This window comes from Hermetia illucens, chromosome 2, assembly GCF_905115235.1.
Source record: "Hermetia illucens chromosome 2, iHerIll2.2.curated.20191125, whole genome shotgun sequence".
NCBI lineage: Eukaryota > Metazoa > Arthropoda > Insecta > Diptera > Stratiomyidae > Hermetia > Hermetia illucens.
In genome coordinates, this window is record NC_051850.1 from 30,948,975 (window position 1) to 31,021,063 (window position 72,089).

The 72,089-nt window shown below is 43.6% G+C and overlaps 3 protein-coding genes across 3 annotated transcripts; 2 read left to right on the forward strand and 1 right to left on the reverse strand.

Annotated features, from left to right (window-relative positions):
- Window positions 1–15,374: 15,374 nt before the first annotated feature.
- LOC119648945 (larval serum protein 1 alpha chain-like) lies at window positions 15,375–26,893 on the reverse strand. Its single transcript, XM_038050861.1, has 5 exons — window positions 26,765–26,893; window positions 26,628–26,696; window positions 25,994–26,290; window positions 17,441–17,568; window positions 15,375–17,374 (listed from the first exon to the last, which is right to left on the reverse strand). Exons 1-5 carry the CDS (start codon window positions 26,826–26,828, stop codon window positions 15,431–15,433), a joined length of 2,502 nt encoding a protein of 833 aa, XP_037906789.1. The 5' UTR covers window positions 26,829–26,893; the 3' UTR covers window positions 15,375–15,430.
- Window positions 26,894–57,697: 30,804 nt separating this feature from the next.
- Window positions 57,698–60,500, forward strand: LOC119647825 (hexamerin-1.1-like). Its single transcript, XM_038049063.1, has 4 exons — window positions 57,698–57,845; window positions 57,903–57,986; window positions 58,047–58,339; window positions 58,396–60,500. Exons 1-4 carry the CDS (start codon window positions 57,749–57,751, stop codon window positions 60,424–60,426), a joined length of 2,505 nt encoding a protein of 834 aa, XP_037904991.1. The 5' UTR covers window positions 57,698–57,748; the 3' UTR covers window positions 60,427–60,500.
- Window positions 60,501–68,895: 8,395 nt separating this feature from the next.
- Window positions 68,896–71,676, forward strand: LOC119647826 (hexamerin-1.1-like). Its single transcript, XM_038049064.1, has 4 exons — window positions 68,896–69,034; window positions 69,102–69,185; window positions 69,249–69,550; window positions 69,613–71,676. The coding sequence occupies exons 1-4, from the start codon at window positions 68,944–68,946 to the stop codon at window positions 71,620–71,622; spliced, it is 2,487 nt and encodes an 828-aa protein (XP_037904992.1). The 5' UTR covers window positions 68,896–68,943; the 3' UTR covers window positions 71,623–71,676.
- Window positions 71,677–72,089: the final 413 nt, after the last annotated feature.

Sequence of the window (72,089 nt, forward strand, 5' to 3'; positions counted from 1 at the left end):
GCGACCTCTGAATCTGTCAGTAATTCCAACAGTCACCAGAGAGGAGCTGGTGGAGATCTGCAGCAGAATAGGCGACAATATGACATCGATGACGGACAAGAGGAATGTATTGTTTCTGCGGTTGTCCTGCAGAGTCTTGTATTTGTCCCATTGCTGTGAAACATCATGTGTAACAGTGTACTGCTTCTCCTGATGCTGGGGAAGTTTGGAAGGTGGTTTATTCCGACGACATGACAGTGTTTGTTTTGTGGCTGCAGAACATCTCGGAGATGCTGAGTTTTCTGCACGTGACGCAATCAAGACTGTTGGGCGGTGGCTAGAGAGTTCTGGGCTGACGCTTGCGAAGGAGAAAAGCAGAAGCGCCTAAGCGTAGTAAAAGAAATTATACTCGCATCCAAATTGGAAATTTTATCATCATTTCCAAGTCGACCATGAAACACTTGGGATCGATGATAGATGGAAAAAGCAGTTATAAGCAACAATGCATCCATTGCAAGTACGGCTTTGGCAAGGATGACGCTAAATGTGGCAGGTTTAGACTGTATGTTCTAGCTTACTTATAGCCAGGGTGTTACTTCAGGAAAGTTCCATCTTGCTCTATACAGCCCCAGTTTATGGGAAGGCGTTGCAGATTTCAGTTGAGTGCACTCTAATGAAAGGTAGCTCTAAGGGGTGCTTTGCCTTCAGAACGCCTGAAATGATGCAACATTTGTCATCACAGGAATGATGTTGATTGACATCTTGGCGGATGAGATGATAAACATATATAACCTGAAGCCAATCTCCCCTTTATCGTAGGCGAAGAAGGCCGAAAGGGAGGGTTCTGAAAATCGGAGCAGCAGATTTAGGAAAGCTCGGGAATGGGCCGGTGGGCATACAGACTCATGTTTGCCGTCAAGGAGGGGCGGCACGGTGAAATCAATTATTATCTTACCCAGTTTCTCACATTCATGGGGGAGAACTAAATAACCTATCCATACCCAATCATCATAACTCATAGTGCCCTAGAAAAAATCTTCAGAACTATTATTTGATTAAAATATGACCGATGCCGTCGAAATCCAATATTTATCCACCGTGTTATTCCACCAACCGTCCTCAAAAATTATCCTTCTCATCATAGGCCTATCTAATTACACAAGTTTACCGGTCAATACTCATCAATCTGTCGCCCCAAACTTAATCAAAAATTAATCAAATGCCTACCCATGTTGGGCAAACATGATGAAAACTATTTCAGTTCCTAACCACGAACTATTGTTTACAATCAATTAAAATAGAATGGAAATCCCGCATGAAAACTCTGTTCCACACCACATCCAAAAATATCTTTATTAGGCAATCTAATATCCATAAAATGAAATTTATTTACCGGATCAGTAATCATGAAAATTAATTTCAATTTTAGGTTTAGTTTCCCAATTATACGACCCACTCATGTTATCCAGGCCTAGGATCTGATTATGGGAAGCGGAGTACGACGTCCTTGCAGTAGAGTTATCAGTTGGGCATGTACATAGGTGCTAGGAACGGATCTGTATCTTGTAGATTGTAAGAAAAGAATGAAAGGATGTACAGAAAAATTATCTTTCAAAAGGCGGCAAGCCTAAGCGTGTAAGGATTTCTCCAAAGCAAGAAAGCTTAGAAGCAGGACTATAACTCTTGTTTATTGGGTTAATAACTCATTTACATATGAATGGATGCAAATACAAATGTGGGCACATATGAAGGAGTAGAGTCTTACAAGTAATAGAATTTCAAGTTGATCCTGGGAAAAAATTGCAAGGAAAGTTTAGGTAGTGAAAATCTCTCGACAAATGGTCGTTTCATAGTCAGTTCCCCATAAATTATTGCTACATCATGTGAGACCCCTTGAGCACGAGGATGTGCTCAAGTCTTTGTTCTATTTGGAACACGGGATTGCTTTTTACGACATGTTCAAAAGTACCAGTCTCCTTGGGCGAAAGGAGAGAAAAGTTAAATGGACTTTTCAAACACAAATGACTGAACAAATGGATGCGAACATACCGTATAATGGGAATGCACTCAGAAGAGATTACCTCTGCGCTGGACTAGAGCAGGTTAACATTTTCAGGTAATGTTGGACAGGTTGTGAGTGTCTTTTGATCAAGGAAGCTGATGTTTAGCTAGGAAGTTCTATTGTATTCTGAGAGGGTGATTTTTATAGCCGAAATGATACTAAATGCATGGTTTCTTGAGGAAGTCAGTATCCTAGGGCACCGTTGCATCCTGCCAAATATTGAATTTACAACGTAAACGTGCGCATCTTGTTCTACGATGTAGAACGAACCGAAATTTATCTAAGTACAGGGGTGGACATCTATTTTTCTAAAAAATATCGAAAATGTTAATTGTCGTCGTGCGTTTCGAGTGAAAATTGAAGTTTAGGGTATGACTAGTCAACATACATATGTAAATCCTCCAACTGAAGACAAGGGCGACTCAAACAATTCCGTAGTGTCCTTGGGTCAGTATTTGATTCACTACCCTTCAGCGACGTGGGCATGTTACTCGGCGACTTCGATGCAACGATAAGAAAAGGACTGGTCCATCCTGAAAATGTTGCCGCTAAGGGGTGCACCATATACTATACAATAACTAGTTAGTTAGTTTAGTTAACTGGGGCGAGCCGCAGCTCCGAGCACTCAGGCCATTGTTAGGTCCATTGTACTATCCCCGTAAGTTGCCTATTCAATGGCTTCCCGCCTACGGTGTTCGCAGGCTTTAGCGAATCTTAGAACATTCTCCAGAGGCAGAGAGTGTGCAGATTCTTCATTGAAGAAAACTTTGCCAAGGGGTCTTCGTCTGAGATCTGAGGATGCCGGGCAGCTGCATAAAAAGTGCAGGGCCGTCTCCTCCTCCTCCTCACATTGGCTGCACATAGCCGAAACCACTACCCCAATCTTTTCCATTTCCAATCTTTTTCATTTTTGTCGCAGACATTCTTCTGCTGTCAATGAAATGACATATATAATATGGTCGTCATCTTTCCGAGGGGTCGGGCCAGTTCTATAATCGGATTCTCCGAGAACACCCCTGCGCCCGATTCATCCTCCATGAGTGACCCATCGGTCAAGATTATTAGATCCGTAATCTGAAAAGACTCATGGCCACTTGTCGACCATTCTTCTCTTTCGGTGATTACGACAGTGTATGTCTTTTCAAAGACGAATCTGGAAACCATATGATCGGTCGGCATCAGGGCTACCGGATGTTTTTCAAGGAATTTCCATGATCGTTTGACTGGCTGCCTTTCCACGCTCCAATGGTATCGAGCCTATATGCGTCGTTGGCCGCTTTCCGTTTCACCTCCAAGTGAATGGGGGTAACGTTAGGATAGCTTCAAGTGCCGCAGTTGTCGTAGTACTCATTGCTCCAGTAATACTTAGGCAACCAAGTCTCTAAATCTGCTTTAGCAGCTTCCTGCTGTTATCAAAGTTCAGTCTTGGCCACCAGACGATGCATGCATACATCAAAGTGGGTTTTATTATGGATACATACATCCTGTGTATCCGTCTTGGGGAAAGTCCCCAGGTCTATCGTATTCCTACAGCACCAGAGCAATCTGCAGGATTTCTGATATTGTTCCTGGATATGGTGCTTCGACGTTAACTTGGAGTCGAAATGTACTCCTAAATACTTGACTCTTTGTGCCAGCTGAATTTCCGCCCCTGCCAACGTGGGTAGCGTATAGTTGCCTCACCTGACGTTCCTAGTGAACATAACTAGTCCAGTCTTCCTAGCGTTCACCGTGAGCCAAGCGGTCACTTACTGTGTCCGCAAACTTGCCGGTAAATATTACGGCTAGGTCGTCCGCAAATGCTTGCGCGAAGACTTTTTTATCCTCCAGGAGCCACAGCAGGGTATCCATTAGCAAAAACCATAATAGTGGAGAGAGAACCCCTCCCTGTGGGCAGCCCCTGAGACATCCTGCTTTAATAGACTTCTGGCCGACCGATATGTGGATTTTTCTCCACTGTAGCATGTGAATGATACAACTGATTAGCAGCGGTTCGATTCCATGCTGCCTTGCCGCATCACAAATTGCCGCGAATGAGGCATTATTGAAGGCATCTTCGATGTCCATGAATGCGCCTAAGGCGTATTCTCTTTCGGACATCGCCTTTTCAATTTTTGCCGTAAGCTCATGGAGTGCTGTCTCCGTGGATTTGCCTTTCTGGTAGGCGTGTTGCCTATGGTGAATGGCCACTTAGGAATGTGTGTATCCCTTATGAACCGATCTACTAGTCTTTCTAGTCCTTTTAGCAGAAAGGACATTGGCTGATCGGTCGAAAGCTTTTTGCGTCTGTGTAGGTGGGTTTTCCTGGTTTGGGAATTAACAACACCTTCACATCCCGCCATTTAATTGGAATATAAGCGTGTGCTAACTAACGAGAAAGGAAGCAGGCTCATACAAACACAATCTGGCGGTGCTAATTACTTCCAGACACTTGTCTGGAATTAGAACTTTTAATTACGTTTCTTTTCCATTGAAGTGATTTACTCCCTAAAAGTGCTAGAGCGCTAAGTAGAGCAGTCACTCGGTAGAAGGACAGACTAATCACAGTTCTCACTTTGTGAACACCACAATGCGAAGCAAGATCAATATTGGATTTAGATAGATAGATAGATAGATAGCTTTATTAGTGCAAATCAATTTATGTTCAGATACAATCAATATTTAAGTGATACAGACTAAGTCTTTTCAGCTATGGTAAGTTGTGCAGTATAAACAATCTTAATAAGTGCAATCGCTTCAATTCTCAAAATTCCCTAGGAAAATTTAAAAAACCTAGCTTGCAACTTACGACCTAAACTTATACCTATTACTAGCCTAAACTAACTCTAATAAAGTATACCTTAGCAATAATTAGAGAAAGATGCAATTAGCGGGTTCTTTACCGACTTACATCTGCGTAGAAAAGCTCTCGTTCTTTTCTCTGCAAGCTGTGATATTCTGTTAATATTCGCGATTTGATGTAGCCGCTGAGTTGAAAAGTACCAAGGTTTATCCAGAACTAATTTCAAAGCTTTATTTTGGGAGATCTGAAGTTTGGACTTGTGGCATTTAGCGCAATGATTCCAGACTGGAGCCGCGTACAGTAGAATCGGTTGCATAGCTACTTTAAAAATAAGCAGCTTATTGAATTGCGATAATTGCGATTTCCTATTTATTAATGGGTATAATGCGTGGATACACTTGGAGACTTTCATACAAACATCTTCAGTATGGGGTTTAAATGTAATTTTTCTATCTAGGGTCATTCCTAAATATTTAATACTATCCCCCCACGAGATGCTGGATCCAAGGAAGTTTATATCGCGAGAAGGTAGGCTGGAGCGTTTTCTTTTACGGGTAAAGAAAATTGCATTCGTTTTGTTCATATTGACTTTAATTCGCCATCTATGGTAGTATTGATATAGAGTTTCTAACTTTCGCTCTAAAGTCATAATTATAATGGAAGGGTCGACACTGGCGACATATAAGCCGGTATCGTCCGCAAAAATGGCAAGCTGACAGGTGTTGTCCACTGGGATATCAGATGTGTAAATATTAAAAAGAGTCGGGCTTAATGGCGAACCCTGAGGAACACCTGCTGGAATAATTCTGCGTGAAGATATTGTAAGATTAACTTTAACGGAAAAATAGCGATTTGTAAGAAAGGACCGAATCAATTTGACGAGGTATAATGGAAAACCGAAAGTGAAAAGTTTGAATATCAAATCGTCATGCCACACGGCATCAAAAGCTTTTTCGATGTCCAATGTGTTCATACCGACGGAGTTCTTTGAACTTAAAGCTTGTGTTATGTCCCTCGAAACTCTGTAAAGCTGGTGGACGGTTGAATGGCCATTTCTAAACCCAAATTGTTCCTTGGGTATCAAATTTGTGCTTTGCAGAAAGCGATCAATTCGGACTTTAATGATTTTTTCGAACAGTTTTGATAGAACCGGTAACAAACTAATGGGCCGATAGCTTTTAACACAGTTCGGATTTTTACCTCTTTTCAAAATGGGTATAACAATAGCATACTTCCACGCTACTGGAAAGTAAGCCACTTTTAAACATGCGTTAAAAATTAATTGAATTATTGGAAATGCTTTCTTAGGAAGATTTTTGAATGCAACTGCCGGTAACTGGTCGACTCCAGGAGCTTTTCTATTCTTAAGCTTTTTAACGAACTTCTTAATCTCTTTTATTTTACAGTAAGCGTCTTTTGGAACTTCAAACGTGCTTGGAATGTTTTTAGTAGTGTTAGCAACGATCGCGTCATTTAAAGGATTTCCCATATCTTTGGAGATAGCATGCGCCAATTGAAAATTTTTAACAATTAATTCAGCCTTCGAAATGTCGGCGTATATCAGTTGGCCATTTTCAGCTGCTAACGGAGGGATTTTATTTTTGTTACCCATTTTAAACAATTTGTGAAATTTCCAGACTTCAGAACTTTGTTTTAAACTTGAAAGAGTTCGATTCCATTTTATGTTTCTCAGTTTAAAAATTCTTTCTTTAATTTGTTTACCTAAACGATTTACCTGGGTCTTCAATGAAGGGTCCTTCGACCTTTGCCATTGTCGTCTGACGTCATTCTTTCTCCGAATTATCCCTAATGTTTTTTCATCTAGTAAGGGAGAGCACGCATCTTGCTTTGTAAGCTTAGGAGTACTTATTTCTATACCTTCCCAGATTGCATTATTCAGATCAAATATTAAATCGTCAATTTGGTTTTTACCTTCAATATCTTCAAGGTTTGGAACATTGACTTTTCCCAAAGCTTCTGTCTGTACTTGCCTGAAAGTTACCCAGTTCGTCTTCTTAAAACAAAAGTTTTCAATTTTTGGTGATTGTTCTATTTGCACCTCATTAATGGACACTGAAACGGGTAAATGTGGAGATGACAAAGCATGAAGAATATGCGGTTCTGAGATATTAACTTTCCCATCAGTTAAGAGTATATCTAACACATAATTTCTGCCTTTAGATGGATAAAATGTAGGTTCATCCGGAGAGTAAATAAGAAAATTCCTTCTTGACATCTTATCAAAAAGTATTTTTCCAGTCTTATTAGATCTCGCACAATTCCAGTACGTATGTCTAGCATTTAAATCTCCACAAATGATATAATTGTTCTTGGATGTTAATAGTTTAATATCATTTTCAAACATTTTAAATTTATCAGCATTTAACCTTGTTCCTGGAAAGTAGACAGCAGTAACTATAACTCCGCAGCCCTCGATTTTGATTGATATTGTCTCGATTATTTGAGTCTTAATATCTGGTACAACGGAATGTTTAATATTTTTCCTAAGACAAATCGCGACGCCACCACCAGTTGCACCTTCTCTATCTTTTCTGTATACTAAGTAATTTAAATGAAAGAACTTATCTTTTGCTTTTAGCCAAGACTCTGTAACTACAAAAATATCAGTTTTAATAGAATCTATGAAATCCATAGTTTCAAATAATTTGTTTTTGATGCTTTGTGCATTCCAGTATACCAATTTTAGAGAAGACATTAACCGTACATGTATTTTACTGATAAGTCGACAATAACATTAAACTGATCAGCTCTGGAATTACACTGTGCAAGTTTTACAATTAATTCGTTAGTAAGCTCCATTATTTCTTGAGGAGAAAATAAGTCTGTTTGTACATTAATGTTAGCATTGTTACGATTTGTGTTCAGAGTATTTCTAACTACACTACTATATGAAGGCAAGGGTCTAGAAAATTGATTTGATCGATTATGAGGAGCTACAGCTGTAGATACTAACTGTGGAAAATTAGCTTGCGAGAGATTATAATCAGCATCTGGTTGTCGTTTATTCGGTTGTGAACGGTTAGAAATTCGATTTTTTAACGCAATGTATTCTTTTCGCTTAGGACAATCATATTCGTCTGCCAAATGTTGTTGCTTACAATTCGCACACTGTACTCGATTCGATTCAGTTTCCTTAACCTCGCACTCTGAGACTAAGTGATCGCCACTGCAGATAAGACATTTAGGTGGTAAATGGCAATGAGATGATCCGTGACCGTAAAGCTGGCAGTTACGACATTGAGTTGGGCCAGATTTTCTGCGTGAGTGATAGTTCCAATATACCATAGTATGATATATAGACTTGATCATTCGTAATTTACTGAGCTTTGTGCCTCGTTCGAAGAAAATAAGATAGTATGAGTTAAACCGACCTGCTTTATCAGTGTCGAACTGCTTCACGTCAAGTACTGCCAACTGATATTCGTTTATAAGCAGATATTTCAATTCATTGGGCGGCATTTTATGCAGTCCCGATAAAATGATTTTAACTGGTCTTTCGTCGGCTCGGCGATGAGTGAAGAAGTGAGCGTTAATTGCTTTTAAATGATCGTAGGTTTTAGAATAATCAGCCATATTGTCCGGATAGCTGAGTGGTTAGAGCGCAAGGCTGTCGTACGGAAGGTCGCGGTTCAAGTCTCACTGGTGGCAGTGGAATTTGTATCGTGATTTGACGTCGGACACCAGTCGACTCAGCTGTGAATGAGTACCTGAGTCAAATCAGGGTAATAATCTCGGGCGAGCGCAGTGCTGACCACATTGCCTCCTAGTGTACCGTTACGGTCTTGAATGAAGTGCTCTAACACACTTCAAGGCCCTGATCCAACATGGATTGTTGCGCCAACGATTATTATTATTATTGTTAAGCAAAAGTCTTTGCCCGATAGACATCAGTTTAATGTTAAAATCCTCAATTTTAAGGTTTCCCATTATTTTGATGATGTTTTCACGCGGAAGCGAAGGAAACGTTATAGGTGGGACTTTTACCTTCAGTATCTGTTTAGTCGAACTAGCTGGGTTAGGAGCTTCACTGGTTGCATTTTGTTCACCTTCATCCATGTTTTCGTCTTGTTCGGCTAATTCATTGTAGTAATTTTCACTAGTACTAGGTTCTTTGAGCATCGATGGCGTGCTGAATTTTTCCGCTTTTGGGTTCAGTTTACGTCTTTTAAGCTTGTCCCTTAGGAACATGTTTTCTGGGAGGTTGTATTCAACCTCCCTTTTTTTATTAGTTGTAGATAAACTGATTTTCCGGAAGAATGTGAAATCTTTGATTAAAAATGAAAAGAATTCACTTTGTAACGGTACACTAAGATAAGAATTTAAGTACGTACAATTGAACACTTGCAAAATGAACTACTTGTCGCTTTCGCAGTTGAAACCGGAATGAATATTGGATTTAAATAAATATTTCGAATATATTGTATAAACACGGCTTTAATTCAGGCTGTCGACCTCACCTGGTAATCTTTAAAGTCGTGACCCCGAATTAAAAAAAGGAAAATTGTCGAGACCAAGGTAAACATAAAAGCAGTGACAACGAGAATGCCAAGAACATGCCTGCAGACAAGTGTATGACTCCGACCGCGATAAACAGGGTACCAAGTTTTCCAGACTTCAATTCCCACGACTCTGAGGTTTTGTTTAAAATCATAGAGGCAAGCTTTGTGAGGTATAAGAAAAAAGACCCACAACAGCAATATTTGCAAGTCATAGCGATGATGCCGGCGCGACATAATTACAGAGTCCGTGAGAGACAGCTCATATAATCACTTACGCGAGCAATTAATAAAGAGGTTGTGTGCCAACCAGGAGGAGAAAATGAGACAGTTCATGGAAGACGCATATATGAGTGACGAGAAACCCTCCCAGTTCCTCCGCCGTCTGCAGTATCTGGGCGGTATTATATTTCCGAAACCGCTGATAAGAAGTCTGTGGTTAAGGTGCCTGCCATCTGCCCTTCAACCGATTATGGCGACGATCGATGGTCGACCACTAGCTGTAGCCGGCATTGCTGATAAGGTCTACGACGTATTTCCGTCAGGTACCGCGGAAACAGCACCCCTCCTTCAGCAGCTGAAACCAGTTTAACGCAGTTGGTACAGCAATTATCAAGTCAGTACTTTGTTCAGGATTGTGGGGTCTTAAGTCCGCATCAACTTGATGCCGGACCGGACTAAAGCAGAGAGCAACTTACTCCCTCTTTTTTTGGTCCACGGACCTCTCGTTACGGCTTAGCACCCAAACTTTAAAAAATGTTAGGAGACGTTTCTTACCAGGGCAGAGGCAAATCACGCTGCTCCCAGGGCAGAGGTGAGGCAGCGTCTGACGATTTGCCTTTGACCTTGTAAGAAACCGTAAAGCCGTCACCGCCTAACATTTATCAAGTCAGCTTGCAGGGCTGGGAACGGAGCTACATAGGGTCAAACAAGAGTCCCAATCCGAAAATTCTCAAACGCTCTTTTGGTAAAACTGTCTTTTCAACAATAGACCGGTAGGTAAAGAAGACATACCAAAGACTGCCATAACAACACCGTTAGGCCTCTACGAATTTCGGTTTTTGACATTCGGCCTACGAAATGCTGTACAAACAGTCCAATGATTCATCAACGAGGCTTTGTAGGGTTTGGACTTCTGCTATGCCTACATCGATGGCGTATTAGTCGCTTCATCTTCACGTGAAGAGCAGAGTTTGTAAGTAGCTAGCTAGTTACAAACTCTGCTCCAAAGGTTGAAATAATATGGAGTATTCGTGGATCCATGCAATTGCGTTTTTGGTCAGTACCGGGTCAGTTTCTTAGGATACCTTGTCTCAGAGGAGGTGACACGTCCCTTGCTAATCAAAGTCAAAACGATTCAATCGCACCCGCAACCAACCAAGTAATTACAAGAAATTCACCAATCAGCTGGGCCTTCGAATTTATTGCAGCTTTTGAAACTTCCAAAACCGCACTGGAATAGGGGACGCTGCTTGCGTATGCGAAATCTGACGTACCTTTGGCCATTTTTTGTGATGCATCTGACATCGCGATTGGAGCAGTCCGCCAACAGCAGATTATTTGTTGCTGGCAACCATTGGCTTTCTTTTCAATAATGCTCGTTCCAGCGGAACGTAAATGCGGAGTGTACGACCGGGAACTACTGGCTGTGTACCTAACGATAAAACACTTTCGTCATATGGTTAAGGCAAGGGAGTTCACTATCTTTACGGATCACAAGTCGCTAACCTTCGCCTTCCACAAATATAAGACGCGCTCACAACGCCTTCTAGATTATATTGGGCAGTTTACCACAGACATCCAGCGCATATCCGCTTGCGACAACGTTGTCGCGGACGAATTATCATGCATTGAGGAGTTGCAATAAATTATCGATTACGCCAGACTTGTAGCGATTTAGTCCGCGGACGAAGAACTCTAAATGCTACAGCAGGAGAAATTGGACGCGTAGTTGCAATAACTTTCAGCGATCAAAAGTGGTCTTTTGACCAACAGTGTTACTGCCTGACCATAGTAGACAGTTTCTCACGTTGACCGAATGTAGCATCAATCCCTGATCATCACCAAAGCTGCCAGAGCCTTCCTTGATTCATGGATCTCCAGGTTCGGCATACCCCTTCAGATCACCACAGATCAAGGAAGACCCACTACAGAACTACAGCACGCCATCCGCCAGCTAATGGCATGGTTAAGCTTTTTCACCGTCAGCTCAAAGCAACAATAAGTTGTCACAATAGACGTTGGAATGAAGCAGTTGTGCTACTATACATTCGAACAGCTTGGAAGGAAGACCTCGGTGCAACTGTAGCAGAAATGATGTATGGTCAGTCATTACGCTTCCCAGGGGAATTTTTTGACTTACAGTCCAACAACGAGCATGCGCAGACGTTTAAGTACGCCAACGATTTGCGACAGCGTTTCGTGCAGTCAATGGAAGTCTACATGACAGCAAAATAATCTTTATATTCAAAGACCTGTCAACAACAAGCCAAGTCTTCATCGGTAGCGATGGCCCAAAGAAAATTATCCTAAATCCATACCAAGGCTCATATCGGGTGATCAGTAGAACGGATAAGTTCTTTAAAGTTGAAGTCGCCGGACGTATCATTACAGTATCCATCGACCGGCAGCCCTTCAATAATTTAACAATAACAATAGTACCAATTCACAGCTGGGGTCTCGACACGCCAGCTGAACTATCCTAATTTCCTTGGACTCAACCACTGGCAAGGGAGTGCTGTGGCTGTGCTAATTACTTCCAGAGACTTTGATTACCTATCTTTTCTACCGAAGCGGTCTACTCCCTAAAAGTTAGCTAATTGTTAGAGGGTTTACTACAGCTCTTACTTTGTAAACACCACAATGAGAAGCAGCATCGATATTGGATTTAAATAAACATATTAACTGCCCCTATCGATCTCACCTGTTTCCCTTACCGCAGTATTCACAAGAAAGCGTGGGCTTTGCCAAATGGGAGGAGAAAAGGAGTCAATGGTTCCTGAATGGTTTGACAAAGAATTCCAGCAGGCTAGCGATAAAAAACGCTAGATATAAATAAATTTACTTATTCACCCCTACCCCATATTCAGTTGCTTGCTGCTCCTGCCTTTACCTCTTCTTTTGTTGAGTTCCTCATTGATAAATATCCGACCTAATTTCTATGGGCCTCCTAACCCCTTCCTAATTAACTATACAACAATACATATTCGGTTAGCGCTTAGCGAAAAAGCAACATGGCTTTGTCAAACATCGATCTACTACTCCTAGGCAGCAGTACCAGTTTCTGCCGCTTCCGTGCCTTGGGATGTATCCTCTTGGACCTGCATGGTTTAAACAACTCATTGGAGATGCATGGTCTGGATTTCATGGCGAGCTTAGGGTGCTTATTAGGTACTCCGTCCATGCCTTACTGTTGTCTATTTTGCCGCTGATATCCAGCAGCTCGTCTCCGGTGACTGGTGGTATTGACGTCACATGCAGAGGACATTGGAAGCTTTCAGAGCCCCATCATGATCTGCAGGATGAATTGCCTCTGAATCGCTCTATCATGATTCCGAACAGAGTTCCTTAAAGCATTCCCTCTTATCCACTGGATGGCGAGCTTGTCCCTGATCAATTCTATCTATCGCTTTCTGAGCGTTTTTTTTTGCTCGGTGGCAGGCTAGTCGAAGCCTAATCAATAGTTTGGCCTCCTACTGTGGAATCAGTCTCTCCAAGGCATTGACGCGTGACATGCTTAGGCGATGCATTGTGATACATGTTCAGCTCTTTCCGTAGAGGCGCCTGTTTTATTAGGTTGGTCTAGCCACACCTCTATGATGATTTGCTCAATCAAAATATTTGTAGACCAGCCTGAAGTCTTTCTTGGTTTCGGGACCTGCAACTGAACACATAATACAAAGAAGATTGGCTGGTGATCGCTGTGGGTGTGGCGTTCGGTGACGCACGCGGTACACGGCTAACAAAGGTCAGGTCTACAACCAAGCTAGGCCTCGTTTCCGAAAGGTGTTTACATCACCTTTTTTTAGCCACAGTATATCCAACTGGGCAAAAATTGCACCCTCGTGCATTTGCTTCTCTGTTACTTCAGACAAGAACCCAAGCGACTTCGTCCCTTTCCGTCGGGAATAATCATTTCCACGGATTCAGACAGTGCTAAACTGGATGAGGCGTAGCAGCTTTATACACATACACCATCTATTATCGCTCGCATATATAGGTTGGATCGGAATCATCAATGCCGCTGAATTGTTCCTTCAAGGCAGTGGAAATTTCTTATTTCGATGCCAGCGCGTTTTTAGCTTGAGTAAGAAAGCCATCAGCTTTGCCTGCGCTCGATCTCGATATCTGGATTCTTTTCCCATTTGCGTTTAAATCAGCTTTGACCTTCTTGAGTATCTTCGCGCAGGGCAGATTGCTTTTGCATTTTTACTTTAATTTTCATTTTTTTGTTGTGAGTTTGGTCCATCCATTGTTTTCGTTTGCCTATACCTCGGCAACGTTGACCAATGTTGGTAATTTAGCCGAATGCTTCCCGTTTTCTGGACTTTTAATGCCCGTTTTTGAGATCATCTGACCACATTTTTTTTTCACTTAGGCACCTGTTGATCCCTTTTTTACGCGTGCTCTTTTATTTGGCGTAATTCGATGGCAGTACAGTCAGGTTTGACTCAGGTCGATTGTAACATGGTTGGCACAACAGGTTTCGGCGACTCCTGAGAATGTTTTTCCTTCTCCTGTGATCTACTGTAAAGGGTTCTAATAGTTCTCACCATATTCTTTATGGCTTGGTACACGTTGTACTTGTCCTTGATAAACTTGAGCAGCTTAACTATTTTTGTTCCAAGCTGGGTGAGAAGTATTTTCTCCGGATCGTGGCTCAGATCTCTCACGACGAGTTTATCCTGTTCTATGCTCCTTCATCTTTGGCATATATTGACCTTCCCAGTACCTTATCCTTAACCGTGTTAGACATTGGTGGGGGTATCAGAGTTGACGAACTTCTTTTGAATGGGTCTGTTTCATGGTCCTGGAGTAACTCTTGCTATCGCCGCTTTGTAACATTGAGAGCGTTATCGCCGTTTTGTCATCCAGCGGTTTGCCTTCGGTTCATTTTCGTTTATTTTAACCGGAGTTCATGGTAGGGTGGTACTACGGTTAAATACCGCCTTCTTAAACTCCAAGTCACTTGTGACATTACATGCTACGGTCCTAATGGGAGATCTGGCAGCTACTCACAGGTCTACCTGTTTGCTTGTCTGTTACAGGTATTTTTCTCAGAAATGACTATACCGATTGACACGAAATTTGGTGGAAACGTAACAACCATGAACGCCCACACATCCAGTGAGTTCTTTCTACTTTGAGTTTAATGGGGAGTCCTTATACTGGCAAAAGTGAAAGGGGGTGAATGTTTTTTCATCGAATGTTCTCATATGAAAGTTCTCGATTAGGACTTTCCGAAAAAGAACGGAAAAGTTGACTGACGGTTTCGTCCAGGGCAGAGGCAACTCATCAGACGGACTCAGGACTCCCAACATCCTCAACAAAAAATTTACTTCGGCCTGGTTTATGACGGATTTCACTTGAATATAATTCGTACCCATTATGTAGGTCTTAAAATACAAAATCCACAATAATAGCATATTACTGTATTTTAAAAATTCTCCCGGAAACCCTCCTTAAGACACAATTTCGGAAAGTTTGAAAAAAATCAAACTATTTTTAACAAAGATATGTGAGGCCAAAATTTTGTATAGCAGACAAATTTTTTGCACTCTAAGACGCGTATGACGTCATTATCGTATAAAGTGGGATGATATGAACGACGGAGTTGAATATCCCAAGGAATATTTTGAATTTTTAGCTATGTAGGGATGGAGAAACGTATATAGGAAATTTCTGACACAAAAATGAAAACAAACCCTCTACACCTCAAGCACCCCGCTTCTGGTATTCCGACTCGCTTAATATCTGGTTGAAAGAACATCATGTGGATCACCTTTCTGGAATACTCAATTGAAAACAAACTCAGTAATGCTTGCAAATTCTATTTATTCTACAACTAATTTGGCTGTAAGCGTTGACGTTTTATTTGATGTTGTCAATATCTACAAAGTCTTTTGAGTCAACAACTCTTCCATCAAGATCCTTAACCTTGGTAACATCTCCAATATCATGGAACACCAGAACATCTTTGAATAACATGTTCTTCGTGTAGAATTCCGTGAGATCAATGGGACGATCGAATGGGAAACCAAGTGCAAGATCATCTACCTCGTTGATCAACGTGTTCTTACCACACATCAATGAACTGTGAATATCCTTCTTCACAACATCCTTCGCTTTGGTTACAATAACGAAGAGTTGCAACGGCAAACCACCAATCCATCCCTTAGGCAACAACAGGCGATCTGGGAAACCACAGTTGGCCTCGTCCACATGCATGCCAATCACGCTATTTACGTCGGCGTTCAATAGAACCTTCTTGTAGATATCTAGGAATGTAGTACGATCTTTAACAGTGTAGACCAAATCTCTGGAATTCCTCTCGATCCTCACTTGTCCAGTCGTTAAATCTCGGGTAAATTTGTCAATTTCTACAAAGTTCTTACGATTCTTTTTCAAATCGAGAAGTTTTCCGTCACTGTCAAATTTAGGACCTAGGAAGATTCGGAACACGACCTTTTGTGGCTTATCAACGTTGAGATCCAGGGTGATAGTGAATGGCTTGTGGTTTAGTCGAACATGACGAGCACGAATAATGGTATCCTTGGTAACCTTATGTACATCATCGAATCCGCCTACGGTGTCAACGGTTTTGTATTTAAGAGGATCAACACCCACAATATTAGTGATATCCACGTCAAAGAAGTCAAAGTATGTAACCAATGGCGTAGTTTTCACATCGACAACGCGAACTCCATCAAGAAGTAGATCATCCTTTTTGTATGATGGCAGGTAGTCTTTGAGTTGGTAGTAAAGTTTTGTAATCTTCTTGAGTATTTGATAAGTGACAGGATCACGGAGGACTGTTTCATGATGCTCTAATACACTGGTAGTCAGTTTGAAGTCATCAACATTCTTTAAATCGCCACTTCCAAGGAGTTTGAAGAAGTTCTTAATAAATCCTCCGTAAAGCTTGGTGTTTACAGAATCCACATTTCCTTGAATCAAGTTTCCGAGAATATCGGCACCATCCCATCGTTTCAGATCTACTATTCCTCCATCAGTTGCTGTGCAGAATCCTTCATCAATAGCATCCCTGATCCTTCGTCCATAGTCTCCAATCCTGTCAATCAGTTCATAGTTCCCTGTCGAGCTAATATCGTAATAGTTCTTCCTGGATGTGAATGGTAGTCCATTGAAACTCGTTAGCAGTGGATTGTATCCATCTTTCACGACACCCCATTGCAAGATATCCTTCACATCGCCTAAGCCGTGGGATATACGCTCCAAATAATAGCGAGCCAGGATCTGTTGAATATGATAGAGGTACTTCTCTCCACGACGTTCAATATCCAGTTTAAAGTCCTTGCCACCGATCCAGGATGCGAATTCCATGTGGAAGAAGAAGTTATACATATTCCAACCAATATCCTCTGTGAGGTAAGTGAGTTTGCCTTCATCGTTCAGCGTGACATAATCGCTTGTGTATTTATTTAGCACGATCAAGTCCTTATTTCTGAAGATCAAGTCATCCTTTAGTTTTAGCGCTTTGTCAATAGTCACGCTGGTGTGAAATTTATATGGGAAGATTTCATAAATCGCTGGGAGTTTAACACCAACCAAGTCATCACGATGGAGGACTGCTGCGATTAGAGCATAGGCGAACATTTCTTCATTGACGTACTTGCGGGCCCACAAAACATTCATTCTGAAGACTTTGAAGTCCTTGGAGTAGACGAAAAGGTTGAACAAGAGTCGGAGTTGTTTAACGTGGATTTTGTTCTTGATTGTGAAAATTTGACCACGTGGAAGCAATACATTTTTGTTCTTGAGTAGATGGAAGAAATCTATGACTTTATCGAAGTTCTGGAAAATGAAAAGGTTTTAGTTAATAGGGTTTGACATAGTAAAGGATATGTTCTATGAAGGTACCTTGTAGTTGACTTCTCCTTCCACTAGCCGTGCAAAGTCTTTATCCTTCTCATCGGTAGTCCAGGTGGCGTATACGTTACGGAGAACATCCAAAATGAGCTTTTGCTTAATGAGCAAGTCCTTGTCTCCTAAGGATATGAGATAAGTTAGAAGATTATAAAATGCTTACGTGTGACCATAAGGATTATAGATTATTGTTTAACGGAAAATATGCCAACGAAGCTCATTCAATTCGATAAGAAGACGGGCACTTACGTTTAAGGCAAAAGGATGAACTGCCTCTATGTGGCCCCATTTCTGGAGGAAGCAGCATTTTAGAGGGAACTTGAGACAGATTCCACAAATGATAAAAGCAGGGATTAATAGTTAACGGCAGTAAGTTAAGTTGCATAATCCTTTCACAGGAGCAAAGGATGATAGACCCATTATTCAATTGCAGTGAAACGGGTGCCTTGATTGCCTCTTACAGATGGATACTGTTTTGGACGAATCTTTCTGATAGAAAGTAGGTTTCATTGGAGTCCGATATAAAGCCGACCTTGACGGTTCTTGAACAACTAGAAATTTCTGCAATGCCGTGTTTTTTTTTCTCTCTATTTCGCATGCGTGCTTTATTTTAGATTTCGACTCCCAGTTTTTTTGAGTGTGTTAGCCATGAACACGGGCGTAGATTACGTTTCGTTAGGAAGGAAATTTCGTAATTTGCAGGTTGTGAATTCATATAATTGGGGACAGTGAATCAGCTGGTCTTCCCGGACCATTGAAAATATTATGTATCTATTGCTTTCGTCTTTTGCTAAACGTTAAACATGTTTGTCTTTTTATGGGATTTTCTTTGCATCTTCATTATAGTTGACTCTGGGATTTTATTCATCAATATCCAGACCTGTTACATAACCTTTCAGCAAACCCGAGGACCATCTGGGTGGTTGTCAGCAAAAATATTGCAATCCCCGGCGAACTTAACCCTCACAGTTTTGAACAGATAGGAACGGTGAGAGAGAGGACCATTTGGGTGGTTGTCGGCAAAAATATTACAATCCCTGTCAGACTTAACGCTAGCAGTTTCCAGCAGATAGGTGGTGAGTTCGACCAATATCTGCCTAATGATTTAACTTCTCCAACCAAGATCGAAAGTAAAAGAGAGCGGACATGATGCCTACTTCAAGGTGGGGGTGCCAGTTTATGAAAAGTACCAGACGCCACATTCATATTGGTGGATTTTGGGATCTCTTCCATAACTCTTCTTTTTTTCAAGAAAGGGTAATCCAAGGAGAGTTCAAAAGCTCTCCTTAGCGACTAAGAATATCATTTCCGCCTTCCGATCCCATCGCCCATGGGTGACTGGCCTGTGTGCCGACCAAATCCTTCATTTTATCAGATTAGCATACCCGGACAAGACAACACAAATAGATGTTCACGAGAGAATGCATTGCTCTCCTTCGAAAATGAAGCACTAGAGCCAACCTAATTCAATCATCTCTCATTATAATCGGAGGGGATTTAACTGAGAAGTCCGCATTCATCAGGGAGCAGATCATTGGTCGCAATTAGATATTAGTTTTTTAAGGATAATCTAAGGATCTGAAAGAGGAGCTTGAAATATTTTAAGGGAATAAGAGAGATGGATCAAGAAAGAAAAATCCAAAAAGTGAAACATGAACCAAGTTGGACCAAGTAAAAGGTGGCGAATAAAGGGAGATTAATCACTGTCAATAGCAGTTTTCAGAACTGAATGATTTAAATATATCGGATCAACACTATCAGCCAATGGAGAACTGCATTATGAAGTTGCTTCAAGCATTAGCGCAACCTGGATGAAGTGACGTTCTACAACTGGTGTTCTTTGTGTTCGATGTATCAACCAACCTCTCAAATCTAAAATCTACCGCAATGTTGTCTGCCCTGTCACCCTCTATGGGTCTTACTAGTCTTAAAAACATCTTCGTCGCCATTGTCGTAAGACTTTGTTAATTGTTTTTTATAGTCAGCCAACACCCACGCCACGCTTTGATCACATCCGAAATTAGCATATCCACGATCGATATGGGGTTGCATAAATCATGAAAAATTGCGGCGTCTTCCATGGTATGGTCACGTAATTCGCGTTAACGAGAATTCACTCGGCAAGATTAGTCTAAACAGTGAAGTCGATGGCGAACGAACAGATCAGAAGATTATAAGAAGGAACTCTGGGAGATCCTAAATAAATAAGCCCCCTCAAGCTACAAAAGTCTGCAATCAACAGATTCGGGAAGGCATGTGAGGGACGCAAACCATCAGCTTACTTGTCGAAATAGGACTCAAATTGTTGACGGGTGGTAAGGCAAAAGTAATCTGCATTATTTGTCAACAAAACAGGTAGCTCTGAAGCTGCCCTTTAGGTACACTCGGTGTGGTCATACAGTGTTAGTGTGGAGTATGCGAGCGTAGGCTGCAAAGGGAATGTGTCAAAAACGCATCATATTTAAGGAGTGAAGTATGAATAAGTGCTACTACTCTTCCAGTCCGGTAGCAGCACTTTACAAGGGCCAACACAGAAACCCCAAAATCGTACTCAAAGGATTGTTTCCTGCTCGAGGATTTTGAGAAAGTAGGCCTATATATGGTTTGATGGATTATAGATCCCTACGCGTATATCGACTGTTGGACAATCAGTGGTTAAGTAACGATTTTCCGGCAAGAGATGCTGCCATGCTGACTTGGTCCTTGAAAATATTTGAAGGGATGGCTTCATGGAGGTGTTGTCAGCAGGTTATAATCTTTGTTTAGGAACTGAAGAAATTCGCAGCCCTCATCCGTTCGATGACGAACTAGACCAATTTAGATGAAACTTTTTTCAGAATTCACACCTCTTCTGGCCTGAAAACCTAAGTTTTTAGAAAGGACGACTGACGACCTAGTTTTAGGTCCGAACATAAGGCGATTTTCACTTGAATATAAGCGATTATATGTATACATGTGAGCGATTACCATCTATAGCTAATTTCGGTCACGTTCCTTTTAGGGGAGTGGTGAGGTAGCGTCGGATGCATTGCCTCTCCCCTGAACGAAACCGGTAATCATCCTCTTTAGGTTATAATAGGCAAAGAACGTAAAAAATAAATAAGGCTAGGCATTCTCGCTACTATGTTGAGGTGCCTAGAATTCCAAATTTTTGGTGGAACAATGAGATCGCTGAGTTATAGGCCGCTTACTTTTGAGCAAGAAGACTCTTCCAGGAATTTTCAGAGCAACCTCAGGCAACCTAAATAGGGAACACTTTTAAGAATTCGTTAAGCAGGCGAGACACGAGTCCTAAGGCGTGGTTGTGGTTTTAATGCTGCGATGGTGTTCATTCTTTCCCGGGAAAGGAAGCAGGGGAAATATAAAGTAGTGGTGGGTGCTCTCACTTTGTAACTGAGGAGAACTTGTCGAAACCTACAGGAGAATTGAGGATAACAAAACTTCGGAATTAGATGCCGTTCCCAAAAGAGTTTATTTTTCTTAACGAAAAGTAGGAAGGTTGGTTTTATTAATAAAGTCTAATAGACAACCAAAAGCACCCAATATCGCCCGATATGTCTTATAGAGAATATAAGGAAGTTGCTTAGAAGGGTCATTTATAACAAATTGTTTGGAGTCATCCAATGTAGGGATGCCTTATCGACACGACAATTTGGATCTTGCCGGTCAATGTCATAGATGTGGTAATAAATTTAGCTGAGCAGACTAGACAAATGTAGCACCGTCATGATCTTAGATGTCAAAACTGCGCTGAATCATGGCTACTAGGAGGCAAATTTAGAGCTCCGTGGCTAAAACAAGTAAAGTCAACTATTGTTAATAGAAAGCTGTTTCTCCGAGAGGACACTTTGGTGAGATTCAGATGTAAGCTCTAATGCATCCGGAGATATGCAAAAGTCTTAAAGGATTTGGTGTTAGGTCTTCTCTTGTGGTACGTGGTGTACAAAGGGATACCTATCTCCTCAGTACCTAAGGAGGTTGTAATATTTGGTTTTGTGGATGACTTGACTACAGTTATTGTTACAAATTAATCTTGAGGCATTTCAGTGCACGTCAAAGGTAATATCAACGTCATGTCACGTCCCATGTCTGGATAGCTGAGTGGTTAGAGCACAAGGCTATCGTACGGAAGGTCGCGGTTCAAATCTCCCTGGTGGAAGTGGGATCTGTATCGTGATTTGACGTCGGATACCAGTCGATTCAGCTGTAAATGAGTACCTGAGTCAAATCAGGGTAATAATCTCGGGCAACCCAATGCGTTACGGTCTTGAATGAAGTGCTCTAACACACTTCAAGGCCCTGATCCAATATGGATGGTTGCGCCAACGATTATTATTATTATTAATATTTTAGAGAAGTCACTAATTGTTGTGGCGTGCGTAGATGATGTTGCCCATTGAAACTGATTCTTACATGTCAAAGGCCGAACCAATATAAAAATATTATTAGGAAAATGAACCCGATCTACTAATTAATGGAGAAGTGGGTGAGCTGCGCCTTAGAAAAGGCAGGATGTTTGATTGCGGGAATGGCCTTGAAGGTCCTGGAATATGAGATAGGTTGTCAACATAGTAAAAAGAATGGATTTCATCTATAAATCTGTTATTGACGAGCAGTAATGGAAAAATCGTTGAAGAAGTGCTAGATCCAAAGACTGATTTCTTTTATTGGGAAACAGACTCAGGGGCAGCACGACGAAGTGCACAGACTACTAGCTGATCCAATTCCTGGTGAGACATGGTATTTAGAGGAAGTGTATGTAAAGATTCAAGTCAGATACTTTTTCCTATTGGTTTGAATGAGGTAAGTTTTAATTTCTCAAGTTTCCCAGGAAGATGGAAGGAGAGCAGGGTGAGTTTAAATATCATATACAATTGTAACTTGGTGTGACACTCAAAGGTAGTGAGCTGCTAAGTCAATAGCCATTGACCAAAAAAACCGCTCGGAGGAAAATGCCGTGTTCATTTCGCCTTGCTGGTCTTGGATACAGTGCTAAGAAGTCATACCCAGCATTTGATCGATGGTTTCGAATGTCTAGTTGCACGTAACTGAGTGAGTCTGTATTTGACCAGAGGTTTAATCTCGTAGCACGAAAACTGAAATAGTCCTCTACAAGCAAATTTTCCCTAGAGTCCAGTATCCAAGCCCAGTTGCTTGGAGTTAATACCCCCATTTCAGTGTGGAGTTACGTTTTCTTTGAACTAGGTAGCCGTCCCAAATGCTGCAGAGGTATCAGATAAGCCTCGCAACTGGTTTGAATGACAAGCGTGTACTCATGTCAAGAACTAAGTTAGTGTTATAGTAGTACAATATTACTCAACCTTATGGTGGAAGGACGCTAATGGTCATTCTGGCAGGTATGTACCGAAAATCGTTTACTCCTCTAGCTTGATGTTACAGCGGCTTGGTAGAATTGCACCTTCAGCTGCAAGTAAAAGCTAACAAGGATGTGCCTCCGACCAATTATAATTTAACGTGATTATCGAGTGGTAAAAGTTCTGCAAAAAGTTATAACAAACACAGAAACCTTTCTCAACTAATCAATCATACAAAAATGACTAGACTGTTAGGTACTCCCGAAAAGAAACTAGTCTACCTTTACGTAGATATGAGAACCATTTTGTGGGTTTATGTATGGAATCATATGAAATTTTATCGGCACCAAAAAAAGCCGGTGGTAAGTTTTCGTGACCGCACTATTCCAATTTCCATCATCGCTGCAGCGGCATTTTCAGCGAATTGGTACAGAGCTACCATCAGATGCCGCATAAGCTCAATTGATTTAAGGGGGCACTCCAGCATCATCGGGATTGTATAGCAAGCCTGTCATAGATTTTCCAAGCGGTTACCCAAGGAAGCCAGTTCCAAGTATTGTTGATCCTTGACCCTGATTTGATATGAGAAACCATTACTAACCAATTTCTGAAAATTTTGTACAAGGCAAAGCTACCTATAGTACAGATTGGTCTCAATGAAGTTTCTTCGGAAGCTATGAAGAAAGTCCTTGATGCTGTGAATGAAGTCAATGAAAATTAGTCTCAGGCTTGAATGCCCTGTCAAGAAAGTACTAGCTTTAGTCGCTCGACATCTCAGAAAGGAGAGAGTTCTCTTCGTACAGTGAACACAACATAAGTTGATACTAATTCTAAAGCAGAAAAGTCCCTTTGACAAGTCTTTGTTTTATAGACCTATATGTCTTTGTGAATACTATTGACAGATTGAAAGGGATGTTCTCTAAGGTGAGCATTTCGGACTTAGAAAATCGAAATTTACAGAGAGAGGCTGCAATCGAGGGTAATAAATTATGCTTGATATAATTTTCAACGCGAAGGATGCTGATAAGGCTTCGAGGGTTCTGGAGCAAAGTTTTTCAAGAATTAACCCATCATCCTTTCCAATGGGTAATGTTATGTAATAGTGTACAGATATTCAGCAATATATCGAATATGCAGCGTGTTCTCATTGGCTTTGCATATGGCATGGGAGCTGACTATGGTGACACGATACCTCGAGGAGATTGAGATCTCCGCTAATGAGGCAAACCAAGGGATTTCAATTTGATTGGAAAACGGTAGGCAAACACTCTCGAAGCATAAAAGAAGTTTCCATCACCAACGAAAGAAAAGAACCCTTCAATCATATTCAAGGTTGGCAAGTAAACCTATTTATTAGGGAACAACATTTAAGCCCCTAGAAATCACATTTTGAAGCAGCCCCAAGGGCTTTGCTAACAATACAATTACAGTTTTTGGTATAGTTACTAGCCAATCTAGCCCTACATGGGAGATCCTGATTTTTTTAAAATGGATTAAGCATCATGTTAGGTCTCACTGTCTAAACTGGTATGGGAATGCCTTGAGAGACTGAATACACTCGGCTCGTCCAACAAGGTCTGGATACGTTGGGTTCGAGGTCATGCTGGGTTGGAAGGCAACGAGACAGCGGACGAACTAGCTAAGAAGAGAGCAAGGACGCCTTTACACGGGCCAGAACCCTCCTATGGAATCGGATACAGTTTCATGGCTATGACTCTCAGAAATAAAGAGGAACAGTTGAGGGAACTATGCTGGGCGGGCCTACCAGGGATGGAGCAGTCCAGGGTGCTTATTGGGAAATATGAACCGATGCGCACAAACGATTGCTTAAACCTCACCAAAATGAACCCCCGAATCATAGTGGGAAACCTCGCTGGTCACTGTCGGCTGAACTATCACCTAAGGAAGCTAGGGATACCTTCGGACACTGCCTGAAGGTTTTGTGAGAGGTGTGACGAAACCTCTATACACGTCCTGGGAAAGTGTTCGGCACTTGTACAAAGTAAGACGAGGCATCTGCGGGAACACTTAATACCAGATGCAAAATTGAAAGATCTGGAAGTAGGTAACATACTAAAGTTCTTGACGGTTATTGGCTTGCTTGAGATACTATGATCAATCGCTATAACCAGTAAACGGGGAACAATAGTTCTTTAAGGACGCGGTGCGACTTTTCCTTAACAGAATAATAATAGGTCTCACCGCTTCCTGAATTAAAGAACGCCTTATGAGATGTCTCTGCCCTAAACGAAACAGCTATTCGCACTTTTATATTATTGAGACAGCACAAGGACGAACACAAGCGGGATTCCAACCCGGAGTGAGGAGGTCGAAAGGGAAATCGGTTTAACCGGGATGATGGTCGTGCACATTTACGAAAGAGCTGAAGCAGGCTCTTTATAATCGCTAAAATGTGACATATACATATATGGTGAGCTGGTTTTGTAGATGAAGTTTAGGACAATCGAAAAATCCGTGAACTCGATTCACTACAAAGAATAATTCCAAGGAAAGTGAGAAGCACCTTCCACAAGGGTAATTACTGGTTAACTTTGTAGTGTAAGGTAATTTCGTATGCGAGGGCGGCGGGTGGTGGCCTTATTGGAAAAAAGTCCCACATAAGGTAAAGGAAGCCAGCGAATTCGAGGTCCAGTTTTGAACCTTTCTACCTTAAAACGATAAGAGAAAAAATCATCTCGATATAGTTGTAACTCTACAATGGTTAAATCAGAGTCGAATTTTAACGACGTGTATTCTCTTCCAAACAGTCAGATTTGCAAAGATTTAAATAATTGGATGGGGTAACTCCTGACATCAAACAAGAGACTTGAAGCTTCTACACCGATATTTCAATTGTCTTCCAATACGGATGACATAGGACATTGAATGGGAATTGGGAAGATTATTTCGATTATCTGTGGCTAATATCAGGAGGCGAATTTTTTTGGTTTACACATGTTGCGAATGAAAATACCCTGCTAGTGACTTCTTTGGTGAAGAGCTCCTCCTTTACATTTGCAAAAGTCTCTGAAGCAATATTTTCCCCAAGAGAATTCTATTCGGCCAAAATTTTACTTAGAATTAATACAGGTTAGTTGGTCTGACTCCCTCTGACAATTGTTCTAGGATAAGGATGACTCAAATAAAGGAGGTAGAAAACACAGAATCAACATAATTGAAAACTGATCATACTTACGATATCACTACAATATAGAACCTTTTTTAAACTTACCCAAAATTCTCGCTTTCAGATCGTCATCGTACTTCACTAACTTCTTGTCAACATTAGGAACTGTCTTGACTCTTCCATAAGTCTTGTAGGTGTGGTCAATATCGTATAACCTGTCCTTTACGTGGGTATCGTCGTATATATTTTCAATGGATTCTTGTGTGTTTCCACGAAGAATATTCGCTAGGGGATGATGCGTGTATTTGTTATCGGTATCAACTCCTACTCCAAAGAGTTTCTCCCGCGAGTCATCAAAGTTTTGTATGTGCTTGTTAACACCGTAGTCAACAGTATCTCCCCCTGTGAAATGGAATTTATTTGAATTATTAAGAAATGCATTAAGATATCATTTTGGGTAACGATAATTGTTATTAAGGAGAATTTGTAATTAGTTAGCCGTCCATTGTTTTTTGTAATCGACAACTATTTGTGATTCAGGGATGATGAGCTGAAAACATTGACTTAACTTAAAAGGAGCCAGTCGTTCCTGTGATTTATTTCTAAATATGATGCCAAACTCACAAAATTTTTGTTGCGATTATAAACTTCAAAACATTTTCGGAAAACAAATTTTAGTATTAAGATACATTCCTTAATTTTGTAGATAAAAAATAAGCATTTCACAAACTCTACTTACATGCCTTTCCATACTCATGATCACCCAGTCCAACATCGTACAGGTACCGATCTCTTTTCCAGTCATTCACTAGAGAATACAAAATACTCATTCCATACACATTCTTATAAGTTTGGTGTATTTAGTAATCAAATTACCATCCCTGCCCAACCAAGCTGAGGCAAATGCCACAAGCGCAAAAAGCAGCACAAGCACTTTCATCCTTATTCAGGTGGTGTAGGCCTCGAACTGATCCTTCTCTGCAACATTTGCAACGTTTTTATACTCATTCCCACTCCGCAGGAGATAAGGCAACCTGGATTTTGTTGCAGCTTGGTATTGACCCCGTATGGAAGTAAACTGATAACGACCATCATGTGGACAAATCATCTCCGAATAATTCAGTTCTAATGAACCGAAACTCAAAACAACAAAAGGCAAATTCTGAACATGCGAGGAACATTTATTGGTGAATCTTAAAAATGCAGTTGTCACTGCCTGTTGTTAGCTGGTAGACCCACTGAGTTTAAAAATACACTGACGGCTCTTTGGACTAAAATGTAGGTAATCTCCTAGCGCAGAGTCGCAATCAGTAATTTTGTTGCTGTTTCGATGATAACCAATAAATTAATTGTTTGGTTTTATGGTGATATTCTGATCTCTTCATGTCTTCCCAAATTATATAATCTCATTACATGACTTTAATTGGACAACTTTGTATTAAGTAAGCGTCCGAATATTCATATTCGATTTGTCTCAGAGTAATTATTATAGGTGATCTAAAAATGGAAACAAGATTTTATTTTGTTCACCTTTTGGCCACTAATGCCGAATTATCACTGAATTCTTGTAACTGGCTCGTTAACGTGTTGACTTGCAGAAATTTTTGCGTTTTCTGGTCCAAGGAAAATAGAATTGACTTGATATTTTCTCCCAAGTTCTTCTCGCAAGCAACGTATTTCGGGGACCAGTTGTTCCTCCTAAAGGAGATAAAAAATGGTCGCCTGTAGCAAAACTTAATTTGATAAAGGTTAATAGCTGGTGTCTGAAATACCCGCACCCGCATCTTTAGGCTGACTTATCGTACCACTTCTGACGACATCCTTGACCACATCAGCAGTAAAACCAACTGATTCTTGACGCCCCTTTCATGTGAATCTGTTGAAGGATGCCATCTTTAGCTTCCTTCCTTCGAGGTGACGTTTTCCCATGGTCTTGACGCCGCACCTAGACCTTCTTTTTGCCGCGGAAGGTTTCCATTAACCCTTACAAAAGGAGCAAATTAAGAGGAAATTTAACAACCAATATGAGTGAATTGTTTATCGGTTTGGACTCACGGTTCATTCTGGTCTTGGCTTTCCAATACTATATTTTTAGCTTTTCTGAGGCCTGATAGAATGACAGGATTTTGAATTATTATATGAACTCCTCAAAAGCCAGTTTGTCTTTCGTTGTGGTAGAGACCGCGCAGTTTTGGGTAGGGAGACTTCTCTTTCATCTACCGCTGTGTTACCTTAGGTATTTCTCGAGCAAACGCAAGCCCATTTTTAAGGTTTTGTGCGAAACAAAAACCTTTTTAGAATCCAGTCGATGCCTGTCTCTCTGTCTTTTTTTAAGAAGGTAGAAATCTTCAAAAGACTCTGGTCTGGGTACGCCAGAGTGTAGGATTTTTACCCACTAAAACCACCCCCGACTCCCTCCCTACCCCGTGGAACCACCTTTAGGTATTATATCACGGGGAAGAGTTAGCTTACTTTACTTTCTTTCTCCTTTCGTCTACCCACGAGGTATCTAACCGTGTCTTCCTCCCTTCTTCTGCTTTTCGCAGTTTATCCTGGATTGCTGCGATCATGGAATGGATCTACCATTCTCCAGACGAAATTTTCTGGTGATAGCAGTTCACCTAGAACTTCCTCTAGGTTCCTCCTTTCTTCCACAAACCTAGGCTATTGGAAGAATAACTGCCTGGTTGCAGTGTGGGCAATTAGGTGAGGTGGAAAATGTAAACCTGTACAAGTATTGACGGTATCCTCAATTGGCCAGTAAGAAACTGGGTGAGATTATAATTGATTTCTCCATGCTTTCTCTCCAGCCACCCCCCGATGGAAGGGATCAACCAGTAAGTCCAACGACCCTTTTCTGACTGATACTATCGCTGTTGCCATCTGCTTATGGATTTCTCCTTTTCGGCTTTTTTTCATTTGCGATAAAGGAAAGATGGACCTGGTATTACATACGTTCATCATCTTAGTTGCCAGGTTGTTAATCGGCATCATTCCCGAGATGATGAACGCTGCATCATATGAGACGGTACTGAAGGCAGAGCACACCCGAAAGGCTGTTCTTCTGAAGACCGCACTCAGTTTGTGTGCATTGCCTAGAACTTCCAGCCCTTTTCCGCAGACTGGGACTGCATATAGCAAGATAGAACTCACCTGCCTGCAAGTATGCTGGCCCTCTTACGTTCGGCATCATCCTTTCAAAGAAATACTCGTGATAGATGCTTTTTCCGTCTATCATCACTCCCAAGTATTTGATTGCCGGCTGGGATGTGATACGATTCCCAGTTCTAATGGTGGCGTAATTTTTCTTATGGCCCTTAGTCCGCGCTTCCGCCTTTTCCTCCGTGAGTGTCAATTTAGCCTTCTCTAACCAAGCCTTAGCAAAACTGATCGCTTCGCTTGAGTACAACTCAGCATCTTCGAGATGTTTTGTGACCACAACCAGTGCTATGTCGTTGGTGTAACCCACCACCGTGACCTCCTCGGGAACCGGAAGGGCAAGTACATTATTATACATGATATAGTGTAATAGTAGTAGCGGGCCAAGAACAGAGCCCTGTAGAACACCCGCGGAGACAATGTACTCTTTGAGTCCATCACCGATATTTTACCAGAGCATCCGCTCTTGCAAATAGCTATCGGCAATAGCATAGAGGTAGGTGGTAACGCCAATCGTCGCCAGAAACCTCCGTATAAGGTTTCAATTGGACGAGTTGAATGCATTCCTGATATCCAGGGTAGCCACCACGCTATATTTGTTCTGGTACAACCACAACCGTGAATTGCATTTTCGGCCAAACCAGCAACCATTTTGATGGCATTAATGGTTGGCTTTACGGAACCCATACTGCCGATCAGAAAGGCGGCCCCCTTGCCTTTCGACGGCTGCGAGTAATTTATTATAAATTACGTGCTCTAACATTTTCCCATAGTGTCTAGAAGAGATATGGGTCTATAGGAGGACTGTTCCCCTGGCAGTTTGCCAGCCTTAGGCAGCAGCACTAGTTTCTGTCGCTTTCATTGGACAGGAAAGATACCCCTAGATATGCATACTTCAAACAACTCCGCGAACACATCCGCTCTATATCTGACGACAATCTTGAGTGCCTAATTCGGTATGCCGTTCCTGGGCTTTGCTGTCGCCTATTTGACTATAGATTTCCAGCAGCCCGTCCCTGGTGACTAGTGAAATCGACGTCACGTTTAGGGACCGCGAGAAGGTATCAATACCCTCCTCTTCCTGGGGAAATAACCCCTGGATTATTTTTAGCAAGAGCATAGGGCAGGTGATCTGCGGAAGTCAACACCCTTTGAATTGTCCTGTCGCTATTTTATAGGCGCTACCGCACGCATTTATTCCCGCTTCCGAACAGAGCTCCTTAAAACATTCTCTCTTATTCCGCTGGATGGTGAGCTTGTGGTTCTTGCGGGCATGCTCCTTTTGCCCTTAGCCGATTTTACCTATTGCCTTTTGAGCCGTTCATCTTGCGCAGTGGCAAATCCATCAAAGGCTGGCAAGTTGACTATTCCACCAATAATTGGGTCTTCTAGTGGCGAATGAGTATATCCTAGTCATCGATGCGTGACATGCTTTAGAGATGCGCTGTGAGGCAGAGAGAGCTATATCCGTAGAGAAGGCTGCTTTGCTAGGCAGGTTTAACCACACCTCCCCGAATGTTTGTTCACCCATCGTTTTTGCAGACCACCCTGGTGTTTTTTTGAATTTCGGCTTCCGGGGTGCGGGTCTCCTGGCATGTAGCTCCGTCCTGCGTTCAAAAGTGATTGTCTGGTGGTTGCTGTATGTGAAGTTCTCGCTAACTTGCCAGGACAAATTACATGGCAGCGTAGGGCTGACAACAGTCAGATCAACAATTGCACCAAATGTCCCTTCGCAATAAGTGTTTACATCATTTTCGGTGCCCAGAACTACGTCTAACTAGGCGAGCGCTTCTAATAAGCACCACTCCTTTGCGACAGTCTATTTGCTGCCCCGCTCAATGGCCTACGCATTGAAGTCGCCGGCTATCACCTTTGGACATCGATCTCTTGCGTCGTGAACTAGATTGTATAACAGGTCTTCTAATTCAGGCAGTGTGAAGCTTGGTGGCGCGTAGCAGCTGTATAAGAATATACAGCCTATTTTTGCCCAAACAAAGCCACTAGCCGGCTGACCCATGCTATATTGTATGGCTTGACGACCGCACGCCCATATTGCCGCTCCACCGACGGATCGGACCGATCGATACCGCTAGTGCATGCTTTCGCGGACTGTCCACATATCAGGCATTTGAAGCACCTCTTTAGAGAGATCTGTTCCTTAGTTGGCAAGCAACCCCTCCACTACGAACCATCCCCACGGCCAACAACTTCTGCTTTGCCTCCACTGGCAGCCTCATTGTGGCCGTTTGAGTACCGCCAAAGGCTTTTCTTGGCCTCACGTCAGATTCTTCCCCGAATTTCTCCAGCTTGATTTGTTGTTTCATCCCTTCCCTGGATGTTACTTCATCAAGATCCGTGCACTGTATATAGATCTCATGTTTTTGGGAACGTATATTCTCCCCAAGTGAGCTTACAACTTGGTTACGAAAACCGCCAGTTTCCCCAATGCTGGATTTTTTTAGCTCAAACATGAGATCCCCTTTCTGGGTCCTGCAGATTTTGCTGACATTTCCGCCTAGGTCTTTAAGGTCGGAGTCACATTTCATCTTTTTCAATAGTTCCGCATAAGATAGATTTCGTTTGCTGGAGATTACAATTGTCTCTGAGCAAATTCGCACCTTTGGTTTCTTGTTCCTTTTTTTGTTTACGACCTTAGTTCAACCATCGTTTTTATTTTCCTTCGATTTGGCTTCGTTAGCCGACATTCTCACTTTGGGCATAGATCTTCCCCTTCGGAAGTTTTATCGATCTGTTGGACTAGTCAAGACGCCTTTTTTCCTTTTTGGCGGCTGTTGATTCCCTAAAGCTTCCCTCTTTTGTCTCGCACTCTCTTACTTGATCGAAGATCGATGGCCTTGTGCTTTGGTGCCACTTGAGTCGCCTGTCACACTGTTGGGGAAGAGATGTTCTGCTTTCCCTTAGGTTTTCTTTCTTCATCTTGCGACTTATGGTAAAGTACCCTGATAGCCCTCACCTTCTTAATAGATTGGTGCACATTGTGATCGTCCTTGATGAGTGCAGACAGCTTAGCTATTTTACCCCCAAGCTACTTAAAAGTAGTTGTTCTGGACCAAGGCTTAGGATTATTTAGGATTCACCCTTTTCAATTGTTAAGCTTCAATGAGCTTTCTCCTGGAAATTTTAGCTCTTTGTAGAGTTGTACTTCGTTGAAATTGCCCACCACCGAGGTACTGCGGTCGAGGGATATTTACTGCCGGGAGCCCGCTTTCTCACTCCCAATAATCGGCGACACTGGGGTTCCGAGCCTCTGCACCGTAATTTCCCTCCTTCCCAATTCGTCCATGTGGGTTTTATTTTCTGGGTATCCTTGGGCCACGCACCAGAGATGAGTAAGAACTAGCCCATGCACATTTAGAAAAGAAAAGTGCATGAACACATATTTACACATTAATAGGTAGGATAAGGTGGCGGATAAGACCACCTGACGTCGCGCCAGATGGGAAATCAGGCACAGGTCAACGAGGAAAGCAACAGGACCTGATGGCATCTCATTTGAGCTTTGGAACGCGAAGAGCTGAGACCCAATACTGTGGCTCAATAAATTCTTCAATTAAGTTGTTGAGGAAGGTAGAACACCATTTAGCTGACAATGCACCATTTGGCTGACAGTACCACCACATCCATAGACGAAGAGAAGCACCCGAAGCAACTGCGTATTCTATTTCGACGTCTCAACGACTACGAAATCATCATCAATATAGCAAAGTGCATTTTCGGCGTACCTTAATTATTCCTTCTAGGTCACTTGGTCAACGCTGACGGTGTTTGTCCACCCCCCGAAAAGGACGAAGTCGTCGGCAGTTATCTAAAGTTGCACATATCCAAGAAGTTTCGTCAGTTTTTTAGCGGACAAGGACGACTCAATAGTCTTCTCGTCAACAACATCGGAGGGAAGGCGGAGTTTCGGTGGACTCCTGAAGCTGATGCGTCTTTTGAGAAGGTAAAAGACGACCTCGCACAAGCCACCTTGTCCGCCTATCCTCAGACTGGAACGCTACTTGTGCTGCTTATGAACGCCTCTAGTTTTAGCAGCTCACATGGACTTCGTTGCTCAAATTTCCAAGGATATCCGGCCCTTCGCTGAGTAAGAAAAATAGTAACGGATCTATTCTCTCACTCCGAGGACAATCAACATCAATTATCATTAATCTAGCGCTCACCAGTCAATTACTTCAATTCCTCTTCGCCCCACGAACGCGCACCCTACATTCGCGGTCTTCAGACCAACTGAAGTGATGAACTCAAACAGCATCTCTCCTCTAGGATTGCATTTGCTGCTGCCCCAACAAATATGTTGGGCGATTGCATCATAACCTATTAAGAGTTCAGGGCCACTTGATTCTGCATGCACTACCAGATCCCTTTGTTCTTGCGTCGGCGGAGGATACAAAGAATCATAGGGCAAGTAAGCAGAGGCAACAATGACTTTCTCCTCTTATCATTAACCTGGTATTGTAAGTTGACCGCAAAAAAGTCCTGGGAACAGAATTGTCTGAGCATGGTTGCCTCTAACAATTTTTACATCAGAACGCGAGCCCTCGATCTCGAGGATCTTTCTTCGAAGCAGATCCTTGTTCTCTTGACTCATTATTTTAAAACGAACCCATGGCTCTTGAATCAAAAATATATAAGGATAGTCTTGCAACTTTGCCGGCCTTACCGTAGATAGGAAGAGATTTTGGCATGCTGCAGGTTAATTTGACTAACTTTTATGTTTATAGACGTAGGTGCAGTCTAATATGAAGACCGCAGCTAACTGAAAAGTCTGCTGGGTACAGTGTGTATCTCACCGGGGTTACCCGCTTGTCCTCACTTTCCGCCAAAAATTCGGCTTTCTTGCATCCAATTTCTCTGGAAATCGCCACACTTCTAAGTGTGCTCTCATTTAAATGAAACTTCACCTTCTTTTGCAGTGCCTTCCGTTGTCGTCGGCTGAAAGCCCACCCAGGTTCACGGTGTTCGGGCTACATGGACCTGGCCCGACATACCGGAATTAAACCAGTTGAGGACACATAACGCTTTTCCTAGTAGAGGCGGAGGAGAAGGTTCTGGCAGGTAAACCTGTAATCCCTTCTTCTTTACGGTTGAAGTTTTCTCCTGCTGAGACTTCCTCCCTCGTTTTTTGGAAGAGTTAGGCAACTATGTCATGGGCAGGCCCGTCGTGGTCACGTTTCCAGTTCCGTTTATTAAAAAAGTTGCTGTACTATCCTTTCTGACTATCCTCGCTGTAGACCACGGGTGTAGGTTTTCCACTGAAGTCGAGAGCCTGTCTCCAACAGATTTCTCCGTGGGGGAACATGAATCTGGTGATGCCTCGGTCACGACCTGATTTCTCAAAATCACGGGTGGATTCGAAGTTTGTGTCTTCTTACCATTTGGAGAGCTACAATTCTTTGTTTCCACTTCCATGCGTTTTTGGACACCCTTAGTGTAGTAGTATTCTACAGCGGGTTCCATCACCACGACAAGGTGGTGTCTGACGGAGAAATTCACTAATTTACTAGACTAGAACCTACCAAATGTGTGACCCAATGGGCGCCATTTTTAATAGCTAGGGAAATTGGGGAGTGGTGGAAACGACTATTTTGGTTGACTTCATAAAGAGGGTTGGTAGACTCATTCAAATAATTGTCAGTAACTTCTATTGTGCATACTTATTTTCCAGGATAGAAGTTTGCTCCGTATAGAATGCATAATGGCTGCTTTTTCCTCATTTCTATGCGCTCTTCCCAGTCTATTACAAATGCTGTCGTTTATATATGTACATACCAGAAATTGATAGCATACCTCCCACTTTTATGGAACTTTATCTTTCCAATTTTTCTAATAAAATGGTCGGGCGGGACTACACTTGTGGGTGAACCGAACAGGTCATAGGAAATGCAATTGAAACTAGATTTATTGACCGGTAAAACCAAGCTATATTGCTTTTAGAATAACCCTCACGGTGAATTTATTGGAAGCGGTAACATGAAAGTACTTAGTGGACTCGGTACTTTATGGAGAAGGAACTGGTTAAACAGTTGGTGCATCGAGAAGGAAGCGTAAGTGATGAGATACAACAGTGAATTGAATTCCTTTTGAGTTGGGAACCATTGCAAAAGAAAGATTGCTTTTTAGTTCCTATCAAGATTGTGTCCAATCAATACTATCCGTGGGAATAATGACCGCCTGGAAAATCCATTACTGATATTTTTCCTGCTCTGCATAACGATGCATTGGACCATTGGAAAGAACTTTCCACTCAAAGGAGGCACCGAGTCCTTGCACCTCTAGTGGAAATATATTTTCTATTCGCATCATCTCACAACCATAAAACAGCCCCTCATCATCATAGACTTCCATGTTGGATCCCTCCTTGAGAGGGAGCAAGGAAAATCAGTTAGCCATGCAAAATTATCGAAATTCTGAAGTGGAATTGCGAAAGAAGCTTGAAAAATTCCATCGAAACGGAATCTCGAATAAATCAGTTGTAAATTGGGTGGTTATTTGTGTAAATATTGATCACTACAGAGGGTACACCTACCCAGCCCCGAGGAGCTGGATGCGAGGCATATCTACGAACATTTCGTCTTCCGTTTTCATCCTCCCCCAAGCTAGGGAGTGCTGGGTCCGGATTAAGGAGAAAAGGATCAGCATTTGCTCAGATACTTTCTCTAGTTTGGGTTCAACTCAAATAAGGTTGGCTGATTCTGAGGGAATGATGTGTGAAATTTACTTTTCATGTATTGTCGGAGGACTATGATGACTGGTGAAATTGGTGGAGTGTGAAAATTGTTGATTCTAGTCGTCCTCATTGGGTTCTGCACAAATATAAAGGAGAAGTTATGAGTGTTATATAGAGCATGCAAATTGATGAAAGAGTCAATTGATAAAAGGGAATTGCTAAAGTAATGAGGTGATGAATGATAAAATACTTACCATGTGAGGATTTGGATGATTTTGGAGGCAATAGACAGGAATGCTGAAGTAGTTATATAGTGTAGGCCTTCTCCATAAGGATGTGTGATGTGTGCGGCTCAATTTATCAATGAACTTTGTGTAGAAGGTCAACATGGAAGTCAATATTAAATGGAGGTTCAGCTTCTCTATTCTCAATTCTACGGATTGTTCACTGGAGCGGGGGTGTCTAGTGAACAATCCTAGAATTTCGTCCATTATTACCAGCTGAAGCACCGGAGAGATGTATTTGGCCTAATGGCTACCTCCTAGATCAGATTAGGTTACCCTGATTCTTAGCTCGGATACTATCCATTGCCCCACATGACTTTCTAATCCTATTCTGTTTAGAGTGCCTTTGATAGCTCAATCATTGTTCTTAAGTTAATATCAAGGGCCCTTCCTGTGGTCTTCAAAGTAAAGGAGGTGAGGAGCTTAGTAACTGGCCGAAAATCCTTGCCTATTTTTCGCTACGAAATGCGGTACATGTGCGAGCGAAGTGCAGCTCCGATATATCGACAAGCTACGGTACAACCCCTTCTTGCAGTTTTTAGAGCATGACACCTAAGAAAAAAGGGCTCAACTCCCAAAAAGACGGAGTTCATGAAAAGTACGTCTGAAGCTGCCAGTGAAAATATTGCAGTGGATACCTCGAGAAAAGGGATCGAACCTTCAAAGGCGGATGCGGAAGCTTGGAGGAAGGTAGAACAGCGGAAAAGAAATTATCGGAGGAAGATTAGACCGGAGGTGATTTTCATTTCCAAACGAAGCGAAGGGTCATACGTCGACATTCTCAGGAAAGTGAAGGCAGACCCCGAACTCACCAATTTGGGAGAGAACGTCAGCCGCATTAGACGGTGCCAGAAGGGAGATCTTATGTTGGAGCTTAAGAAATCCAAGGATGTAACCGCGGACAAATTCTTAAGCCAAATCGGGAAGACTTTAGGGCAGGAAGCCGACATAAGAGCTAGCAGGCCGGAGATCACTATAATCTGCAAAGATATAGATGAAATCACGACGAAGGAGGAGGTCCGCGAAGCGTTGGAGAAACAGTTCGATCTTGCCGAACTACAAGAGTCAGTGGTGAAAACCCTAAGGGAAGGCTATGGGGGAACACAAACCGCCATCATCAGCCTGCCAGTGGAGAACGCACTAAAACTGTTAGCAGCAGGGAGAGTGAGAATAGGCTGGGTTATGTGTCGCCTTAGGGAACAGGTGGCATTAAAACGGTGCCTTAGATGCCTTGGCTTTGGTCACGTTGAGAAGGCATGCACTAGTCCAAATGACAGGTCAAAGTAATGCAGGAGATGCGGAGTGGAAGGCCATATCAGCAAGGACTGCGGAGCTGACCCAAATTGTCTACTGTGCAAAGGAAACGAGGGTGTGGACCATCTGCACATTGCAGGCAGCAGCAAGTGCCCGGAATACAGGAGAGCCCTTAGCACAAATCGCAGATGAGGTTGATACAAATCAACCTCAACCACTGCGAGGCGGCGCAGGATCTACTCGCGCAAACCATCCGCGAGAAAAACATCGATGTGGCCATACTAAGTGAACCATACCGATACCACGGTGGTAGCTTTTGGGTTAAAGACCGTTTGGAGCGCTGTGGACTTGTGGAGAACAAGCCTTCCAGGAAATAATGGAGCATCCGGAGGAGGGCTTCATCAGAGCAAAGGTGAAGGGCATCCACTTCTACAGCTGCTATGCTCCACCCAGCGCTACACTCGTCGAGTATGAGCGGATGCTTGCCGCTCTTGTTTTGGATTCAAGAGGACGTTGGCCGATCATAATAGGAGGCGATTTCAATGCGTGGGCTCTTGAATGGCGCAGCCGGATAACTAATGTGAGGAGACGGGTTGTCCTCCAAGTATTCGGGGAGCTAGACGTGGTACTGGCGAATGTTGGGTCTTCGTACACTTTCCGGGGAAGGGGTTTGGGATCTATAGTGGACCTGACATACGTTAGTGCCACTTTAGCCAGTAGAATCGCTTGGCATGTCAGGGAGGACTATACTCACAGCGACCATCAGGCAATCTGCATAGAGATCAAGGGCGGATCGAACTCAAAAAAGAGTTTTCGCAGAATGCCGGGTGGTATGCTTGGTTGGACAGTGAAAGCTTTCGAGGGGGACACGTTTTCCGCGGTGCTCAAATCTGACATATCCCTGAATGGTACGGCTGGAGAGAAAGCCACCCAGATCACTCGATGGGTGACGGAAGCATGTGATGCTACTATGCCCAGAAGGCGATTGCTCCGCAGTAGGCAACCCAACTACTGGTGAAACAACGAAATCGCAAGTTTGCGAGCCGCATGTTTTCGGGCAAGGAGGCTTTGCCAGAGGCTCAGGGGGAAACCCGGTGGCGACGGTCGAGAGGAGGTACACAAGCAATTGCGTGGCCGCCTAAAGGAAGCCATTCGGAGGAGCGAAAAGAACTACTTCAAACAACTGTGTGACCATGCCGACATAAACCCTTGGGGCGAGGCTTACAGAGTGGTGATGAAAAGGCTACGGAAATTACCCCAGGTGACCTGTCCGCGCCTCCTGAAACAGATTGTTACCACTTTGTTCCCTCACCACGAAAATAGGGGAAGGCAAATTTTTGTCCAGCTAAATGACGGCATAATACCGCCTGTAACTGTGGAGGAGCTGCAGGAAACATGTGGTAAGTTCGGTGACAACAAGGCCCCAGGGTTGGATGGCATCCCCAACCGAGCTTTGAAACTGGCAGTGAAGACTAGGCCCGACCTTTTCGCCAACACCTTCGAGGCGTGCCTAAAAGACGGAATATTCCCTGCCCAGTGGAAAAAGCAAAAGTTGGTGTTGCTTCCGAAGCCTGGCAAGCCACCTGGAAACCCAGCGTCGTATCGTCCTATCTGCTTGTTGGATACAATGGGGAAGATGATGGAGAGAGTCATCTACAACAGACTCCTGCCCATCGTCGAAGCCAGCAATGGTTTGTCGGAACGCCAGTTTGGTTTCCGACGCGCCCACTCTACGGTGGACGCAATTGGCATGGTGGTAAACCTGGCAAAAGGTGCACTGATTTCTGGCGGCTGCTGTGCCGTGGTGGCGTTGGATGTGAAAAACGCATTCAACTCGGCCAACTGGAATAGAATTAAAGGGGAGTTGGCTGACATAGGTGTCCCCGGATACTTAGCGAATTTGGTGGAAAACTACCTCTCAGAGAGGACTCTCTGGTACGGGACGGATGAGGGTCCCAAAGAGTACATTGTCACGGCCGGGGTACCATAGGGATCGGTACTTGGTCCCCTGTTGTGGAATATCATGTATAATGGGGTCCTTGCTCTTCCCGTCCCAGAGGAGACTACGATTGTCGGCTTTGCTGATGACCTAGCTGTCGTTGTTGCAGCAAAACACCCAGAAGATGTGGATGTTTACGCGACGAACAGTGAGAGCGGACGCGAAAACGGAAGCCATCTTAATAACGAACCGCAGAAAAAATAACACTCTGAAAGTGGAGGTCGGTGGACATACGGTCGTATCACAGCCGGCTATTAAATACCTGGGGGCAATCATTGACACGAAATTGAGTTTTAGGGTATGCATGCAAAAGGCAGCCAGTGCCACTACGGCACTTGCAAAAATGTTGCCAAATATTGGTGGACCGAAACATTGCCGGAGGTTGGTGCTAGCCGGAGTGGTGCGCTCCACCCTGCTCTACTCGTCGCCTGTGTGGGCAGAGGCGCTTGCAAACTCTTAGAGACGGAAGCAGGTGAACTCGGTTTACCGGCGGATAGCTTTGAGGGTTTGCAGAGCTTTTAGAACCACAGCAGTATTGGTGGTGGCAGGCATGATCCCGGTTGACATTCTGGCCAAAGAAATGAGTGTCCCGTACAATGCAAGACGTATGGAGGGGCATGTACAGCGTAGAAATGCGGCCAGGTCAGAGTCGCTTGATCTCTGGCAACGCAGATGGGACGAGTCTACGAAAGGTCGGTGGACGCACAGGCTTATTCTCAACATTAGGGTGTGGCTTGAGCGAAAACTTGGGGAGACTAACTACCACATTACCCAGTTCCTCACGGGACACGGTGGTTGCTACAGGCAGTATCTGCATCGCTTTGGGTTGGATGATTCTCCGAACTGTCCCAGATGCGATGGCATACCGGAGGATCCAGAGCATGTGATGTTTCACTACCCACGATTTGCGATGGAGAGAAGGAGTTTAAACCAGGTGCTGGGCAGGAGCGGGACCCCAGAGAGCTTGGTTACTGAGATGCTGGAGTCCGAGGAAAAGGAGAAGGATGAGTGCCTAGGGGCAAACCTACCCCGCGAAGTAATATCTTAATGGCGGTTCCGCGGGGCTGGGGCTGGAGAGACCGGGGGTGGTTTTTAGTGGGTGTGAATCCCACACGCGCCCGCTGTAGTTCCGGCGTTCGGGCGGCGGACGTGTCTTTCTAAGCTTTTCCACCTCCTTGTACGCACAAAAAAAAAAAAAGAACATGACACCTATTATGTCATTTGTGTCTACAGATTTACATATGTTATAACCGGAATAGTTCTTTATAGCCTGATTTGTCTTATCTGCAGTACTTACCGATTTGATAATCTCAATCGACAGAGGATTTATGACTCGAAGTCCTCCTCGCTGGGTGGAAAATGCATCTGAATTCGTGCATCTGAAGTTTCGTTCCATCTAGAAGCCCTTTAACTTTTATATTCCTTTATGTTCCTTCTCCGGAATTTTAGAGAGACGGAATTACTGACGCTCTCGATGTTCTAACAGTAATCCAACCGGAACAGCTGTCTTGCAGTCCGAATGGTCGAATTATACCTTTTCAGGCAGCCTTTGCGTGGGGTATTTGTGCCTGTAGCAGGTATTGAGGATCTCTGTGGTTACTTGTGTGTCTTTCCGGCGTTTCTCGCGGTTAAATTAGCTAAAATGATTGTTTCACGCAAACTCTTATTAAAATCAATTCAATGTCTGTCTGTTTGTCTGTGGCTGGAGCTATCATTACAAAATTTAGTGGGAGAATGTGGCCTATAAACGGCTGCACATGCATCATCACGTTTTGGGTTAAGGAGGGGAGCTCTCCAAATAAACAAAAGGGGGATGTAAAATTTGTTTTCATAGAATATAGTCATGTGGGGTATCAAATTAAAGGGCCCAATAAGTACTCTTCGAAAATTATGTTGTCTTTGATAATTGCCTCGTGAGTGGAGGCTTAACAATACACCCAAAGTCTACCCTGCTTGCCGTAAAAACCGACTGAAAGCGAGAGAAATTTGTTCGTGAGGGGTTGGGGAATCTTTAGGAGCTTGTATTCTTTTCCTTTTGACAAATTTAAGAGCTTTTATTCTTCGAAATAGGTTTCTGACATGCAACTATTTTCTTTCTGTACAAAACTCGTTCTTCTCACAATGACTGCCAACTATCTTTTTTCTTATTATTATTATTTTTCTATCTGACGTCTCTCGTCACCTACTCTGTTCTTCACTCTTGTAGCGAGGTCTGAACTGAGTGGAGAGCGCCGGTGACGTCATCTGTCCGCTGGTATTCGCGACCTTCGAAATAAATTTTGAACGCCGCGAATCCTGCCGCGCCACAAATCTACAAATTTTAAACTGCTACTAAAAACTTAACAAGCCCCAGAATGGGACCTCACGCGAAAGACCTTTATAATAAATAATAATAACGGCTACCGCAAAGTGCTATCTCTTTACCTGGGAGCCGGTTTCTAGCAGACTTCTCACTGCAAAATTCCGGTCCACGTTATGGAACATAACATTTTTACAATGCTATACTCCAAGAGAAAATCTCGATATACTGGAGAAGGTTGCTTTCTACGAAAAATTACATGCAGTTTAGGAGAGACTTCGTAAATCTGATATTGTAATCGGGATGGATGTATGCCAAGGTGGGGTATGACAACACTTTGCTCAGCCATGCAATGGGCAAGAACGCAACGTGATTGGTGACAGATTGTTATAGTACAGAGCCTTCAACAAGATCAGTTGGGATTCAACCAGACCTTAGTGAATTCGAAAATGTATACTGCATCGCAAGAGGAATTGCGTGTGATCGCAAATTTTTCGATGGTCCTGTGAAGGGCGTTAACGTCCGCCTCCTCTCATACAATATGATAAGCAGCTGAAGAAGTGGAAGGGACACTTCACTACGGTTTTTAGCCATATTACATTCGGTGAAATTTCGCTTCTTATGGATGAAATCTTTAGTCACTATAGCCCGCGGATACGGACCACTCCACCAAGCAGAAGAAAGTGATTGAGCCCGACGGTTATTTATTTTCTGCAGATCCTCTACTTCCATTCATATGGAAATTTCCAAGTCCAAGATCATTCTCAGAGAATGAAAGAAGAGTGAAGAAGGTGGTCATTAAGATTCCAAAACAGGGCATCTGTTTTGAGTGTGACAATCGGAGGTTTATCTGAGTACTCCCAGCCTTGTAAAGATAAATAATCCTGGTACGCATTAGATAACAACGCGAAAGTTCGATCGACTGACAGCAGGTTGTTTTCCGTTCTGAATCCCCCGGAATCGACTACACCAGCATCCTTCGAATCATTTTGGAATAATACGCGAGGTTTAAATCTTCGTTTTAAGTTACTTAATCTTCACTGAAGATGCTTTTGATAGTGTCCACAGGGAGTGTATCTGGAGTGCTCTGCGCAGTAAGGGCGCGTGGCGCGCAACAGTAGAGAAGAAGTGCGAACATCTCGGGAAGTCCTGAGGGAGTCACGACGCATTTTAGCGAACCGTGAACAAAGACGCGTAGGTGTGATTGACGGGCTATGCTCCACCAAAGTGTCAATAGCAACCATTGACAATTTGATGGTAGTTGTATGTAGTTAAGAGTTGTATTGACATGAAATTGGCTACACCGAGAGATCAAGAACAAATAACTCGGTAAACAGAAGGTGAAGGAACTGGTTTGAATGAGTTTAACATAAAGTAGCCCAATAAGGACTTTGGGAAGAGTAAAGAGAGAAAAATCTAGCCGCTTCAGATCTCTAGAACTAACTCGTAGCACTTACTGATGCAAGCAGGTCGCCCGACCTAGAACCGCAGATCTCTTTAGGGTCCTCGAAAAATTGTTTAGTTAGTGGCTGGAACTTGGCCCCAACTTGAGGTGAACAACGGAGGAGCAAATCCTCCTCGACTTGGCGCAGGTGGCGAACTTTCGCTAACTGAAGTTAGCAGCTGCTAAGTAATGCGAGTAGATTCCACCCTTCACAATCGCGGGACTGCCAAGAGCAGATAAGTCTTATTGGTTTTACGTGAGCACCTGCCGTGTCGGTATAACCACACGGTGCTATTCGGACACGGATTGGGAGAACACAATCAGAATCCCGATGTGGCTGACACAGCGGTGCTGGTTTATACGTAGCATTAGCTCAGCATTCATACCAATGAATGTGAAGTGTACGTAATACCTCTCATCAGCTTCGTTTGGTCACATTTTTTAGCTCACAAGCACACCTTTCCCAACGTGCTCTCCATGATTTCATTTATAAAGAAGGTAAACATCCCTTACACCAACATCACCAACTCGTCAGCCTACGCCAACAGCTTCACTCCCCGTACAATTTCGTCCATTATTACCAACCAGGGCACCGGAGAGAGAATACCACCCTAGGCCGTCCTTCTGCTTATAATTCAGATTAAGCGGCTACCTCCCAAATCAGATTGGATTACTCTGGTTCTTAGGATGAATACTATCCAATGGTTAAGACTGCTCTCTAATCGTATTCTGGTTAGAACCTCCTCGATGGCGTCAGTGCTAAGGTTGCTGAATGCTCCCTCTACATATTCCAGGAAGGCAGCTAGAGTATATTGCTTATAGTATAGCGAACGTCCAATCGTACTAATTACCTCGTGAAGACAATCACTGTGGATTTACCGCGGCGAGGTTAGATTTGGTAGAGAGTTTCCTTTCCTCTTTCGCTATGGGAATCAGATGCGCACGTCTCCCGAAATGCGGTACATGTCCGAATGAGAGCAGTTCCGATAAGCCTCTACATTATTACTGCTTTTGCAGCATGACTGGTAATATGCCTTATGGGCCTGGAACATATGGAGCGTTTAGGAGCCTTCATATGTCCCTTTGTGAGAATCTGCGAGACGCAGAATTTCAGATGCTTTTGATGTTCAAACAGTAATCTAATCATTTAACCTTTGATATATACCTCTTCAGGCAGTCCTTGTATAGCTGCCAGTATTTGCGCTTGGAACACATTCAGGATCCCTGTGGTTAGTCTTTTTGCTGTATTTTGCAGGAGATGAGACTGTGATAAAAGATGATTTCGAATACTTTATCCATAGGCTCGAACTTTAAATCAAGTTCATCTATTGTGCCAATATCACGATTGAGAACACCGGAGAGTGGTCTGGACAACTTGATCGAACTTCCTTCAGTCGAACCTCCTGGGGTCTTTGAAAGGGTAGGAAACCTCAAGAGTGAGATTCAGCCTGAAAAATATGCAGTTGTGATCTGGAAAGAATCTCAGATCAGATATTCTCCAGGTGTGATATCAAGCACCTCCTCCAAACGATTTCCCTTGGTGGGTTAATCCATTATTATGATATTATTGTGTTAAGGGAAAGTCGCACCGCGTCCTTGAAGAACTATTGTGCCCCTTTTACTGGTTATAGTGTACCTGTTGATCATAGTATCTCAAGCAGGCCAGTAACCGTTAGGAACTTTAGTATGTTCCCCACTTCCAGAAGTTTCAGCTTTGCATCTGGTATTAAGTGTTCTCCCAGATGTATCGACCTACTTTGCACAAGTGCCGGACACTGTCCCAGGACGTGCATAGAGGTTTCGTCCTCCTCCTCACAGAACCTGCAGGCAGTGTCCGTAGATATCCCTAGCTTCCCTAGGTGGTAGTTCAGCCGACAATGACCAGTGAGAATTCCCACTATGATTCGGAGGTTCTTTTTGGTGAGGTTTAAGCAATCCTTTGTACGCATGGGTTCGTATCCCCCAATAAGCACCCTGGACTGCTCCATCCCTGGTAGGCCCGCCCAATATAGTTCCCTCAACCGTTTCTCTTCGTTTCTTAGATTCATAGCCATGAAATCGTTTCCGATTCCACAGAAGGGTTCTGGCCCGTGTAAAGGCATCCCTGCACCCTTCTTGGCTAGCTCATCCGCTGCCTCATTGCCTTCCAGCCCAGCATGGCCTGGAACCCAAAGTATCCAGACCTTGTTGGACGAGCCGAGTGTATTCAGTCTCTCAAGGCATTCCCATACCAGTTTAGAGTTCACCTGGTTGGACCTAAGTGCCTTGATCGCTGCTTGGATATCGGTGAGAATAGCTACGTTCTGCTCCCTGTAGTTCCTTTGCAGATTAAAGGAGGCACATTTGTCTATGGCGTAAATTTCCGCCTGGAATATGCTAGTGTACCTGCCCATTGGCTCAAAGTACATTTTCCTTGGACCAATGACACCGGCACCCGCTCCCTCTGCTGTGAGGGATCCGTCAGTGTACCAAGTAATCAGTTGTTGGTTTAAGCCGTATGTCGCAGCCACGCTCTCCCAGTTTGCCTTGTTACTCCAACGTGTTTCAAACTTCTCATCGAAGTGAAACCTCGTTGTCATGTTGTCCCTCGGTATCAGTAATTCGGGATACCGCCTAGAAAGGATATCAATCTTCCTTCGATTTAGGCAGCTCCCCGCCTCACTCATGCTACCGGCCATCCTGAATATAGATCTCCTTGCCTGCATCTGTATGTGCAGATGGAGAGGGGTTAATCCCAGAAGGACCTCCAGGGATGCCGTTGGGCATGTCCTCATTGCCCCACTGATACACACGCAAGCCAGCCTTTGGAGCTTATGTAATTCCCTGGCTTGTGTGCTGAGTTGGGTTCTTTCTGCCCAGATTACCGCTCCATAGGTAGTCATTGGTCTTACTATTGCAGTATATATCCAAAGTAGTATCTTCGGGCTGCAACCCCATTTTTTTTCTGCTATGGATCTGCAAGTCATCAGAGCCCTCGTGGCTTTCCGACAAGTGTTTCCGACATGTGTCTTCCAGAGTAATTTTTGGTCTAGCGTGATTCCCAAATATTTGACCTCTGTTTCTCGTTTCACCTCCATATCATGTAATGTTATGGCTTTCAGGTGATCCACCTTACGCCTCCTAGTGAATGGTACTATGGTGGTTTTGGTTGGGTTGATCCGCAGTCCCACCTTCCTGCACCAGGCACTAGTAACCCTTAATCCAGTTTGGATTCTATCACATAGGGTATCTTCATATTTGCCCCTACAGATTAGAACAATGTCGTCCGCGTAGCCCTGGACTTGTATTCCAGTATTAGTTAACACGTCCAGGAGTTCATCCACTACCATACTCCACATCAGCGGCGATAGTACTCCGCCCTGTGGACAGCCTTGAGTGGTGTTCATGATAATAGAATTTGTACCTGTTTGTACCTCTATTTGTCTGCTTTCTAGCATTTTGCCCATCCAGAGTGCCAGGGTGTTTCCCACTCCTTTGCGGCTCAGGGCATCCTGTATCTCTGTGTGCGATGTGTTGTCGAATGCTCCTTCGATATCCAAAAACGCGCACAGTGCAATTTCTTTTGTTTCTATGGCGTCCCGTAGTACCTCTGTCAGCTGATACAGAGCAGTTTCAGTTGACCGTCCTGCCCGGTAAGCGTGTTGACAGTGATGTAGGGGATTACGCTTTAGAACGTTAGTTCTAATATAGTTGTCTATGACCTTCTCCACCGTTTTGAGTACGAACGATGTTAGGCAGATTGGTTTGAAAGATTTAGGGTAAAAAGGATCCTTTTTACCCGCCTTCGGAATAAAGACCACTTTTGCCCGTCTCCATGCCCTTGGTATGTAACCCAGTGCTATGCTCCCCCTTACCACCCTCAGAAGAGACTTTAAGATAATTCCTAGGCCTCTCTGGATAAGTGCTGGGAAAATGCCATCTGCTCCGGGAGATGTCATTGGTTGAAAGGTTCCCACTGCCCATCTTAGCCTAGCTTCTGAGCATACCTCTTTTGCTAGTTTCCAGCTCTCTTCCCTTCCCCTTTTATTCGTTGTTGGGGTGTCAGGCAGATTATTGTCGCCTGCCGCCGAGGGGTAGGACCCCGGGAAATGAGTTCTGAGAAGCAGGTGTACCCTGTCCTCCTTATTCTCGGTGAATGTACCATCTTCCTTTTTAAGCAGACAGAGGATATTCCCTCGTCTTTGGCTACCGCCTTGTACAGCCTGGTTGCTTCTGTGATCTGTTCAATCCCTTCACAGAATTCCCTAAAGCTGTTCCGTTTCGCTTCCCTGATGGCGTTGCTATACGCAGTCAGTGCATTTTTATACCTCCGCCAGTCCCCGGTTCGTTTTGCCCGGTTAAAGAGTTTTCGTACCTCCGTTCTCATTCTGGCTAAGTTCCTGTTCCACCATGGTACATCCCTTGATGACTTGACTGTCTTGGCCGGACAGCTGGCCTCATATGCGTCAATGACGATTGTGTTGAGGTCTTCCACCACCGTTTCTAATTCTAATTCGCTCCTGATGTCACCGCCCCCTTGAAGGTGAGCAATGTTGTTGCTCAGGTGCATTGTGTAGGATTCCCAATCCGTTCTCTTGGGATTCCTTATTATTCTTTTTGTTTCGGAGTTGCCCTCAATGTCGAATCTGATTATCCTGTGATCAGACATTGAGGATTCATCCATTGGCCATCTTTGTCTTTTATTTTTTTCACCAGGTGCTAAAGCGCAGTTCAAGTGCGGTCGATATATCTTCGTCGGTCCTTGTCAGACCATTTACCTTTAGTTCTCCCAAGAGCTCATTGGCGGCGTTGACTGGGTCCAAGTGGTGGTCAGGTTTTGCGTAGCGGAACACATTGACCTTTGAGTTCTTGATTCCAAACCGCATTCTGAAGCCCGCCTTTTAATAATAGGAAAGATTTGCGTCATCGTCATAAGGATCCTGGGGTATGGAAAGTACAGGGATTGGACGAGCTTGTTTCCAACCAGATGGAAGCAACAAGTCTCTTGGGAATCTTGTCGTATAGGATAACCTTGAGTTTCATGTATTGCTGATCTTAGTGACGCACGAACCGAGAAAGTCCCTGGAGAACTAGTCGACGTATGCTATTATGTAGTACCGACAACCACCTGGGAGGAGTCAAGGTAGAGGAGATACATCCCCCAACTCCCTCTTATCGCCAAGAGATGCCTGATGACCAACTCCGACAAACTTTCGGCCTGTCGAAATATTAACGGCTGCCTGCAGATGTTGCTCATCGTGGACGACCTTGAACGAGTTCCCCCGGGGTCATGGAAAATGGAAAAAATATTTTTCCGAAAAAAAAGAAAGGAAACTTCATGTTTTCAACATGAAGAAGATAAAATTATTCTGACAGGCTGATTTCATCTCTGGATTCTCCTTCGCAAGGCGTGGACATCAAGACCACTGGTTCATCTGCTTTTCAATAAGGTTTTCGACGCGCCGGTCTGGGAAGAAATTGAATCTCAAAACAGGGTCCGCCAAGGTTGTCCTGCCGCAGGATATTGAAGCCTTCAATCTATCATGATAGGTTTCTCAGATATCTGGACTATACTAATGATATCTGTTTGTTAGTCATGGCCCCTGGATTTGGGGAGAAGGGAGCAAATAGAAGATGAACAGCAATAATGTCGAGGTTTTCAGTCTAACAATTCATTCCGATTTGCAAAATATCAAGGGAGTCAAGAAGTTCGTATATATCGGAAGCGTTGTTTCTGTCGACATAATGCTATTACTATACAGCTTCAATCCTTTGTCAACATTTGTTTGCGTTGTGTCCTTAAGTTTTTAATCCCATCACACATCCCATCGAGTTCGCGGAGTATGTTAAAAATAAATATTGAGCTCCGCGAAGAGGATTTCAAAAATATCTGCCCATGCACTGCGTATACTACAAGAGGCGACACTGGAAATAATATGGGAATTGGCACAGCAGTCCATCAAATAATTATACAGTGGGAAGAGGGTACATGTTGAGGTTGAGGGTGCACAGCCGTGAAGCCCAACCCACACGGGATGGCTCTTTTTGAAAAAAGGTTCAGGTGAATTTCTCCGTTATGACTTCAAGAGGGCGTAAGTTGCAGTTATGGAAGGGGAACCAGGTCACACAGCAGTATTCAAGGATGTTTCTGACAAGGAGTTGAAAAGCATTAAATAACAAAGGATGAACCAGATATTTGGAAAGCTCCACTGAAGATGTCAACGAAGTGGAAGTAGAAACGAAGATTGTCATCGAAGGTTATATCTAAAGGTTGAAAGGAGGTCAGCTGTGAAAGTCTACCAAAAGAGTTGGAAAAGGATTTGGACGGGGGTTTGAGCAAATAGCATATCCAGTGGCATTTGCTGACATTCCGTGTCAGCTTGTTAACTGGGCACCATTGAACTAGAGCATTAAGTTTGGGCTGCAAGAAAGCATAGTCTAGCGTAAAGCAAACACAGGCAGGTGAGGATGGAGGGAGGGCACGAAAAGAAACTGTACAGGATCAGAATGATTGGTAGGCCGGGGGATAATAAAAAGGCGGCGGTATCAGCGGATGGCTCGCATATTGAGAAAGAGTGAAAACTTTATTGCTTATGACTTTGCATTCTAGTGGAATGCACTATTACAGAGGAACTAAGAAGTGGGTCGTCCCAGCAGTGCCCGAAAAGTATCTTATTGATGGCATTCTTTATGTCGGTTGGCTTAGTTTGTCAATAGGAAGTGCCGTGGACTAAAAAGGGTAGAAGTAAATTGCTCTTTATTCGGTCCTGTTCGACATCAAGTGCCCATATGTAAACTTAATAGGTAAGACCTCATTGTAGATGCTGGTCTTATCGGGGATGGGGCTGATTTTAGTGTCTCTCAATCCATTCAAATTTAATTGCTTGGATAGCGCTTCGAACACCAAAATTATTGGACTTCCTGAGCCTCTGTAACCCCTGCAAGTGAAATTGTAGAAAACTATTCTATTCAACAAACAGAGAATGACATTTGCTCTAAACAACTTTATTCAACAACAAACATTTCATCCGAATTTCCAGAAAAATAGTTGGAACTAAAGTCATCTGCAGGAGTCATCGTATTTCGTCAAATCTCAAAATTATTCTGTCTCCATCCTACGAAAATGTCAACTTTGTATGCACATCCAAGGATATTCCCAGAAGGCTTTTCAGTAACAATGTTCACACACTCACATCGATGTATCCCATGTCTCAATGAAAGAAAAAACAATGGAGGCGAAATGCATGAATAACAAGGAAAAACTCGTGAAAATAATTGTTTTGTTTTTCTTGTTAGGTGCATACATGGATATCAAAAAAACGTCCTTTGTCATCGGAGCTGAGTGGACAATATAAAACAGTTGAAAAAAGCGAAAATAGGAGTTGAACTATTAATTCCGAGCACAGGGTTTAGTTTTTCAGCGTTTTCCTTTGAACACTATGTATTATCCTGCATCATACATGTTTGTGTTTGCGTTGAATGACATTTGTTTTGTAGAAAAGTAGCCCTTTGAAATGGTACATGGAAATGGTGAAAAGCGCCTAGACGGGCATGAATGTCTGATGATGTTTGTGAGTGAATAAAGTCCAGACCATATCAAAGGTTGGAAAAAATTTGGATTTCAGCTTGAAATGCTTTTTTTCGGAGGGAAAAGATAAATATAAAATATCGCTAACTTTTCCAGGAGATGGCATGCAGGCTTTTATGCAGCATAAAGGAAAATATTAAAACTCCACTTAACGTCATTCACCATGATTCCTAGAATTATTGGCTATTGTTGGTTCATGATGTTTTCAATTGTGAAGAATCGATGGTTATAGGGTACTAAGTGCACTAAGTGACGTACGCGGTCACGGTAAGTGACGGTGGACTAAAAAGGGTCACTTAATCCATACAAGTGAGGGTGATTCAGCTCGGAAAGTCTATAAGAACAAAATGTATGATAGAAAAAGAAAACGAGGCTGAACTTGCATGAGATGGAGCGATGAGGTAGACCATGACGCCAGACAGCTTTTGGGGATGTCGAATTGGTAGCCTCGGCGCAAATATCTGGAGCTCCTTATTAAGGCAGGCGTAGGTACATAAATGGGGCTCTGGAACAATCTAAATGAACAGCCATATTTGAGGCAATGAATACGGATTAATTAAATATCGGAGCTCCATAGTAGAGAAATACTATGAATGTGGACATATGATCCCACAACTTTGTTGAGTAGATGCTTGGCCAGAAAGAAAGTTGCATCGCTTTAGCACCATAATAGTAAGCTTTGGGAACTGGATACCTCTGGTAATAAACTGTTGGGCAACAGGATATCCTGCACCCAAGCTATGTAGATAGCTATTTAGATAATATGTTTGCTAATACATCTTAAAAGGAGCCTAGTGTGTCCACCACGTATATGCGTCATCGTTGGATTCTCGATGAGCCTAAATACTATCTCTGCTCTTCTGCGCCATGTGTTCCCAGGGCGACGTACTCGTTGGTCATTCTGTGATAGTGGATTCATATATCATAGCTCCTAATGAGTTGCCGCCCCTTTCTTAACGTGTGACCTATCTTTCTAATCAATACATCTAGCTGGAGCTGCCCTGATAGTCGACGAAGCTTTCCTTCCAGATTGTGTTGGTGAAAGGTTCCTCGATTACACGTGTTAACAAAGTCTTAGAGTCGCTGAGCAACAGTGGTTGCTACTTTTCATGTACTACTCCCATATAGTACCACAGATAGAACTTGACGTTTATGTTGAGGTATCTGCATTTCAGATTTTGGACAAAACATTGAAGGCTATTAATGCGTCGGGTAACATCGACTTTAATGCCACTGCCAGCAGTGAGAAGGCGACCAGGATAAATAATTGTCCATTAAAGCCCTTAATGTCCTCCGAACAAGACAGAACAGGGAAAGAATCGTTTCGGCGATAGAATACAATCCTGCCCAACTCCGCTTTGGACTTCAAATTCCTCCTTTTCTTCGCAATAACAGAAGACTGATAAACACGTCTACAGTTATTGCAGTAAAGACGGGCACTCTTCTTCGGAATTACTTCGATAACAATTTTTTAGTAGCTGCGAAAAGATTGTCTTTCGAGGTCATGGTAGTTAGGTAGACGCGTTGATGAGAAGAATCCTCCGAAGAATTTGTGGCCCTCTACCTGAGGACGGACGATTCCGTAGCCTACATAACGACGAAATTTAAATATAATTAAAATTTATAAGCGATACCACGACCGTCTCGTTGTGGACAAAACCCTGCTCAACAGGTTACGGTGGGCGGGTCACCTAATCCGTATGAGTGGGGACGCTCCAGCCCGAAGAGCCATATGTATGATAGGAAAAGAAGACGCGATAGACCCTGGCTCAAATGGAGTGATGACGTAGGTCAGGACACCAGACAACTTTTAGGGATATCGAATTGGTGGACCCCGGCGCAAAAGCAGGGTGTCTGGAGTTGGAGGATGATTGGAAATCAGATTTTGTTCCTTTTTTTGGAAGGATGAGCATCGAACCGTATAAGGCTTCATCCTGCTGACTTGTTGGTGAAACCTCCGGGTTTGGTGCAGTTGCTCTCTGTACTTTTAGGGTTTACAGTCCTGTTGGTTCCCCCAGGCTTTCTTTTTCTCTCCGTAAAATCGCTTCTTCACACAACGAAGTTTGCGATAGGTTTCTGGACATGCCTGTGTTCTTTGATAGTGTAGCATTGCCCAACATGTAGCAGGTGGTTATACGGATCATTGGTCAATGGTTCATCCCCAAAAGCGTCAGTTAGCTGCGATTATTGCGGCATTTATGGCCCCCTGTATTACGGAGGACTCTGTTATGGCTATTCACTCTTGCCTGATTCTAGGCGGTGTTATTATTTGAGCGGGAAGCACCACGCAACGAGGTAGTAATCTTTTAGTAAGTCTTGTACTAGCCCCCTGTTAGTTCTGCCATTTATGAAGGCTGAGGATCAATCAAGATGTGGTCAATTTGGTTGAAAGTGGTTCCGTCTGTATTATAACAGCCAACGTACCGCCTGAATATGAGCTCCGTCTCTATTTGGCTGCTAAGATCTAAAACATCGCTCGGGTGATTCGGCGTCAGCGATTCTTTCTCATCGAAGACTCCCGCTATGCGCTTCCCACTGGGGGTAGCGATCGTGGGGGCTTGTGCCCGTGTGGGAGGGGATCTATGAAGAATCGAGCTCCATCTGAACGGGTCCGTCAATGGAGCTAGTTCCAGTCCCTCCCGTACGCTTGTAACATTAGATGCCACAGTAGCCAAGGTTCCCACTACTGAGGCACTACGGTCGTTGGATATCGACGGCCAGGAGTCCGCTTGCCCACTCCGAAAACAGCCGGTACTGGGTTTCCGAAGCCCTGCACCCTAACTTCATTCTCCTCCTGCTCCTCCATGTTTGGTTTTATTTCTGGGTATCCTTCCCATAGACAATTTTTATTCACGGTGGGCGTTTACTTCCCACCTACTCGGCCTGCGCATAAGCATGTCCATACACGGCTTCCCTCCAAATACCTTCCCTACCTTTGGAGGTAACCATGGGACACTGTAGCATTGGGGCTCTGCTGTAGGGTTGACTGCTTTCCCATTACTCGTGAGAAGAAATTGGGGATAACAACAGGCAGAATACTGAAGAAGTGCCTGAAGCGAACCCAGCCGAGTACATCAGTCGTTATAACTTCGCCTGCAAGATTCTCCATCAAAACCTTGCGTGGAATTATAACTTAGTGGCAACCTATTATAAGTATACTCCGCACAGGATCTTGGAAAATGATCGGGCGGAACTATCGTCGTTGGATCACACTATTGCCGCCGACACAGTATCTAGTTCAGCCTTCCAAGGGAGAACGAGCGTGTTTCATAATCGATGTAGTCGTACCGTTGGAACGGGACACTGTTGACACTGTTGTTTTCAGTTAACATCAATATGTTTCTGAAGTTTATAAAAACCGCGTCATTGCTTGAAGTGTTTGCGAAAATCAGGATGTAGCAATATATTTTCGAATGGTCGCACACACTTTCCGTTGAAACGCATCATCGCTGTGGTGCGCCTTTGGATGTTGCCTTCAGCCCATCGTTAGGTTGGTCGCCCCTCGGTCCGATTGGGCGGGAAGCGGGTTCGTAGGCTCTTTTAACTATATATATATATACATAAATCAACTTCAACCATGCGAAGCGGCGCAGGATCTATTCTCGTAGACCATCCGTGAGAAAAACATCAATGTGGCCATAATTAGTGAGCCATATCAAAACCAAGTTGGCTGCATTTGGGTCATAGACCAAACGGGCCAAGCAGCACTATGGGCTTGTGGAGAACAGGCTTCCGAGGAAATAATGGAGGACTCGGATGAGGGCTTCATCAGAGCGAAGGTGAGAGGCGTCCACATTTACAGCTGCTATGCTCCACCCAGCGCTACATTCGCCGAGTATGAGCAGATGCTTGCCGCTCTGGTTTTGGATGCGACTGTGATACGTGAGCTCTTGAATGGGGTAGCCGGACAACTAATGTGAGGGGACGTGTTCTCTTTGAAGCATTCGCGGAGCTAGACGTGGTACTGGCGAATGTTGGGGCCTCGTACACGCTCCGGGGAAGGGGTTTACGGTCTCTAGTGGACCTGACATACGTGAGTGCCACTTTAGCCAGTAGAGTTCCTTGGCATGACAGTAAGGACCACACTCACAACGATCATTAATCTGCATGGAAATAAAGAGCGAATCGAGCTCAAAAAAGAATTCTCGCAGAATGCCAAGTAGTATGTTCGGCTGTACAGCAAAAACTTCTGATGGGGACACGTTTTCCGCGGCGCTCAAACCGGACATATTCTGCAATTCTGCAATGGTACGGTTCGACAGAAAGCCATGAGGCATAATACCTCCAGTAACTGTTCAGGAGCTGCGGGAAATATGTGGTAGACCCCAGGTTTCGATGGCATCTCTAATCGAGCTATGAAACTGGCAGTGCAGACTAGGCCCGACTTTTTCGCCAACACTTTTGGGGCGTGCCTAAAAGAAGGAGTATTCCCTGTCTAGTGGAAAAGTAAAAGTTGGTGTTGTTTCAGAAACTTGGCAAGCTACCTGGAAACCCAGCATCATATCGTTCTATCTGCCCGCTGGATACAATGGGGAAGATGATGGAGAGAGTTATCTATAGCAAACTCCTACCTATCGTCGAAGCCAGCAATAGTTTCTCGGAACGCCAGTTTGGTTTCCGACGTGCCCACTCTACGGTGGACGCAACTAGCATGGTAGTAAACCTGTCAAAAGGCGCACTGATTTCCGACGGCTGCTGGATCTCAAAAACACAATCAATTCGGCCAAGTGGAATAGAATTAAAGCGGCGTTAGCTGACATATGATGGATGAGCTGACACATGATGGATGAGCTGACACATGATGGATGAGCGCCCCGGATAGTGCATTGCTACAGTCGGGGTACCACAGGGATCGGTACTTGGTCCCCTGTTGTGGAATATCAAGTATAGTGGGGTGCTTGCTCTTCCCAAACCCAGTGGGAACTGGGTTGGTGGCTTTCTTGATGACCTAGCTGTGGCTGTTACAGCAAAACACCCAGAAGATGTGCGCGACGGAAACAGTGAGAGTGGTAAAACCCTGGCTTACCTTGACGGATGCAAAAACGGAGGCCGTCTTATCAACCGCAAGAAAAATAACACTGTGAAAGTGAAAGTCGGTCGATATATGGTCGTATGAGAGCCAACTATCAAATACCTGGGGATGATAATTGACACCGAATTGAGTACCTAGAATATGCATGTCAAAAGAAAGCCAGCGCCACCGCGGTACTTGCAAAAATGCCGAATATTGGTGGACCGAAACACTGTCGCCGATTGCTTTGAGATGGAGTAATGCGTTCCATTCTGCGTTACCCGTCACCTATGTGAGCTGAGGTACTTGCAAACGTAGAAACGGAAGCAGCTGAACTCGGTTTACCGGCTGATTACTTTGAGGGTTTGCAGTGGATTTAGAACCACAGCAGATGAGGCAGTATTGGTGGTAGCAGGCATGATCCCTGTCGACATTCTTGGCTAAAGAAATGAGTGTGTAGTAACATGCAAAATGTATGGAGGGCTACACAGAGCATAGAAATGCGGCAAGGTCAGAGTCGCATGATCTCTGACAACGAAGATGTGACGAGTCTACGAAGTGTTGGTGGACGCACAGGCTCATTCCTAACATTAGGATGTGACTTGAGCGGAAACATGGGAACACCAACTACCATATTACCCAGTTCCTCACTGGACACGGTGGTTACCACAGGCAGTATCCGCACTGTTTTGTGTTGCATGAATCTCCGAATTGTCCTAGATGCGGTGGGATACTGAAGGACCCAGAGCATGTGATGTTTCATTGCCCAAGATTTGCAACGGAGGGGAGGAGCCTACACCAAGTATTAGGCAGGAGCGTGAGCCCGGAGAACTTAATTGCAGAGATGCTGAGGTCCAAGGAGAACTGGCTTACGGTTGCTCCGCAATCGTGAAAATACAGTAGGAGTTGCTGAAGGAGCAAAGAAGTAGAAAAGCCGAAAGGAGGAAGGACGAGTCGCTAAGGGTAGACCTACCCCGCGAAGAAATACCTAAATGGTAGTCCTGGGGGCTGGGGGTGGTTTTTAATGGGTGTGAATTCCACATGCGCTTGCTGTAGCTTCAACGTTTATGCGGCGGTTTTTAGGCGAAGAAAACTTGTCTTCATTCTTCTCCGTCTACAGTTTTCCATTAAGGAAGAACTCTTAGCGACCACCATAAAGGTGGAGATAAGGTATGGTAGTAGAGCTGTTTTTGTTGGTTCAGCTGGCGTTTCTCAGGTTTTATGCTTCATCATGGGTATTGAAAAGAGCACGTACGTAACTTTAGAATTATTTCCTTTGCTCATGTCTCAAAAAATAATAGTTCCAAACTACGTTAGTATCTCTTGGAACCTTGTGCATTTCTCATTCTAGAAGGAATTTATCTAAGGTAACTTGTGCCATAGATAGAATTTTGGCGGATCCTGGATATTTTATTGGAAGAAACTTTGATATATGATTGTTCGCCCTAACCGTTTAGAGTACAACAGGGGTCGAATTTTTTCCTGATAATGATAATGAACTCTCGTTCTTTTCTTTCCTATGCCCTCTATCCATTCTTGATACTATAGAAAAGATTGAAATTTACCTCATAAAATTGTTTTATTTTCTCGAACAAAATATTTTGATTGGGGTATGTGGTTAAGAAAATAGGAAACAATATAGCGCACCTCGTGATATTGGATTTCTAAACACCACAAGAATATATTTTCGGCAACAAAACACAGATTAGAAGCTGTTTGTGATAGGAAAGGTGTATCAAGGTCAACACAAAAAATAAGCATACGTTCCTTGATAACGATGGGAATGCTACAGTGTCTTCCTATTTCTGGACAAAAAATAATTAATTGTGTTACTTTCTGTGCACACCTTATCTCGGGTCTCTCCGTCCAACCATGAAAATATGCAATCGTCTTTTCGATGATCACTAATTGTCCGGTGATTTAGAAAGAAATGAAGTAACTTTTAATAACGACATGCATGCGCAAATAAAACCAATAATTTTTTGTTGACTAACCCTCTAGGGGTCAAATAATGGAGCCAGGGGAGCTAATCAAAACAGTGGATTTTTTTTTACTCTCTTGAAATTGCTGGTGATAGTTCAGTGGAATAGGCCTATAAAAGGCTAAACCTGCCAGTACAGCGGCATCAGTGGGAACCCGTCCTAGTGGAGGAAGGATGAAGTCACTTGTGGTGTTAGCCTTTTGCTTGGCTTCGGCTGCAGCAGTGTTGGACTCTGTTTGGGACCAGCTACATGGATATGGGGTAGGAGGTGGTGAGTATAAGTTAAATCCATTGGAACCGTTGGAGATTGAAATTTGGAAATCCTTAGCTCGCACTGGATGGACCGGAGGTCGTTTGATGGGCGATACCGGGTTGGACGATGATGTTCATTTTAGCAAATATAGAAATCTATGTAAGCCTCCTTATGCTCCTTTTTTTTTCTGGAAGATTTTATGTCCCAAGTAATTCACAGATGACGTTGGAACCGTCGACACCGTTGATAAACTCGGTTGGGGTCTTCATACAGGTTACCCTGGCATTGGTAAAGTGGGACTTAAAACTGTTGATGATGTTCGCACCGTTGACAACATGGACAAAAAATATGTAAAATACGACGACGATGTAAAACTGAAGATCCTTGGGGACAAGCACTTGCTACTGAAACAGAAGTTCATTCTCGATGTTCTTATGGATGTGCACAAGCCTCTGCACGTAGATGACGTAACTCACAATGTTCACATTGTCGAGGAAGAAATTTATTATAAGGTAAATGAAAAACTCCTTGCAATCATCACAAATTATAATCCTCTTCAAATTTTCAGAATTTCGACAAAGTCATCGACTTCTTCCGATTGTTGAAGAACAAAAATGTCATCCTTCCACGAGGCACTGTATTCACAGTCACCAACAAATTACATCGGAATCAAATGAAACTTCTCTTCCATCTATTCTACTATTCAAAGGACTTTATTGTCTTCCAAAAGAATGTCCTTTGGGCGCGCCAGTTCATCAACGAAGAATTGTTCGTTCATGCCTTAATTGCCGCTGTCCTCCACCGCGACGATATGGTTGGAGTGAAAGTACCTGCACTTTACGAAATTCTCCCATACAAGTTCCATACGAGCATGACAATTGACAAGGCATTGAAACTCAAGGATATCACCGTTGTTGACAAGAAAGATCTAGTCATTTTCAACAAATACACTAAGGACTACATGACAATGAATGATGAAGGCAAATTGGCATATCTAATGGAAGACATCGGTTGGAATTTGTACCACTACTTCATGTATATGGACTTCGCATCTTGGATTGGAGGAAAGGATTTCAACCTGTTCAAGGAACGTCGTGGCGAGAAATATTTGTACTTCATTCAACAGATTCTGGCTCGTTACAATTTGGAACGTCTGTCCAACGGTTTGGGTCACATCAAGGACATTTCGTTATGGGATTACATCAAGACTGGATACAATCCGATGATGGTTTACAAGAACGGACTCCCAGTCACAGTGAGAAAGAACTACTATGACATCCGTGAGACTGGTGATTACTTCCTGATGAAACGAGTTGATGACTATGCACGCAGGATTCGAGATGCCATTGACCAAGGATACTCCATAACTATTGACGGTGGAAAGGTTGACTTGAAACGTTCTGATGCCATTGATATTCTAGGAAACATGATCCAATGGAATATCGACTCCGTCAACAAACGATACTATGGCTCTTTAATTATAGACTTCGTCAAACTTTTGGGTGGGGGATACGTCAAAAATGTCGACGATTTCAAGCTCACTCCAAGCGTAGTCGATCACTACGAAACTGCCCTTCGCGATCCTGTCATATACCAACTATACAAAAAGATCATGAAGATGGTCTATATGTTCAAGGACTACCTACCGACGTACACAAAGACCGATCTTCTCTTCGATGCAGTTCATGTCGACAACATTCGTACAACAAAACTAATCACCTACTTCGACCTATTCGATGTTGATTTGCGTACGATGATAAACCTGGATAGCTTGAAAACGAAGGATGTCCACTTGGGTGATGACCGCGTAGGAAAAATGGATAAACTCGTAGTAGCCAGGCATATGCGACTCAATCATAAACCATTCACGATTAACATTGACCTCACTGTAGATCGTCCAGAAAAGGTTGTGATCAGAACATTCCTAGGACCTAAATTTGACGCAGACGGCAAAATCTTAAAAATTAAGTACAACCGTGACAACTTTGTCGAACTCGACAAGTTCACATACGACCTGACCACTGTCGGTAAGGTCACAATCAAGAGAGACTCGCGAGACTTCGTTTACACCGTCAAGGACCGCACATCCATCATGGACATCTACAAATTAGTCCTGTTGAATGGCGATGTCAATAAGTTGGTTGATATGCATGTTGATGAGGCTAACTGCGGATTCCCAGACCGTTTGGTACTTCCTAAGGGCTGGGTGGGAGGTATGCCAATGCAACTCTTCGTTATTGTCACCAAAGCCAAGGATGTTGTTAAACGCGACTTCGACCATACTATCATCTGCGGAAAACGAACTCTTATCAATGAGGTTGATGATTTCTCTCTAGGATTCCCATTCGATCGTCGCATTGATGAGACCGAATTCTACACAAAGAACATGCTTTTCAAGGATGTACTGATCTTCCACGATGATGACACAAACCTCGTGCTGAATGCGTTAGATGTTGGCGGAACAGTGAAGGATGTTGGCGTCTTGCCTAGAACAGTGGGCGTTTGGGATACACACGATACTTTTGCGGATACCCGCAATACTCTGACGGACACCACGAATATTATGGACATGATGCGAATGAAAATGACAATGGTTTAGATGGTTTAATCGATTTTAGTTTTAGGGCTCTTAATTTGTTCCTTTTAATTAATACAGTTTTCCGAGCATTCCAATTTGATTGGTTTAATTTGACCTCCCTGGCCATGCAGAGTGTTCTATGAAAATACCGATTCCACTATGGCTTATTAGGTAGATAGGTGTTCCACTAAAGATCGTTGCGAAACTTTTTGGAAACGTAGGGGAAACAGATACAATCATTATAGTCTAATAAGTGTCCCATGGGTAGTTAGAATTAATTCCAAAGTGACTCTTTGTTCTCTTCCTTATTTTCAAAAGAGACAAGGAAAGGCGATAAAAATTTGAGGCCCAGTAACCCGTATCTTCCGAATCCAGATCAAGACATGACAGTCTAAGGGGTTAAAATCTTAGCCTGTCATACACAGACCGAAATCTGTGTATAGGATGAGAGTAAGCCTCTAATAATATCGATGATCCCCAGAATCATCGCTTTTTCTAACTTCTGCTGAAACTGACAACTTCTGCAAGTATTCTCAGACAGGATACTGTTTGGGAGATTCGAGTACAGCTGAAGGAGGATTTCAGCAGAGGTTTCCTGAGAAAACCTTGTCAAAAGTGATATAGTGATCCTGATGGGTAACGTGAATGCCAAGGTGGGCCCTAATATCACCTCGTGGAACGTGTGATAGCGAAAATAAAATCAAATCGTTGTCAGCACCTCTGGAGATGCGAGCGTGTTTTTCGTACTAAAAGCTCAAGCAACCTCACCCCGTATAATATCCAAGATCGTAGAACGTGTCGAAGATAGCCATTTTAAGAAGATCAACGGGAGGTTACCACTTGCCACGAAATTTCAAAAGTCCAACTTCAGAGCAAATCCATAGACATCACTCTTTAAGACGTAATTGGCACGGTTGTGTGGTCGTTACGCATTACAAGAAAAATACCTTAACTGTCTTTTAGGATATATAGAGGAAACATTCAACAAGGCTGGGTTAAAGAGTTTTAGGTGGTCGTAAGCCTATCATGGTTCTATGAGGGACGTAGACGGTTAGCTTCTAATCTACTGTGATGGCCAGTTGAAGAACTGGAGGAAACATGTCATTCCGATCTCTCTCAATCGTATAACATAAGTGTTATTTTTATGGATGAGCAACCGAACAGTAACGGATAAGGACTGCTCCTTTAATCAGAGGCCTATATAATATAATTCAGAAATGATCAAATGTTTGGGTTAACGGCCAAAACTTGCCCGAAGTGAAATTTTGATTGGAAATTGAGGAAGTCCTGAATTCATATCTGCTTAACGACGATCCCTACCCTACCCTACAACTCGCATTGCCGAAGCTGCGGAGAAGGAAGGGAAACCCTCATGCACTTTCTCTGCGATTGCCCGGCTCTGGCTCGAGTCAGGCTGCGGACACTGGGTAAACCATTCTTTGGGGACCTCAGCGAAATTTCTAGCTGCAGGGTCGGAGAGCTGCTTTCCTTCGTGAATGCTACGGGCTGGCTCTGAAGATCCGAGCCAGCTGGACTCCGCTTCCCTGTTCCTATAACAACAGTCACGGTCTTAGGAGTTTGTGGCATCAAAACGGCGCACCAAAGCGCTAATTGGGCTAATCGGAGCGGCCACTGATACCTACCTACCCCATATCTGCTTAACGACGATCCCGACCGATTAGCAAGCAACCTCGCCCCGCTTTTATGACCCGTAGACTCTTTTTGGGCTAAAAACCCAGGTTTTACATAAAGGACAATTGATAGCAGCGTTGAATAGCTTGTCACTGCTCTTATTGCAAAAAATTGGGGGAATCGCTGTAAGAATAATCGGCGAGTTGATAGTAAGAGACGTTGCGGTGATCAAATTTTGTGACAGGTGTGTCACTCTGGCGACTTGGGCTGATTATGCTGTGGTCGCTGGAAGCCTTACTCGGACGGCGAAGAGTATGTTGGGCCAGACAGGGAGTAGGTTCGTTCAACTGACGGGGATCTGTTTGCCAGCTGGTCATATTTTAGGTGCAAGTAGATTTGGGGGAAGAGAACCAACCGGGGATCGTCCTCACTGAACCGGAAAAGGAGCTAATAGAGTGGCAAATCAAGGTGGAACGGCGTTTGCAGAGGTTTGTGTAGGCAATAGGGAGTTTGGTTTCTAGTCTGCGAACACTTAACACCATGAGTACCTGCAGTTTCAACTAAGATCCACACGTGCTAGTCAGTGTGGACATTTTCCTGGATTACTTGTAGGAGCAAGACATAGATTCAGAAGAAAAGGCGCAGCACAGGGGAACGAGCTGCTGGCATCCAGCCAGAAGATAGTAGCCGTCAAACATAGTACAGTCGGTGCAAGTCCTAGAATAGCTGCACTGAAACTAACAACAGTAACTTCCGGAAGCGACGTGGCAGGCCGATTAGCGGTTTCCAGCTTGAAAATTGCTGTCGCCAAACTGGACGAAGCGAGTACCAGACAGAGTATTCCTAGCCCGAGATCGTCGACGACTGCCCCTCCCCCTCTAAAATCAAGGGATGACAAGAATAGCTGCCACCGGAAACCAGTGAAGATACGGAGGTTCCCTGGAGCCCTTCTCCAGAGCAAGTACCAGAAGGCCATACATATTCTGAGTATGGTTGCGAAGAATAAGGGCGCCGGTACTGTCGACTAGCTGAATAAAATAAATGAGCAATTACTAACGCCTGGGAAAATGGCAGAAGGCCAAGTCTGCCGCCTTCAACCACAATCAGTTTCGATGATATTGAACAGTAAAGTAAAAGGAGCAAACTGTACAAGGGGCCGAACACTAAACAACATCTACAGATACGTAAACAGCAACAACTGGCCGATGAGGCAAGAACTGCGGAACCTTTCAACGACATGGAAGTTCGAATGACGCCGAAAATGTGAACCAGTTTTAAGGTCAGGTCGTCAAAGATGGTCATCGGTCATATCTGGCACAGCGAAGCGAAACAGGGGGGATGGGCATTCTACTTTGATTCCTCCCAAGTGGTCCATTGGTTCCTTTTCACTGCAAGCGAGGATCAATTTTCCAGGAACTTTCTCGGTTCATACATCACTAACATTAGCGAAGCCTGGGAGAAAGCAAAGCTTATGTTCGTCCCATTAGACGAGAGCCTTAGGAGATCGGTCAATTCGCATCTGGTTACTGAAGACTCCTATGGACAAGGAAAAACCCGTTCAATACTTACATTTTCAAAACTCAGGGATAATCATGGACGACAGAGTAGTTATTAAAGAGGCGGACTATAAAGTTCGGTTCGGAGTCAGGAATGCAAAGATGAAAATGTCTCGCTATGCAAAACTGAACGTCGTCGCCAACGAGCTGTTGGAGGGGATGGAGATCGATAGTCCGGAGGGCACTGACAAATCCACTGCGCAAGCGGGTCATGTTTAATGCAACGTCAATAAATTTGCATCACTGTAAGTGTGCCTCAGTTAATCTGCTACTGTTCCTCTCAGAGGGAGATATTGACTTAGCACTATAGAGGACCCCTGCATTGGAGGCGCTGAACTGTCAAAGGGCTCCAAACTAAATATTACAATGCTTTCTACAGCGCAAGAGACACTGATCAGAATAGACCTAGAGTACGTATTTTCACCAGGAAGATCCTGCACGCTTTTCTGTACCCGGAACAGAGTTTCAGCGACCTAACCGTGGTCTTACTGGACCAAGCGGAACGGAAAACGTTTATGTCTCTTCGCCTTACATAGTGCACGGCCAATCAGCTGCACGAAAAGGATGTGACGTCCACCACCGCAGAAAGGAAGGCCAACCTGTTGATAGACTGTGATGTTAATGTAAGGCATACGCTTTGGGATAGCTCGGGGAACAGCGAAGGTACTCACCTCTTCGATTGGTGTCGCTGCTTCCTCTGACTTCGTGGTGGCCGTTGACATCGCAGCCGAGGAGAAGTGGTAACGCCCTCTTCTCACAATACTTCACCAGTTTTGCGAATTGTTCCGGTGGAGCCCGAATTTCGTCTCCTGAGAAGTATCCCGATACCACGACTGCCTCTCGAGTTCTCCTCCCGGCTTCCACTGAGACTTGGATAGCCACCAGGTCTTGGGTGAGGAACTCTGAAAGACATATGTATTTTAAATTACGTTTTAGAATTATGCAAGCTCTTGGTTTTTCACAGGAGTAGTCCCGAATTACTACCATGTTTCCTCCCTGCAGACTGCGAATCTGCCCCCAGTACACCCTGGGCTGCTGAGCCAATACTATTCTAATGTTCTCCTTAGAACTTGCCCTTCCCATTACCACAGATACAGCTTTCGCATGGTGGAGGTTTATCTGGGCTATCTTAGTACTGGCCATTGGCTCCGTTATTGTTTGGAGCTCTTCTCCACTATCGAAGTATCGTCTTCCTCCTCCGACATACCGTTTTCCTGCGCATCGCTGTCCACCCTGAGCCCTAGAAGTCCTAGGACTAGTTCGTCCAGCTTCTGCTCTTCACTGGGCAGCAGATGTACTTCCCTGGTTGATCCAGTACTTTCCGCCTCTATGGCTTTCGAGACTTCTTTGAGGACCTCGGTATGCTTTTCACTCGATGTCTCCTCCGAGGGTATCTTTACTCGGGTTTTGCCTGTGCACATGCACGGGTATGCTGCCAAATCGATAATTGATATGGCAACTCCGACGTTTGATTGCGTCCAGAAATCGGTCATCTACCCCGATCGTGAGGAGTTTACTTTTGTCCTCCACCTTGCATCTGAAGACTCTTCATTGCCGGGTATGGGGATCTTCATTCTGAGCGATTAGGAGGCCCATTAAGTAATCCGTTTCTATTGTCGCGGCTTTTGGGAAAAAACTGTCACCATGTGCGCTCCTGGTATATCATCCCCAGCACATGTTGACAGTTCTACCCCTTCCGAGCTTGGCAATTTAGGAACTATGGTTCTAATCCACTCTGCAGTGTCTTCCGTTGCGCAGTCTACCAGTATAAGGTCTGGTCGAAAGCGTGTCCCGGTGAACACAAGTTTCGAAGTCCATCTCTTACACATCTGCTTGATGACAAGGTCCTCAATGGTCCTGTGAGGAGTGGCCAGATCTTCCATCAGGCGCGACCCTACCTTACGGATTGGGATTGTACTTTCCTTTTCTGACTGCGTATGGGCTAGTGTTTGCTCATCTCTGGTACGTGGACAAAAATGGCTATGGGAAGGACACCCAGAAAATAAAACCAACATGAACGAATTGAGAAGGAGTAAAGTTACGGTGCATGGGCTCGGAACCCCAGTACCGGCGGCTATTGGGAGTGAGCAAGCGGGCTCCCTTCCGTCGATATCCCTCGACTGCAGTGCCTCGGTGGTGGACAACTTGGCCACCGTTGCATATAATACTACAAATGTTTTAGATTTGGAGAAGGAGGTGTTCAACCGAGGTACAACTCTGCCAAGAACACCAATTGCAAAGGCAATGAATGATGGGCTAAAAGGAGATAACTGGCCAAGAAAGGCGATTTCAACACCCATTGGATTTGATCAAGAGATACTCCAGCAGTAGCAAATTGATCCATTCAGGAGAAGCTCATCAATTTTACCATCTCCTCCAATATCAAAGCCGGCAAAACAGAAAGCTTATGGGAGCTCAGCAACTGAAAAAGGTGAAGAAGTCAGTGAAAGGAGTAGTCTGACCAGGACTCACCGAGAACAGAGCCCTGACCCAGAAGAACTACCTTTTATGCAGCTAGGGACTTAAATAGTTGAGCTGTCGGAATTCATCATCAAGGACAAGCACAACGTGCACCAAGCCATTAAGAACATGGTGAAAGCCATGAGGGTGCTTTACAATAGGTCACAGGAAGAAATAAGAATGCCTAAGGAAAAGCCGGACATCCCAGCCTCAACAGTGTCACAGGCGACCCAAGTGACACCCAAGCACAAAGTCATCGACCTTCGCTCAAGTAAAAGAGTGCGAGACAAGGAGGGGGAAGCATTGGGGCATCAACAGGCCCCAAAAAGGAAAAGAGGGGTCTTCAGCAGTCTAACAAACGAAATTAAAAGTTCAGAAGGGTCCAAAGTACCAAAAGTAGTAAAGTCGGCTAGTGAACCGAAACTGAAAGAAAGTAAGAACGATGGTTGGACTAAGGTCGTGAATAAAAAAAGAAATAAGAAACCAAAGGTGCGAATTCGCCCGGAGGCAATTATAATCTCCAGCAGAGGACATTTAACATATGCGGAGATACTGAAGAAGGCGAAATCTGACCACGCCCTAAAAGACCTAGGCGGAAGAGTTCGCAAAATCCGGAGGACCCAGAAGAGGGATCTCATGTTTGAGCTGAGAAAATCCAGCATGGGAAAAACCGACGGATTTCGTAACCAAGTTATAAACCCACTTGGGGAGAATGTCGCGGTTCGTTCCCAAAAACATGAGGTCTATATACAGTGCAAGGATCTCGATGAGGTAACAACCAGAGAAGATATCTGCACTGCCTTGAAAGAACATTTCAAGTTGGAGGAATTCAGGGAGGAATCTATCGTGAGCCTAAGAAAATCTTATGGCGGTACTCAAACGGCCACAATGCGACTGCCAGTGCAGTCAGCGCGGAAGCTGTTGGCCGTAGGGAAGGTTCGGATTGGATGGGTTGTTTGTCGACTAAGGGAACAGATCTCTTTAAAAAGGTGCTTCAAATACCTAATGTTTGGACACTTCGCGAAGGCATGCCCCCTGGAAGAAAAGGACATATTGCCAAGGAGTGCCATAGAGACCCCAAATGCATTTTGTACGAAGAAAAGGATGGAAGGGATAACCGCGATATTGCCCGGAATTTAGGAAGGTGTTAACTGCAATGAAAAAATGAGGTTAATACAAATAAACCTTAATCATTGCAGGGTCGCACAAGATTTGCTTGCGCAGACCACTTACGAATCCGCGATGAAGGTTGCTATCATTAGTGAACCGTACAGAAATCTTGATTCGACTGATAAAGTGGCGATATGGGCGTGCGGTCGTCAAGCCATACAATATAGCATGGGTCAGGCGGCTAGTGGCTTTGTGTGGGAAAAAATAAGCACTATATTCGTACGTTACGCCCCACCAAGCCTCACACTGCCTGAGTTTGAAGACCTGCTGCCCTTGGGTTCAGGTTTGGATTTTTTGGGAGCATTGCTTTCATGCGGGCTGATCTCTGCTGCTCCCCGATTTCTCGGCTCCGGGGGAGATGGCTTTGGTCAATCCTGAGCCTTCTTAAGGGCCTCTTCTGGTTTCAGGCCTTTCTTTAGATAGCGCAGGTACCATTTAACACCTGCGCCACTGAGACCTGTTTTCTTCCTGACGTCTAATATATTTATCTCAGACGTGAATTTGCTGGTCCCTGCTTTTTGAGTAGTGGCGTTCGTTGGTTGTTGGCCACGCAATATACCAATGTTCACCTTGGATCCATTGCTTGACGTCCCAGCTTCTCTCTTCTTGGGTGTAATCACCTGGCTCTCAGTATTTCGATTAACCAATTTTTGTGCGGCACGGGATTGCACAAAAACTGGTCCTTAAATACGTTCTAAAGTACAGAAGGACTAATATATTTTGGGGGAACCGAAAAACGAAATCAATAGCCGTCAGGTTGTGGATAAAATCCGGCCCAACAGGTTGCGGTGGGCGGGTCACCTAACCTGTATGGATGAGGATGATCCAGCCAGTAATGTCTGTAAGGGAAATATCTTTGGTAGAAAAAGAAGACGCGGCAGACCCTGCCTGATATGCAACGATGGCGTAGGTCAGGATGCCAGAGAGCTTTTTGGATATCAAATTGGTAGGCCTCGGAACAAAACCGGGATGTATCGAGCTCGTCATTAAAGTAAACCTATATCGGATACCGATTGTTGGGGCGTTGATGATGATGATAAAGCTAAGTCGTCTTTAGATTGGTTCAATATTTTTCTAAAAAAATGAAGAGATTTACGAAAAGTACGCCACTTATTATGAAATTATATTAGTTACAAAGAAATATATTTATTTATTGATTGAAATTGTCACCTTTGATTCTATAAAAAAATGAAGGACTGGCGTCATTACATCTTTTCATTTGGTCTTAGACTAGCTATTAACCTCGTAATTATGAAAAAAATGCAAATAAATTCACATCTGCAATAGCAAAAATAACTTTTCGGGGTTTTTAGATTGAAACGGTGAAGTGACCTCTGATTATTAATGTTGCAGTAATCTGGAAAGATTTCAAACAATGTTGCATGTTTCTAATTGTTGCACCTTATCTCATACCTCCATGATGGAGTGCGAACAATATTCTACATTGTTGGGCAAATTAACGCTAATTACCGGGAAAATTGCGAGACAAAGTAAGAAACCAATTTCGAACTGAAATCAATAACTTTTTTTTTACCCTATAATATTTTTAAGGTCAACCCCAGGAGATGGGCGTTGTCAACTGGAAATCTAAAACATTTTTAATTCTAAAAATGCAGTGGAAATTTTGGGTTCAACCTTCAGGCTTAGGAGGAACAAGGTATAAAAGTCGGCCAGTTTTGGAGGAACAGCATCAGTGAGCTCCAGTTCTGTCAAGGAAAGGATGAGGTCTCTTTTGGTTCTAGCATTCTGCATAGCCTTGGCTGCAGCCACGGTGGACTCACTGTGGGGCAGACTGCGTGGAGTGGGCGGTCGTAAGTTCTACTTTTTCAAGCTTCTCACATCTAGTTAACTTCTCCCAACTTCTGGCATGTTTTATAGTTGGAACAGGATGGGCAGGAGGTCGATTGATGGGCGATACAGGGATTGATGACGATATCAACATTGGAAAGTACAGGAACCTTTGTAAGTTTTCCTGACTGCCTCCTTGGTTACTGTTACTGGGTTTGTTAAATAAACTACTTTCAGACGACATAGGAACTGCTGATACCGTAGACAAGCTTGGAATTGGAACCGGAACTGGCATTCACGATGATCTCATAGATCTAGGAAGAGGCGATCTGAGAAACCTTGATCGTGCCCGTACAGTGGACAACGTAGACAAGAAACTGGTTAGATTCGATGATGACGTTAAACTGAAGATCCTGGGCGACAAACATCTGCTCATTAAGCAGAAATTCATCTTGGATGTGCTACTCAATCTTCACAAGCCAATGAGGGATGATACAACGGACGTCGTTCACATTGTCGATGGAGAGATCTATTATAAGGTAAGGATCGCCCAAGGTAAAACCATTTCTTCACAAAGCGTTTGCTTTCTTTTCAAATCTAGAATTTCGACAAAGTCATCGATTTCTTCCGCTTACTAACGAATAGATCAACTTTGCTACCACGAGGAGCTGTTTTCACCATTACCAACAAAGTACACCGCAGGCAATTGAGACTTCTTTTCAATCTATTCGTTTACTCCAAGGATTTTCTCGTCCTTCAAAAGAATGTTCTTTGGGCCCGCAGAAATATCAACGAGGAAATGTTCGTTCATGCTTTGATAGCTGCCGTTCTACACCGTGACGATATGGTTGGAGTGAAACTACCTGCACTCTACGAAATCCTCCCACACAAATTCCACACAAGCATGACCATCGACAAGGCGTTGAAACTAAAAGACATCACCCGACTTGACAAGAAGGATCTCGTCATCTGGAATAAACATACTAAGGATCACATGCTAATGAATGATGAAGGCAGGCTGGCTTATCTGACAGAGGATATTGGCTGGAACTTGTATCACTTCTTCTTCCATATGGACTTCGCTTCATGGATTGGAGGAAAGGACTTCAACTTATTCAAGGAACGTCGTGGGGAGAAATATTTGTATTTCCTACAACAAATTTTGGCTCGTTACAATCTGGAACGTATATCCAATGGTTTGGGTAATATTAAGGATATTACGTTGTGGGATTACATCAAGACTGGTTACAACCCAATGATGGTCCAAAAGAATGGATTGCCAGTGACAATGAGGAAGAACTACTACGACATCCGTGAAACTGGCGACTATTTCCTAATGAAACGTGTTGGCGACTTTGAACGCAGAATACGGGATGCTATTGACAAAGGATACTGTACCACAATTGATGGCGGTAAAGTTGACCTTAAACGTTCAGATGCGATTGACATCCTCGGAAATATGATTCAATGGAATATTGACTCTGTAAACACAAGATTCTATGGTTCCTTGATCATTGATTTGCTCAGACTATTGGGTGGAGGTCATGTTAAGAACGTTGATGACTTTAAACTCACACCAAGTGTCATGGACCATCATGAAACTGCCCTTCGTGATCCAGTCACATACCAACTTTACAAGAAAATCCTGAAAATTGTACGACTCTTCAAGGAAAACCTGCCGACTTACACAAAGAATGAACTTCTTTTGGATGGAGTTCGCGTGGACAATATCCGCACTTCAAAACTGCTTACCTACTTTGATCTGTTTGATGTTGATATTCGCACCATAGTGAACCTCGGTGACCTGAAATTAAGAGACGCCCATATAACTGACGATCGAATTGGCAGAATGGACAAACTCGTGGTAGCCAGGCACATGCGACTTAACCATAAACCGTTCACTATTGACATTGACCTCACTGTTGACCAACCGCAAAAGGTTGTTGTCAGGTTATTCTTAGGACCGAAATTCGATAGCGACGGCAGGCTTATTAAGCTCAAGAACAACCGCAGAAACTTCGTCGAACTTGACAAATTTACATACGATGTGGCCCACGTAGGAAAGGTTACCATCAAGAGGGATTCACGCGATTTTGTCTATACCGTCAAAGACCGCACTTCCATTATGGACATATACAAAATCGTCTTGTTGAATAATGACATAACCAAATTGGTGGACATGCATGTTGATGAGGCTAACTGTGGATTCCCAGATCGTCTAGTATTACCCAAGGGTTGGGTTGGAGGCATGCCAATGCAACTATTCGTCATTGTGACCAAGGCTAAGGATATTGTTAAACGCGACATGGATCACACCATCCTTTGCGGTAAGCGCACACTCATCAATGAAGTCGATGACTTCGCACTAGGATTCCCATTCGATCGTCGCATTGATGAAACCGAATTCTATACTAAGAATATGCTCCTCAAGGATGTGCTGATCTTCCACGATGATGACACTAATATGGCGCTGAAGATGTTGGACATTGGAGGCAGAGGAATTGATGTTGGCACCGTCAATAAAAGGGTGAACGTTTTGGATTCTCATGAAGTGATGGATACGTCGGACAAAATGCGGTTGATGAATATTATGAAAATGACAGTGGTTTAAACGGCTTTCAGACATTTGGCGATTGAGTTACGGACAATATAGCAGTTCTTTCAATTTATTTTTATTATGATTATTAAATATATTTTATGAGCATTCCACTTTACTGGGTTTCATTTCTAATCCATGAAGGAGTCAGTGTCTTCATGGCTTCTCCTTCTTTCCAGGACTGTGCCTTTGACAGGCCAGTAAACCGTTTACTACAGCGAATAGTTGTTGTTTTCCTCCTTTTTCGTTTCTAGAAAATCGGCGTTCGCCCTGTCGCCCTGTTGTTATGAACATGAAAATATCACATTGAGGCAGGCGTATAACTCACTGCGATAACGTTCGAAATCATGACATCTGTGGTCGATGTGGCAACGCGCTTAAGGATGGCAGGGTTAAAGGATTCGCTGGGTAAAATCGAATCGGTGCCAAAATTCGGGGTGATGGTAAATGCGCCCAAGCCCCAGATTTGACCTGATCCTACT

Coding starts and splice junctions, on each gene's coding strand:
- LOC119648945 (XM_038050861.1), bottom strand. CDS start 26,828: ATGAAAGTGCTTGTGCTGCTTTTTGCGCTTGTGGCATTTGCCTCAGCT. Junction 26,697..26,764: donor AGCTTGGTTGGGCAGGGATG/GTAATTTGATTA, acceptor TGTATTCTCTAG/TGAATGACTGGAAAAGAGAT. Junction 17,375..17,440: donor AAGGAGAAGTCAACTACAAG/GTACCTTCATAG, acceptor TTCATTTTCCAG/AACTTCGATAAAGTCATAGA.
- LOC119647825 (XM_038049063.1), top strand. CDS start 57,749: ATGAAGTCACTTGTGGTGTTAGCCTTTTGCTTGGCTTCGGCTGCAGCA. Junction 57,987..58,046: donor TAGCAAATATAGAAATCTAT/GTAAGCCTCCTT, acceptor AGTAATTCACAG/ATGACGTTGGAACCGTCGAC. Junction 58,340..58,395: donor AGGAAGAAATTTATTATAAG/GTAAATGAAAAA, acceptor TCAAATTTTCAG/AATTTCGACAAAGTCATCGA.
- LOC119647826 (XM_038049064.1), top strand. CDS start 68,944: ATGAGGTCTCTTTTGGTTCTAGCATTCTGCATAGCCTTGGCTGCAGCC. Junction 69,035..69,101: donor ACTGCGTGGAGTGGGCGGTC/GTAAGTTCTACT, acceptor CATGTTTTATAG/TTGGAACAGGATGGGCAGGA. Junction 69,551..69,612: donor ATGGAGAGATCTATTATAAG/GTAAGGATCGCC, acceptor TTTCAAATCTAG/AATTTCGACAAAGTCATCGA.